The 70,366-nt window shown below is 43.9% G+C and overlaps 16 protein-coding genes across 16 annotated transcripts; 11 read left to right on the top strand and 5 right to left on the bottom strand.

Moving 5' to 3' along the window:
* Window positions 1-8,525: 8,525 nt before the first annotated feature.
* Window positions 8,526-10,107, top strand: F5891DRAFT_984013 (uncharacterized protein; the record flags this gene model as incomplete). Its single annotated transcript, XM_041377390.1, has 6 exons — window positions 8,526-8,595; window positions 8,806-8,883; window positions 9,243-9,444; window positions 9,475-9,587; window positions 9,621-9,670; window positions 9,889-10,107. The coding sequence occupies 6 exons, from the start codon at window positions 8,526-8,528 to the stop codon at window positions 10,105-10,107; spliced, it is 732 nt and encodes a 243-aa protein (XP_041221285.1).
* A 1,626-nt stretch (window positions 10,108-11,733) lies between these two features.
* F5891DRAFT_984012 (uncharacterized protein) lies at window positions 11,734-14,831 on the top strand (the record flags this gene model as incomplete). The annotated part of the gene is made up of 16 exons (XM_041377389.1): window positions 11,734-11,840; window positions 11,879-11,942; window positions 12,187-12,483; window positions 12,582-12,683; window positions 12,731-12,805; window positions 12,850-13,061; window positions 13,240-13,375; window positions 13,493-13,627; window positions 13,679-13,904; window positions 14,083-14,087; window positions 14,227-14,257; window positions 14,338-14,358; window positions 14,405-14,480; window positions 14,633-14,682; window positions 14,703-14,771; window positions 14,809-14,831. 16 exons carry the CDS (start codon window positions 11,734-11,736, stop codon window positions 14,829-14,831), a joined length of 1,629 nt encoding a protein of 542 aa, XP_041221284.1.
* Window positions 14,832-17,639: 2,808 nt separating this feature from the next.
* Window positions 17,640-18,502, bottom strand: F5891DRAFT_1193876 (uncharacterized protein; the record flags this gene model as incomplete). Its single annotated transcript, XM_041367840.1, has 4 exons — window positions 17,640-17,795; window positions 17,843-18,025; window positions 18,074-18,406; window positions 18,479-18,502. The coding sequence occupies 4 exons, from the start codon at window positions 18,500-18,502 to the stop codon at window positions 17,640-17,642; spliced, it is 696 nt and encodes a 231-aa protein (XP_041221283.1).
* Window positions 18,503-19,318: 816 nt separating this feature from the next.
* Window positions 19,319-20,924, top strand: F5891DRAFT_928633 (uncharacterized protein; the record flags this gene model as incomplete). Its single annotated transcript, XM_041373918.1, has 3 exons — window positions 19,319-19,542; window positions 19,810-19,936; window positions 19,986-20,924. Coding segments are annotated over 3 exons (1,290 nt in total), but the record flags the coding sequence as incomplete, so codon positions are not given.
* A 258-nt stretch (window positions 20,925-21,182) lies between these two features.
* Window positions 21,183-21,491, top strand: F5891DRAFT_959702 (uncharacterized protein; the record flags this gene model as incomplete). Its single annotated transcript, XM_041375671.1, has 1 exon — window positions 21,183-21,491. The coding sequence occupies one exon, from the start codon at window positions 21,183-21,185 to the stop codon at window positions 21,489-21,491; it is 309 nt and encodes a 102-aa protein (XP_041221281.1).
* A 52-nt stretch (window positions 21,492-21,543) lies between these two features.
* On the top strand, window positions 21,544-21,831 carry F5891DRAFT_959730 (uncharacterized protein; the record flags this gene model as incomplete). Its single annotated transcript, XM_041375675.1, has 1 exon — window positions 21,544-21,831. One exon carries the CDS (start codon window positions 21,544-21,546, stop codon window positions 21,829-21,831), a length of 288 nt encoding a protein of 95 aa, XP_041221280.1.
* Window positions 21,832-22,678: 847 nt separating this feature from the next.
* Window positions 22,679-23,488, bottom strand: F5891DRAFT_1193874 (uncharacterized protein; the record flags this gene model as incomplete). The annotated part of the gene is made up of 1 exon (XM_041367839.1): window positions 22,679-23,488. One exon carries the CDS (start codon window positions 23,486-23,488, stop codon window positions 22,679-22,681), a length of 810 nt encoding a protein of 269 aa, XP_041221279.1.
* A 2,298-nt stretch (window positions 23,489-25,786) lies between these two features.
* On the top strand, window positions 25,787-26,080 carry F5891DRAFT_959691 (uncharacterized protein; the record flags this gene model as incomplete). The annotated part of the gene is made up of 1 exon (XM_041375669.1): window positions 25,787-26,080. One exon carries the CDS (start codon window positions 25,787-25,789, stop codon window positions 26,078-26,080), a length of 294 nt encoding a protein of 97 aa, XP_041221278.1.
* A 2,422-nt stretch (window positions 26,081-28,502) lies between these two features.
* Window positions 28,503-28,932, bottom strand: F5891DRAFT_1193873 (uncharacterized protein; the record flags this gene model as incomplete). The annotated part of the gene is made up of 3 exons (XM_041367838.1): window positions 28,503-28,623; window positions 28,678-28,832; window positions 28,897-28,932. 3 exons carry the CDS (start codon window positions 28,930-28,932, stop codon window positions 28,503-28,505), a joined length of 312 nt encoding a protein of 103 aa, XP_041221277.1.
* Window positions 28,933-31,808: 2,876 nt separating this feature from the next.
* F5891DRAFT_984008 (uncharacterized protein) lies at window positions 31,809-32,988 on the bottom strand (the record flags this gene model as incomplete). Its single annotated transcript, XM_041377388.1, has 5 exons — window positions 31,809-31,973; window positions 32,088-32,461; window positions 32,573-32,655; window positions 32,728-32,810; window positions 32,866-32,988. 5 exons carry the CDS (start codon window positions 32,986-32,988, stop codon window positions 31,809-31,811), a joined length of 828 nt encoding a protein of 275 aa, XP_041221276.1.
* Window positions 32,989-36,903: 3,915 nt separating this feature from the next.
* F5891DRAFT_1193870 (uncharacterized protein) lies at window positions 36,904-37,144 on the top strand (the record flags this gene model as incomplete). The annotated part of the gene is made up of 2 exons (XM_041367837.1): window positions 36,904-37,024; window positions 37,086-37,144. The coding sequence occupies 2 exons, from the start codon at window positions 36,904-36,906 to the stop codon at window positions 37,142-37,144; spliced, it is 180 nt and encodes a 59-aa protein (XP_041221275.1).
* Window positions 37,145-37,578: 434 nt separating this feature from the next.
* F5891DRAFT_1193869 (uncharacterized protein) lies at window positions 37,579-38,122 on the top strand (the record flags this gene model as incomplete). The annotated part of the gene is made up of 3 exons (XM_041367836.1): window positions 37,579-37,650; window positions 37,704-37,937; window positions 37,994-38,122. 3 exons carry the CDS (start codon window positions 37,579-37,581, stop codon window positions 38,120-38,122), a joined length of 435 nt encoding a protein of 144 aa, XP_041221274.1.
* Window positions 38,123-45,859: 7,737 nt separating this feature from the next.
* F5891DRAFT_930114 (uncharacterized protein) lies at window positions 45,860-46,125 on the bottom strand (the record flags this gene model as incomplete). Its single annotated transcript, XM_041373940.1, has 2 exons — window positions 45,860-45,994; window positions 46,045-46,125. Coding segments are annotated over 2 exons (216 nt in total), but the record flags the coding sequence as incomplete, so codon positions are not given.
* Window positions 46,126-53,980: 7,855 nt separating this feature from the next.
* F5891DRAFT_1193860 (uncharacterized protein) lies at window positions 53,981-55,666 on the top strand (the record flags this gene model as incomplete). The annotated part of the gene is made up of 6 exons (XM_041367835.1): window positions 53,981-54,149; window positions 54,221-54,843; window positions 54,896-54,975; window positions 55,026-55,299; window positions 55,381-55,589; window positions 55,639-55,666. 6 exons carry the CDS (start codon window positions 53,981-53,983, stop codon window positions 55,664-55,666), a joined length of 1,383 nt encoding a protein of 460 aa, XP_041221272.1.
* A 798-nt stretch (window positions 55,667-56,464) lies between these two features.
* Window positions 56,465-57,864, top strand: F5891DRAFT_1193859 (uncharacterized protein; the record flags this gene model as incomplete). Its single annotated transcript, XM_041367834.1, has 6 exons — window positions 56,465-56,612; window positions 56,662-56,724; window positions 56,776-56,838; window positions 56,927-57,291; window positions 57,350-57,568; window positions 57,628-57,864. 6 exons carry the CDS (start codon window positions 56,465-56,467, stop codon window positions 57,862-57,864), a joined length of 1,095 nt encoding a protein of 364 aa, XP_041221271.1.
* A 778-nt stretch (window positions 57,865-58,642) lies between these two features.
* F5891DRAFT_1193858 (uncharacterized protein) lies at window positions 58,643-58,933 on the top strand (the record flags this gene model as incomplete). The annotated part of the gene is made up of 2 exons (XM_041367833.1): window positions 58,643-58,690; window positions 58,745-58,933. 2 exons carry the CDS (start codon window positions 58,643-58,645, stop codon window positions 58,931-58,933), a joined length of 237 nt encoding a protein of 78 aa, XP_041221270.1.
* Window positions 58,934-70,366: the final 11,433 nt, after the last annotated feature.

Raw genomic sequence — 70,366 nt, 5'->3', positions numbered from 1 at the left:
TTATTCTGATAAAATACACTAGAATATCACCCATGCCTATCACAAAGCCAGATAAAAAATGCATACACCGATTATCTCGACATTCCGAAGGTACCAGAAATCAATCAATGCGCTGGTATGCGAAGGCCCACACGGGTACACATGGGGATGGCTAGGACAATAGGTCCACAGGTGTAGTGGTGTTTACGTCCACATTTTCAATTTTGATTCTACGTACTTGCCTCAATGATGGGATACTTTTCATGTATTTTGTAACATTTTGTAACACATGTGTTTGTTGACTGTGATCACGTCCAGCCTTGCATGGTTTGACACTTTAAATACCATGCTGGCCCGTTATTCCTGTGACATAAAACAGTTCTACCATTAATCTTTGCGATGAGGTTGATATTACCTTCATTAAAGTCATACAGCCATGTCCGCAGTCTAAGGCCGGTTCCACACATGTGTCCCATATGCGAAACGAGGACCTCTCTGCTACCAAAATTCTCTATACCATCGTGGACAATATTGCCTTCAATATGTGGGTATCAATTACTGGTGTCCTACATCAATCGCCTGGAAGGATTATTACGGATGGGTACTTGGACTTGTAATTTGGAATATAACCATGGCATCCATTATGAATTCATGGTACGTGTTAAAAAGATTGTAATACTCGCAACAGTTATTAATGAATATGATAGATGGAGAGAAGATATGCCATGACCATGTCAATCCGATAATTCATGGAATTATACACTCAATTATGAAGTCAATGTTTGATCTAACAAAAATTCAATGTATTCTCGATGTACTCCTTGCTCAAATCAGCACACCGGAAGCACCAAGGGATTCACATAATTATTGTATTGATATTACAAATCTCATGGCTCAATCTCACAGAAATCCGGATCATGGACGTGTGCAAGCGTGGAATCAGAAAAAAAACTATGTGGCAATCCGCTCACACATCCATCAAGACACCTTCACCACCAATGGATGGGCTTTGCTTCATCACGCTGTATTTTTTACTCACCCTCATAACGACACTGAGGGAACCCTGACTTGGGTAAGAATGGAGGCCGGCATTAAGTTCTGGGTGATTGTTTCATTGAGGGATGGAGCTAAAATCCCATTGGTTTACAGGATCTCTTGGTCATACTTGCAAACTATGCTAGGTATAAATCATAGATTAATAAGAATTGCGATGTGAAAGTGCTAACACCTCGTCCGTGGAATATGTTGTGAGTATTGTATAATTCTGTATATTTCACTTCTGATGTTTAAAAAGGTATTACTGCCTCCTGGCATTGTAAATGAGGTGTATATGCCGGTACCATCATTCTCAACTGGCGGGCACTTTACCATTATTCGTGCATGCACCATGCCTCAATATAGTTCATGTTGTATATTAATTCATTGGAATTACGAAGCGCAAATGTGCTGGAGATATCCTTTATATAGGTAATCAGCTGCACTTAGGTATCGAAGTTGATCATATGGAGCTACTTCGATCCTTCAAACATAATCTGGACTTGTAGGGTTTTTATTCTTTGTGCACGGTACAATTCCCATTGCTTATATATCATGTATCTCCTCCTCATATTGCACTTTCAAATTTTAATATATTTTATACTGGGGACACTGATAATACAGTACTTTAATTGTTGCCAGAATGACCTTGGAATACATTTTAAGGGCTAACTAATTGAATTTTCATGCCGCTGCGCTGATTGTAGCACCAACCTGAAGTAGAACCACAATTGTTCATCAGTCACTGCATACAGCGTGTCCACACTGACAACACAATACTTATATTGTGTCTACCATTCCCTGCAAATATAGTGTAAGGGCTGGAGAATGGGAGGTGTTGCCACAACTGGAGAAGCAGCATGTAATTTTCGTTCTTGAGCCCTCGCGCTGTACACAGAGGGAATAGTGACAAACATGGAAGTAATATATTGACTGTGCACACTTGTAATCGAGCCCCTTACTAGAGATTTCGGTTCCACTTTACAGTTGTGCCACAACTAGCACATAAGAATGTTTTGACGCTTGGTATAAAATACTAACAAGCTATTGTATTTGATCTTACCATGGCCTCACAACCAGTGTAGCAGCATATAATTTCAATTATTCAGTAAATACACGGTTTATGCAAGTAATTTGTGCAAAATAATGTTTTATTTGCCTCTTAATACAGTGGAAGAGCTGACGAATGGGACATTCATGCTGCTGGGTGTGGCACAACTGTAAAGTGGAACCAAAATCTCTGGTAAGGGGCTCTGTTAAAAGCATGCACAGTCAATATATTACTTCCACGTTTGTCACTATTCCCTCTGTATACAGCGCAAGGGCTCAAGAACAAAAATTACATGCTGCTTCTCCAGTTGTGGCAACAGCTTCCATTCTTCATCCCTTACACTATATTTGCAGGGAATGGTAGACAAAATATAATTATTGTGTTGTGAATGTGGACACACTGTATGCAGTCACTGACAAACGATTGTGGTTCTACTTCAAAATTGTGCTATGATTAGCGCAGTGGCATGAACATTTAATTAGTCAGCCCTTAAAATGTATTCCAAGGTAATTCTGGCAACAATTGAAGTACTGTATTATTGCTGCATTTCTATGCGCCAAGTTAATCTTAGACAATTCTCTGTATGTGATATACAACAATGATAATTAGAAAATGTCCACACTCAATCAGTAACTACCATATGGACGATTGTGCAATGCGCATTGGCACGTCGAGTACACGATGAACATGGACATGTCTAGGTAAGTAATTGCCATGTTAGGAGTCTGGTTATAATTTCCGGTGGCATGAGAACGTTATGTGATGAGAAGTTTATATATTTGCCCTTCGCAAATTTTTCTCTTTCTTTCTTACCATCACCTTCACTCGTGGTTTTTCGCCTCTATCGGCGTTCACCGTCCATAATGGTGGCCACCTTCTCCTTCGTCATTGTGTCTTCTCCCTTTCCCATGGATTTGATGGTTGGTGGTTCCTCATCTCTATGGGCGTTCATCATTGATGATGGTGGCTACCGTTATACATCGTCCTTTTTTTGATCTGCTCTTACTTACTTTTTCTTTTGGCCTTTGGTTGGTGGTTCCTTGTCTCTATGGGCGTTCATCATCAATGATGGTGGCTACCTTTTTCTGTTGTCCTTTTTTTGATCATCTCATACTTACTTTTTCTTCTTTTGGACTTTGGTTGGTGGTTCCTCGTCTCTATGGGCATTCATCATCGATGATGGTGGCTACCGTTATCTGTCGTATTTTTTTCTTCTCCTACTTACTTTTTTCTTTCTTTTGGACTTTGGTTGGTAGTTTCTCGCTTCTATGGGTGTACATCCTCAATGATGATGATGACTACCTTTGTTCGTTGTTGTGGGCTATTTGTGCCCAGTTTCCATTCGACTTTCGTTCACTAGCACTGCCGTGTCACTGCTCCTCTCCCTTTTGGCTTTAATGAATGGTGAGTAATTGCCTCTATGGTTATTGAACGTGGAAGACAGCAACCCCACTGGATTGATCACGTGTCGTTGCTCATGTTCTATGTCCTGTTCCTATCTATGTTGATTCCATTTATCATGTTATATGTAGACTATAGAAACACAACTTTGAACTTTGGTTCAGTAGTGTTCAATCCCTATGTTGCTGATATGTCAACTAATTGATAAGATAAACTAGCCATAGACTCATCTTAAATAGCACTACAATTTTCATCAAGATACATAATGATAATAACAACTTGTGTTTGGCCAAACTCATCAGTATGTATTTTTATTTTGCTCAAATTACTACTGATTAACAAAATACGACTCACAACAGACTTGTCTCAACTAGTATTACAAGGATAATGCCAACTTTTATTTTTTTTTGCATTTTTCAGAGACTTACTGGTGTTGGGGTTTTATTTAGCTTTATCTCTCTCAAATGACCGCCAATTAACAAGGTGAGACTAGCAGTATATTTGTCTTTAGTACTACTACAACATTCATTAAGATATCTAAGTGTGTAGTACCAATCGTTCATGTCATACCCATGGGTATACCCTCTATGAGTGTGGGCATGAGTAGCCATCTCTGGTATTCATGAATAAACCCACACCCACCAGTGTGGGTGTGGGTTTTTGGTGGGTGTGGGTGGGGGTATCACTACAGATACCTATGGGTATACCCATATCATTCCCTAGTTATGATGCTAGGTCATGTGCAGACTGGGATGATCTAATCAGCGACAACCACGATAGTGGTACCAATTGCTGAGGTTCTTTGGCTCCTACAGACAAGCAGGAATTACATATGCTTGCATAGCTCGGTAGATGCCAAGGGTTTATGGGCGATTATAGTAAGTTACAGACAGAAGGGTTCTTCTGAAGGTACAGATCAAATGTTGAGCAGGTAGCTTTAGCAGGACAAGAAGTTCAAGGTAAAACCCAGGAAGATTAAAGTAAGGAACATCTACTTTAATCTTCAACCTTATATAAGGCTACTCTATCATGTCTAAGCTCAGCTTGAAACTGGGTTCTAATCTGCTTATCTATCGAGTCAGAGATACCATGCATGAGGCAGGCTTCTATCTAAGATAGGACCATGAGGTGTCCTTCTATCAGTGCATGAGGCAACATGAGGCTTGCCTTCTATCTTGATAACATAAATAGGTCTTCTAGACCTATGTCATATGTGGTTCAGACCGCTCATCTAAGCCGGCATCTTCCGGGCTTTATCTTCTTCTATCTTCTATCATTGAGGCCTAAAGGCCTGTGTATTGTATTATTGCTGTGCAAGGTGGCAGAGAGCAGGGTGGTAGCTGGGGGCTCATGTAGCATACTGTAACACCTGAAAGCTTCAGACAGTGATTCACTCATGCTTTCAATCAAGGAAATTACAGATATTAAGTCCCAGTTCAAAGCTATTGAATCAACAGAATGGAAGTGCAACGAGTACACCCTTGTACAAGTGTTGCTCCATGCATTACCAGACTTCTATGCTCCGCTCTCACAACTTATCCTCCATAGTGCTGATGCAAACACTGGAAAGTTGACACTTGAAGGTGTTGTTAATCAGGTCCAAAACTCTGAACAGTACTATGCAAGCTTTGGATCAGACAACCCACATGCGCATCACACTGTCATGGCGGCCAGAGCTATCAAACCAGGGAAGCCAGCTGAGCATCTGAAGCCGAAGGAGCTCGATGTTACCAAGGGTGACAAATGGGAACTTTCATGGTGTTCTACATGTGGCCCTGCAAATGCATAGGACATATTTGGCATAATTGCCGCATGCATCTAGCAAAGACAGATTCCCCAAACACATCAGCAAAAATTTCATTGTCAACCTCACAGATCACTGATCTGCCAACTCCTGCTCTAGCGCAACATAATATTGTCCCATCATTCCTTCGCCTACCCATACACAAAGCCAGCCTTTCTAATGCGAGTCATAGTTCCCTCACCTTCCATGTAGATTCTGCTGCAACCGCACATATGGAGTCTGACTACTCTCTTTTCATGCACTACTCTCCCTATAATCCACTTTTAACCGGCTCATCCATATGGATATCTGGGGATCCATTGACACTGCAACTGCATCTGGAGAAACATATTTTGTTGCCTTCACTGACAACTTCTCCCAATACTCGACATTCTACCTCATTAAACACAAGAGCAATGTGCTCTCACATCTATGACAATATATTGCTTGGATCGAAAATCAATGGCAGGGAGTATATCTCTGGCGCTGTCATTTACTTCCTGCATGATAATGGTATTGAGCACGAACTCATAATGTCATACACTGCAGAACAGAATGGGGTTGTGGAATGAGGCCATCAAACTATTGTCACCCATGCCCTGAGTGCGCATCATTAGAGTGGATATCCTCGATTTTTTTGGGGATATGCTACCTTGAATTCAGCATATATCAATAATCTCCTTCCTTTATCAGCTATCGAAGAGAAGACACCTTTTGAGCTTTTACATGGATATCCACCGGATGTATCACACTTGTGTCCATTTGGTTGCCTGGCTTTTGCACACATCCCCGATGCCACGTGACACAAATATGATTATGTGTCACGACAGTGCTTTCTGTTGGGACACATGAAGGACACTGGCTATTTGTTGTGGGATCCAGCAGTGTGTAGGACGATGTGGTCTCGTAATGTTCATTTTGACGAAAGTATTTTTTATGGAATGCCTAACTCAATGATTTCTCCACTTGTAGGGCTCTATAATCAGCACATTCAAGCACGGAAACCTATCAGTACACCGATTGTGGTGATGGAACCAAAACAAGACCCAAGGAATAATTCGGAGATTTTGGTCCCTGAGATTACCATTGAAACAACAATGCTAAGACCAACTGTTTCAGTGGGAGTTCCAATGCTTGCAGCTTCTGTATCATCCAGAGAACCACTCCTTCCTTTCCCACAACCTGATGACAATGCAACAGATGCCAATATAACATCAACTGTCGAAGACCTACTACAGAACGCCTTGATCTCAGAACCACTACCACACCAATCAACTTGTCAGTGCATTGAGGCCACACTCCCTCTCCCATGTTCGGTTGCAATCCAAGCCAAACCTACTGTTCCTGTCAATCGACAATGGACCTATGTACCAATAGACACACACACAGGTACTGAAAATCAGGATGACGAGTTGTTAGAAACCAATATTGAACATTCTGCTATGCTGGTATCCCCTCCGAAACTTGTTGATGGACAGAAACAACCCCCACAGACATCATCCCAAGCATGCATATCTACTAAAGAGTCAGCCTATTGGGAAAGTGCCATGGTTGAAGAGCTAGCATTGTTACAGGAAAAGGGCACTGGCATTCTTGCCCCCCTTCCTACCGGTCGAAAGGCAGTTGGTTTACGCTAGGTATATGCCTACAAATATGATGAAAGTGGTCAGATTGTGCGTTATAAGGCACATCTTGTAGCACAGGGATTTTCACAGATTGAGGACCTTGATTATACTGAAACCTTTGTACCAGTTGCAAAATACGATATCACATGTGTGTTTCTCTCAATGGTAGCAAAATTTGATCTCAAACTCAATCAAATGGATGTCAATATAGGGTTTATCAATGGCGAACTCGACGAGGACATATACATGCGCCAGTCACCAGGTTTTGAGGATCCCGTGTACTCAGATTGGGTTTGGAAACTTTTGAAAGCTATCTATGGCTTGAAGCAAGCTGTGTGCCAGTGGAAGAAAACACTTTATGATTATCTATGGAAAGAGGGTTTTGATTTTGTGCATAGCAACACAGATTACAGCTTATATGTTCTACATAAAGGCAACAAAACCATCTGGTTGCTCATCTATGTTAATAACATGTTACTTACCTCTAACTGCAGGCAGTTCTTCAACGATTTCAAGGGCACACTGAGTAAGTGTTTTAAAATGACGGACCTGGGAGAAGCACACCATTTTCTAGGAATGCATATCACATGAGACCGTCCAAAACAACTCCTCCAAATCAACCAAATGGCCTTCCTAGAACAAATCCTCACTAAGACAGGAATGTCAGATTGTTGCCCTGCATCAACACCTCTAGTACCAGGTATTTCATTGTCCAAAAGTACAGCTCCCCTTACCGATGCAGAGAAACACCAATTCGCATTCCTCCCATATGCTTGCACCATTGGCGAACTCAACTTTGCTATGCGAGTTAATTGTCCTGATATCGCATATGTGGTATCCACGTTGTCGAAGCTTTTAAGCAATCCTGGCACTGAACATTACCACCAGCTTCATCATCTACTCCAGTACATTCATGGAATGGCTCAGTACTCTCTGTCTTTTGGTCTATCTGACCAAGAACTTACAGGCTATTCAGATTCAGATTTTGCATCTGACAAAGACGACAGTCAGTCAATTGGTGGATATGTCTATTATCTCTTTGGTTCCTCCATCAGTTGGCGATCTCAGAAGTGGCTTGACACAACAGTGGCAAAATTTTATTTGTCTCATGTCTGGTACAATAATCTGGGAAAATAAAGCATGAGATATGCAGACCTATATATAGCAAGGGTCAACAAAATTACAACAGAAGAGGTGGATTTCTTTAGAAGGAACCATTTTGTTCCTTCTGAGGGCAAATGCCAAATCGTCCCTGTTGGATTCATAGTTATCATTCCAATCATTTCTTTGCTGTCATTTTCGACTATCAGCAATGGATAGCATATATCCTTGGTTGCTATATTTCCAACTCTGCAATGGACGTCAATGGGGTTGATCTGCTTCAGAACTGATGGAATCAGCGCAATATGATACTTCTTTTCATAAGGAATATATGTTCAAACACAATTCCTTTGTCTGTGTCCACACCAGCCATCAATATAGTGATAGTCCTGCATTATAAGTTGACCTTGAAAGAGATGCAATTAAGTTTTCAGAAGATGAGATAGAAACCTCACTGGACATTGACAGTATCATTTGGATGACAAAAGTGTTCCGATGCAGAGGGTCTGTGAGGATTTATGTCACTTTGTCTTTTTAAACCAAGCCTGGTATGTTCAAGCACAACCATGCATACATCAACATCACAATTCTGCAGTCTGAAGAAGATGCTGATGCTCCTGGTGGGCAAAAGGAATAGCTATCCAAAAGATTCCCCATGTCTGTGATCTCTCACACCTCCATTGGGCACATATCTTCTGCTTTCTCAATGCTCAATCTTTATATTGCCTTCCTGAGAATAATACACTAATACCCAGTGAACAGTCATAGAATTATGCTGATGCCAAATGTCTTGAATATCTTTTAAAATATAATACTACTACCATCCATAGGGGACTCCACTGATGTTAACTGGGCTCCTTACCTTAAGCACACTTTGGATGAGGCAAGAGGTAGAGATGGACACAAAGGTGGATAGAGACCTCCAAAAATGATATCACTCTCTAATGATGACTTTAGAGATGTGCAGGACCATATGGAAGCTTGCATACATGATGGAGAGGGGGAGCTCAGCATGTATAAGTCATCATTCTTCATTCTAGAGGGAAAGGAAATCAAGCTTCTCACAAAAAACGACAGAGGAGGCACTTCTCAGAACCAGAAGAGGCTCTGCTTCACAATCTTTCTGATCTTAGCTGGGAATATATGATAAACAGGAGACATGGAGAGTTGCTGGTAGACATCAGCATCTCATTTACTCCTCACTCACCAGAGGTTCCAGTCAGTGGTTTATGGAGATTAGATTCATTGGAGGTATTATTTGGTGCAGGTGGCTATAAGTGTGGCGAGATGCATCATCACAACATGCTCTTCAGATATGGCGCACTTCAGACAGAGATACAACAGGAGAGATCCCAGAAGATGCATATTGCATTCAGGAGCATTTATTGTGGACCTTGCACATCCTTCTTGGTGACTAGCAGGCTAATTGATGGTCTTCCCGGCAACAAGACACTGTTCTCTGTGCTCATGTGAGAGACAGATATCATCATAATACTCAGGACTAATGCCATCGAGATCAGGGAGTTGATTAATCGGCCAGAGTTAGAGTATATCATGAAAACTCTAGCTCCATTGAATGCACCAGAGGACATAGTCATCCAGATTGTAGCATGTGAGTAATAGAGATGAATCTCTGATGACAGAGGTCTGGTATTCATGACTTACTTGGAAGATGGTGAAGGTCTTGCAAACAAGGTGAGCAACTTGGCAAATCAGTATGTGCATATATTGATTACAGTATCACAGGCTAGGTGGCCATTCTATACTTCCAGAGCCCAGTAAATCATAGACTGGTATTCAGGCACATATCTGGTCATGATTTGCACAAGTGTGTTCAGCATGGGTAACATTTATCTACACATCTGAGTTGTCATTCACCAGAAGACTCCTTAGAAATGACGAAGATAATTCAGGCTCAAGGAAGAGGTGATAGAGATGGCCGGCCAGTGAGGTGCTATATCTTGCCATTGTTCACCCCTTCTAAAATCACTATTGGACGATGGAAGGTGGACCACAAAGGCCTGTGGTACACGAAGGACTATATATACCATTATGGTTTGAGGTGTTGTTTTCGCTATGGGTTGACCCTCTACATTGACGGCAAGGGAATTAAGTGCAGACAGCATACATAAGTTAGAGCAGTGTACAAATGAGTAAGCTAGTTATGTGCATGAAATCTAAGATAGTCCAACTGCTAAGCCACAAGAGTTAATATATAGCTAACTAGGACGATCAGCTTCATTTAAGCCGGTAAGATAGATCTAAAAGGCAAAGAGTGAGGCATGAACTAAGGCAGCCATGGGAAGTGACTTATGCCAGAGGTATGAATCATATGATCTCTGAATGTCAGTTTGAGAGGAAAGAAGCTACAGAGGCTAAATCATTAAGGAATAGGCAGAAATAAAATAAGAAATTGACACACCATTGACCGTCTGTACCGAGGCATCGCTGCAAGGAACTCAAGTAACAAATTGTATTGTTGGCTGACCACTCGTGCTCATGTCACTGGCAACAGGCACTGGATGTACCAGATGTCATGTAGACCTATATAGTGCACTGTAACTCACATAGCTTCACACCAAAAGGTTCTGGCCATATACATGAGTAATGTGAGTGGTGAATGCAGACAATCTGCATGATGAAATGCAAGAGCAAAGGCTACCCATTGCTGTATCATTGATTCTGGAAAATCAGTATAAGTCAGTTAGCAACAATAAAGCATAAGAAATGAGTGTTAAAGAGATGTTTGCTTTGAGTAGAGTAATGACAAAGCTTGTGATGCAACTCTAGTTGCCAGTGTGCGCAGTAGAGCATTTGTTCTTTAGCAGTTTTCCCAGGGTGCCTTGGCACTCAGGGACCTAGAGGGTGCAAGTTAATAGCAGATGTTCATGGATCAGTGCCTAGGCAACTGAAAGTGTCTGATGTGATGTGGAGCCATGCAAAATGCATGTATTGGCCTCTGGAATGAGCAGGCATCCCGATGATACTATCTGCATAATGAACAGTGATGGACAGAACATGATATTTGACATGTGTTGTCCTAAGTGATGATAGTGGTTGAAGATGAGGAGAGACAGATTACCTAAGCTGTGAGGCAGTTTATCGTTCTAGGGTTGACCTATATTATTATTATTATTATATTGCCCAAAAGTGTTAAGATTAGGGTCAGGTAAATATATGGAAAGAAAAGAATGTGTCTCAATACAGATCATCAAATGCAGGCAGGTCCACTTAATGGTCCTGCCTGGGGTCTCATGATCTGCCAAGAATATGCTGAATGGTATGCAGGATTCATTAGGAAACTAGGGTTTTCCCTGATTTGACTGATATGACTGTATGACATGACTAGTCTGATGTCAGATCTATCAGAGCATTACGATGTAAAACTAAAAGTCAATCAGTAATATCATATACAAAATGATCACAGTCCAACAGAATACCATAATGGTCAAACATATCAGACAAAGTAGTCAATCCTATTCACAGACTATCGTGGTTGTCAAACACAGTAGGCTAGGCAGGATATCAGTCTCTCAGGACCACTGGACAATCAAATATATCAGACCAAGTCAGAACACAGTTCTAACAGACTTTCAATATTGTCAGACCTATCAGATACATCATAAGCACATATATACAACATAACTGAAGTTAGACACATCAGTGTGATCAAGCACTCAGATATTCAGCCTATCTGATGGTGCAGACACCTCAATAATAGCAGAGTCCCAGTCTGGCATATATTTTCAGTTATCACAATGTCAATATTGATAGATTCAAATAATATCAGACAGCTCAGGTATTTCAATGCAATTCTGCAGTTCCAGTCTCTCCATGTATCAGAATATCTAGTAGATACTTGCTTGTGAGTGATCATGATGGTAGGTGGGTATATTCACACAGATTCCAAATCACAATTGACAACCCAGTGCTGCACCGAAATCTGCACTGGCTGCCAGTGGAACAGGTATGTACTAGTTAACTTCTTCCTGTTTTTTAATTGATTAAGTCAAAATTAAGGCTCACTTGCATCTGGAAATACTATCCATCCAGGCGGTTTTGAGGTTGAGCTCAATGATGATGAGCAGCCTGGACCTGATCAAGGAGAATAAGACCCTCTGTTGACATGTGTTGAAGTAATCAAGGTATTTTTCTTTTCTTCTTTTTGCGTGTCTTTCAGCACACTAACTACTCATTTATCTTTACTTTAGAATCCTCTCTCCAACAAGGCAGCCCAAGCAACCTCTACAGCAACATCAACTCGCCCTACCCCCAATGAGCCTCTTTTGTGTTCTTCTTCCAATGCACTTCCTTCGTGTCCTTCCTCCAAAGCACCTCCTTCTCATCCTCCTTCGAAAGTGTTGATTTCGAACCATACTTTCGGAGAACCTCAGTTCTCACATGTGCTTGATGAACAGGCTGGGATAGGAGACCAGGAGCAAGTGGGCAGTAGATCTGGTGAGACTGACATGAGAAAGGGCGAGGACATGCACTACTTGGGAAACAAGGTTCCTCCCCAGAACCTGAGAGGGCGAGACCATACATGTGGAAGGTGCATATTTTTTTAATCTGTAACCCATTAATCTCACTAATCACAACCTTTCAGCTTAAAGTAGTTGGTCACACAATCACTCATCCTTCTCCTGAACATCAGAGCTCAGCAACCAATTCCATGCAAACAGATCGATTGAAGACTAGCTACAGCAAGGTAATTCAACTCCCTTTTGTCTCTCACTTTTACTAATATCTATGTAGTCTAATGAGTGTCATAACAACAGGGCCACAGGACATCAGAAGCAACAAGGGAAAAACAATGCTACCTCTCACAAAGTAAGGTTTATTTTTACTCTTTGACTTCACTGATGTTTTCTTAGTCTGTGACAAATGCACCATGGTCCACACACAACAACAGCAAAGACAATGACGACAATGACGACAATGACAGCAGTGGCAACAGCAAATCATTGCAAGTGCCACATACTTGTGTCAAATTCATAAAGAACAACCTTCCCCCAGGCTTGCCCCATGATTTTGATGCCCTCATTGTGCCGATGTGGATTGATTTTATTTCCACCCTCGACAACATGTGAGATATATCCGATTTTGCTGACAAGATGCAAAGGATATGGGACCAGCCATCAAGCACACTGTTTCCAAGTTAAAGGACCCAGTATACAAAATTGTAAGTGCTTACTTTAACTTGTGCAGGCTGTTGTAACTACTTTGACTATGCAGTTGATGCAATGAGCATATGACTATCGCAGCGACTTTGGAGAGCGCACAAAGATCGTAATCGCAAAGTATATTGAGGAACAAGGCTGGACATCTGACGAGATTCAACAAGTAGTTGCATACATAGTTCCCGAGGAAATTACATTGGTCAACAAGAAGGGACAGAAGGTCTTCATCAATCCTCCAATTTATCCTTACATGTGGAAAGAGTGTCGTGGAGACGAGAAAGATCCCGACACAAGTACCACAACTTTATACCGAGCCAATTACTGATGTCGTTGACAGAATTATTATGGTGCTTTCGAGGACCAATGCATCCTTGATACATTTGTGCTATATCTTGAGCATGTTCACTGCCTCCCAACTACATACTGTTCTGGAAACATGCCGAAGGGCACACTGTCTATCGCCACAGTCACAGTACGTCTTATTCCTTGCTCAAGATACCATCATGCTGATATTTGTCTATAGGTCGAACAAACATGGAATATGTGGAAGACGAGGCATTTTGTTCAACCAACCAAGGCTTCTCAGCGCCAATTTGCAGAAGGACTCTGGAGCTACAGCACAGAGCTCATCATGGAGTCCATTGACGGAGCCACTCATTGTGAATGGAAGAAGATCTTCAAGGGTGCGGCTCCATTCATCAATGCTCATCGGAAACAACTGACTCAGCGCATGCAGTTACAGGCTAAGGGTAAGGGTGTGAATGGTTGAACTGTCTGTGTAGATGTAGATTCTCATTCGGATTCTGCTTCTGATATCTCGCTCATGGCCTAATACTCGAATTACTCTTCTTTGTCATCGTTTATAGTTTCCCAATGAAGCTGGTGATTTGATGATTTGAGGATTTGCTTAACTGTGTAGTGTTATAGCCTGGGTAGGCTGAATGAATGATTATTATGACATTTTGCCAGGCCTGTTATTCAGATAGTATCGAGGATTCAGTTTGACACCGGCTAGCAATCAGGCTTCATTCTACCTTACATCTGACTACTGCCCTCACTATGCATGCCCAGCATAAATATGTTCCGTCCACAACACTATCAAGTAAGTATTAAATATATCTGATGTCTGTACTGATTAGTATTATGTAGTAGGACCAAGAGCAGTGTCTATGTGACAGATAGACTTATTTGTTTTCAAGAAAGGTGTGTTCTCCTGCTGGCGCATTAGTGACACTGACCAACTCTATAGGGTGTGACAAACATCTGATGCTGCTTGACATCATGGTGAGAGATATTCCACATGCTAAGTTTGTGTTCTTATCATTGTACGTCAGGAATGTTGTCCAGCTGCAACAAGTTCTGAGTGAAGGCATGTGTAGCTGCTGCATAGCTTGAGCTGGAGACTTTGTTGATGATGTCACTCCTGCACAGTTGTGTATTTCTTGTCTAGATTCACGACACAGACCATATTTCACAGTGCCCAGCCACTCTTTGGCGACCTCTTCATTGAAGTTCGCACATCTTCATGTGCACATGCACATATGCAGGTGGTCATGGCCGCTTCACCTTGTCCACTGTCATCCATGTCTCAGTGGCAAGCTCATTTTATCTGGTTAGTGAGTTCTCTTTTTTGCTTTTTTGTCATTCATTCAGACCGTTTCAAGGCCATGCACTGACTGTCTTCCTTGCCATATCTCAGTCGAGGGCATGTGCTAGGTTTTCATATTCACGCTTCATCATTATTCAATGTCCAGATATTGACTACATATATATACATATGTAGTAGACTGTTGTCAAGCATACTATACATGCTGTGGAGATACAAGTGTCGCTTCAGTGAAGAAATGTTTTTATTCAGATTTTGTGTAGTTCTAGGATGTATTAGTGTCATCTAGAACATATTGACAATTTATTGATATATAATCCTTTTTCATCCTGTGTAACATGAGCCTAGTAGTGTGCCTTGCCAACTGTGGAAAGCAGGTATGTTTTTGTCCGACCTGGAAATTTCACAGTGGTCTTACTTTTCACAGAGACACAAGAAAAGAAGCAAATGATATGCAATCATATGTGATGCACTACCCACTACACAAAATCTCGATATTTCTGATCCTTTTCATTACATAATACTATACCAAGTGTGCAATCACCATAAAAGTAGTTGTATCATTACTAGTGTCTGACACTGATTACCATATCCCCTAATATGTATCTGAATTTCATGTATAAAATGACCTTTACCTTTAAGGAGTGTTTTATTGCTATTAGTTATGGTCCATTTGTGATGGATCTTGTCAACATGAATTTTTTCAACATGCTCCAATACCATCACTGGAATACCAAACATAGCAGCTGTCAATAGCAAAGATAAAAAATGAATATTTCAGTTTCATTTGCGTCCCTCAATTGAATGGGTCCACATCAGACAAGCTTCTGGAAAACCGTAGTAGTTGAGAAACTGATGATAACCTTTCCAGCAAATTAAAACTAAATTTTCGCAGTGCTGATCCTGTCACTTACGTAAAATATTCCATATCCTTCCTGTTATTTTATGTGAGTCGGTCACTTCGCAACCCTTTCTGGCCTTGCTAACTATGATTTTATTCTGGCAATTCGATTTGTGATATCAGATGTATCAATATGTATATCCATATGGTTTGATTCCTCTTGTTTATGTACCAATGTGTCCATAGCTCGCAGGCATCTCTGAGTCACACCTTGCAATTGGTGGAAAGATGACCACACTGATTGCTGCATGGCTTGTTAACACTTACAACACTTCTTTAATACATTGCGCGATACCAATCATCAATGCATCACTAGCACTGTCTGTCGAGAGTGAGCTGAACTAATCCTGCTGCATATATCACACTTCCTTTGCCCATATTTAATACATACAGTGGCTTCAAAAAGTGTCCGAATGTTTATGCATTTTCAAGTAATTGGGTAATGGAAAGCCAGGACTCAATGATAACAAAGAGGTATAGGGACGTGTCTGGAAGCCCTATATCCTATCTCAAATTTGAGATATTCATTGTGAGAATCCAACCATATATGTGCAAGATATGGTAATTTCAAATACATGACTCATTCGGACACTTTTTGACTTTATATTTAACCAAGACTATTTTACAATTCTAGTACTTGGTGTTACCACCTTTGGCTTTAATAACTACTGCAATCCTCCTAGGCATACTTTCTATCAATTTCTGACACTCCTCTTTAGCAATCTTTTCCCACTCTGCTGCAACTCTCTCCCATAGTTCAAATAGCCCCTTTGGAGGATCTTGATAGGTAGCAAGTAGTCTTTTGAGTAATTCCCAGAGATGTTCAATTGGATTCAGATCTAGAGACTGTGCTGGCCATGATAGAACATTGATATCATGGTCTTCAAACCATTTTGTGGCCAGTTTTGAGGTGTGCTTGGGGTCATTATCTTGTTGAAAGATGATGTCTTCTTCATCAATCCCTGACTCCTGCATGCTTTTGAGTAGACACTCCTCTAGAATGGAGATGTACTGCTCTGCATTCATCCTTCCTTCTACCTCACAAAGAACTCCCACACCATTCCATCCCATACAACTCCATACCATCATGTTTCCTCCTCCAAACTTCAGTGTACCCTTGACTTCCCTTTCTCCTAATGGTTCTCCTGCCTTTTTCCACACATATTCCTGGCCATCTGACCTCATTCTATTGATTTTGTTTTATCTGACCAAATAACCTTCTTCCAGTCTTCCACAGTCCAATGTTGGTGCTGTAAAGCAAAGGCTAGCCTTCTTTTTCTATGAGCTACAGAGAGAAGAGGTTTTTTCTGCTTGGTTACAGCCTTGAGATTGGCTGCCTTGAGGGTGTTTCTAACAGTTTGGATTGAGACAGGAGTGGAGATGATGGAATTAATGAACTTGGTAGCTTGAGTAGCATTTGAAGTCTTTCTTTTGAGCAGAGGAGATGGTTTCATAATGATTATGCTGAATGTCATAATCTTATGTGGGTTTATATATTCAAATGATATTAAAATCAGACCATATCAGTATTATGACACCACTTTAATTAAGAATATAATGTATAAATGGTCTGATTTTGTAATTTTAATGAAAAGTCAAAAAAGTGTCAGAATGAGTCATGTATTTGAAATTACCATATCTTGCCCATATATGGTTGGATTCTCGCAATGAATATCTCAAATTCGAGACAGGATATAGGGCTTCCAGACACGTCCCTATACCTCTTTGTTATCATTGAGTCCTGGCTTTCCATTACCCAATTACTTGAAAATGCATAAACATTCAGACACTTTTTTGAGCCACTGTATACTCCACATGTGCTGGATGGCAGGGAAGATATGAGGACCAATGTTAGGTGGGGGTTGAGATACTTATACAGTGTTATATGGTTTCTGAGGACCTTTCCAATCATTGCAACAGGACCGCGTGTGTTTGGAATAATAGTGTGATTTTTCTCTTTGGTAGCAGTGAAAGTGTCTATGTTGGATAGGCAACATAAAACTGATACAGCTCGAGATTGAGGTCCAGTTGATGGTCAAAGATCTGGCGCTGGTTGAGGAGAGCAAGATGTATAGACAGGACAAATGACTCAAACTCAGCCTGAGCCGATGGAGTGTCTGGATAAAGGCACGCCTATTGACTTTTAGACTTGCAGAATTGAGCAAAGGAATATGACAGACCTGGAGGTATTCATTAAGCATAACTATGATCTGGTTCTCATTTGGAAGCATGAAAATATCAACCAGTGGACCTATGACAGCATTAAGACCTTGCAAGGCAGCTCTAGGAATAAATGGGTTCTCCTCTCTGACATTGTCTCCCATAAGTGCATTCACATGGAACAGCACAGTGTCAACAAGAGACTGAATCATGTCAACATAAATCTTAGCTGGTACAAGAATGTAGCTCACATTATCAGCCCAATATTGTGTGACAAGCACTATGTGAGGTCCTTCTGGATCACTCACTGTCCACGTGATGAACATTTTGATAAGAATTATTGTCCCACCAACCTTCACTGCCCAACCAAGACTGAGCATACAACTCCACAACACTTGACCATTGCTGAAGTCGATGCCAAAGATCTTCATGTATGGTGTAGCTGCCACGATGATCTTTTGGAATCCAAAAGTGTCGCACATGAGTGTATCCTCATCCAAGGAAGATGCAGCCAATGCAGTCACAGTAGCATATGAGCTGGTTGTAATGTGTCTAGCCAAGTTTGCCAAGTATTGAGGAAGGTTCTTGGAACAAACATTTTAGCACAAGTAACTCAGGTATACGTGAACCTTGTACCTTGGTATCAGATAACTGACATTGAAGCCACTGTTGGGATTCATTTCTGGCTGGGCTGGTAGAGACTGTTTTTACCTTATCTTATGTTGGTACATTTGTAGCTTACATAATCAAGTTATCTTTTCACCAGTTACCAGTATGAGTCTGAGAGATCAGCAAGATTTCATGATATTTCCTCTACTCTGAGTCTTGAGCCTGGTCCAGAAACCCTTTAGGGTCGAATAGCAGCTAGGTTCTGCAAGACCCAACACATTGTTCAGACTCACCATCTGAATTGTTATACCTTGTAACTGGTGAAAAGATAACTTAATTATGTAAGCTATAAAAGTGCCAACATAAGGTAAGGTAAAAACAGTCTCTACCAGCCCAGCCAGAAATGAATCCCTATACCGCTCAAAGTAACCTTCTTTATCTACACTCAGGAAGTTCTACAAATGCTGTGAATTGGATGGATGCCAGTGCTTCTTCCCAAATCCCCTGCATTTGTCACATTGCCAAAGCTGCATTGAGCCTGTCATGGTGGTCAGCAATGTCACACAAACCAAATATGACCAACAATAATTCAAACAGCGCAATTTTGGACTCTAACACACTTGGCCGACTGGCACAAGTTATAGTGGCGCAAAGGTTGTATCTATTTGTCCCTCCAAAAAATATCTTTGAAATAGTCACCAGTGCACCCGGACATGACACAGGCATATTTGAATAAACCTTTGATATAATTATTATTGAAATATAATATTGATTAAATAAATAAACTGTAAGGGAATTAGCAGCACAGTGCGAAGAGAACATGAGGCATAGTAGTCAGTGAGTTTGTGATAAAATGAGTGCTGTCATGCATGAACTACTGTTGTACAATGAGTCTTGCAAGTAAACTATCAAAGGTGATGCAGTGCCTGCAAGATAATGGCCTGTCCACCTCAACCTTCATGAGTGGCATTCTCGAAAGCAGCCATGTTGAACACCAGGACGCAAAAATTTCACTGACGTCTAACACGAGTCAGTTGTGCACGTTGCTGAATGCTAACAAAGACTCACATCCATCCATATTCTCCTGGGCAATTGCCCTCATGTGTACAGAGTTGTGTCGAGAAGTTGTTGAACTCGGTTTCCAAGAGCATGGCCTTCATTTCTGAGCATCATCAGCGACCGTGGAACAACTCGAGACACTGCTCATTGATTAACTTTCAACAAAAATGAACACTGTTGCCCCGCACCTTTGGAATCTAATGATGGCCCTTCTTGACAGCAGGGTCAACCGCCAGCGCAAAATGCCAGGTCCCTCGGCTGTGGGGTCACAGATGGCAGACATTGTTGAACAACAAGAGATGGATTTGGGCAAATTCAGTGGAGATAGCATTGGATCAATGAGGCTGGGCGATGAGAGTGATGACAAAAGTGAAGAAGCCTTTGAGGGGCGCCCAAAAAAATGCCAGTGTTGTGCTGCTGAAAGGAACGAGGCACTATTCGTTATTGTAAGTCCCAAGGTGCAGCAGCAGGTATGGTACTGATGGTACTTATTAGAAGGCTGTAGTGGCAATCAGCATATGTTTGCAAAGCTCGAACAAAAAGTGCAACTACTTACAGGGTTGGATGGGATTCTTCATGAAGTCAACTTCTGTGCCAGAGAAAGTGGTTGAGGTTTTGGCTCATGCAGGTCTTTCAATCAGCTTGTCGTCAATCCACAATGCAGTAATGTCTGTCTCGAAAGAGATTAGCAGCAAAATCAGGAGTGAAGTATGCACACTTCGAGCAGCCTTCACATACGATAACTTCGACATTGCTTTCAAGACATCTCAACCTACCCTAGAGAACTGGTCCTCATTTGTCAGTGCCACAGCTGCCACTGTTGTCCTGCTTTTCGGTATCGATGAGAGCAACACCATCACATTGAAATGTTCTGCTCAATTATGGGCATCAGACCACAGGAATACATTGCTGTCAGTCACACCGCTGATGAATGAGATGAGAACCATGATGGATCCATACAAGAAGGATACATATAGTCGCCAAATCAATCCGACAAAGCCCAGCCCACAAACTGCAGCATTTGCCTGGCATGTTCAAGCAATTCTCATTAATCAATATCAGAAGTTCAAACATTTCTTGAAGGACCTTGGTGAACCGGAGACCATAAAGAGGATACCCGTGCACATGACCCATCAGATCCCTTGTTGCGTGATGGATATCAAACAATCAATGACAGACGGTAATATTGAGGTCTTAGAGGACCTATTTCGACAGGGTGGGATTGGTGACAAGCGTGACAGCAGTTTCAATGCTGATCATGATGTTGATATGACTGAACGCATCATTTTTGTCCACAGTGACCTTTTGACAAAGGAAAGATTAGACACTGTCCGCAACAGCCGACAAATTAAGTACACACCAAAAAACTGCTTTCAATATGTCATCTTCTTGCTGGGGTTATTCCACTACAAAATGGCATGTGCTGATGCCCTTTGGCATACACATATCCAGCCAAAAGAAGGACATGATGATGAGAATAGCCTGTACCAGCACATAGGCATTCTGCGACCTGATGAAATGGGGAAGATGGTTAGCAAGCCAGGATTCAGACGCATACACAATGTCCTTCATCATGATGTCTGGGCCTCGATACTTAATTGCTGGCAGATCGAGGCACACCACCGAAACACGGTGTGTGCAACACTGGAAAAATTTGCTGAATCAGAGCCAACCTGGGATGTTATCATCACAATGTCACATACCATTGTGCGGAAATATGTGGCAACAACAGACGGCCTGGATGCTGCACAGTCAAAACCAGTGGGACAGCGAGATAAATGGTTTGAAAACCAGACTTTGCATAACCGATATGAGCTGCTGTATTTTGACCTGTGTCAGGCCATGAACACCGGAGACATCGGGAGGGTAGAGGTGTCCTTCCTCCCATGGATATATATTCTCAAAGCTACCAGCAAGCATAAGTACTCGTCACAGATATCCAGATTTCTGAACAACTTACAGTTTAACTGGCCAGAATCATTGAGGTACAAGTTAGTTTGATTAGATGTTAGTGCGCCTGCTAAGCTCAAGTATTGACAGTGACATCATATGAATGAACTTGTTGTGCAATCCAACTGGGAAGAGCGTGACATTCCATGCTATTGATTGGCTTGTTGAGCAAAATAACCTGTACATCAAGGTGATTTTCCCAGGTGGTGGTCCAAACGGCACTCTCGAGCACATCATAAAGGAATCTCCGCTCATTGAAATATACCGGAGTTGCCATGTTACCATGGAAAACACATTTCACTTACAGCACCAAACCATCTGGCACTCAGCGCCGAACAGAGTATGCAGATGGTCCTGTTCTGTCATACTGAATTGTCTTGATGTCGCTTAATTGGAGAGTAGTTTTCATCACAAGATGATGAAAAATGGAGTTCTCCAACAGTATTCCAGCACCCCTTCCAATACCTTCATGAATCAGGCGGTTTTTCAGCTCTTGCCTGAGGAGAGCTTGTGTAGTATCTAAGGTGCGTGGGCCAGAAGGGACACCAATAGAGCTTATCGTTGCATAGAGCAAGAATTTGTCGATGTCGGATTGCCGGGATGATATGGATGACTGCATTGTCCAAGTCAGGTGGTCAACGACCAACTTGTCATTCAGGCATGCTACAACCAATTAGGCACTGGGCAGTGTCCGGGCATGTTCCTTATCTGTCATTATGGATCAAAGGCATCGAAAAACATCTGAGCACTATATAATATAACAATCTATGTATCTATCTGTTGTGAAGCATGGTAAAGTGCATAATAAAGCTGCTTGTTGAAGTACTTGTTCAAGAAAAATGATGCGGAATAATGTGCAGAAGTCTCCTTTGTCAACCGCGCGTCTACTGCAGCTCCCAGCTCAGGTATTATACTGATAAAAGCACACATTTGCTTGAGGAGAACTATGTTACCTACTGGAGTGCCATCTGCATGCTTAGCACGCTTCAATACATGCATCCCAATGGCAGGATGGACTGCGCCAACCTTCAGGTTATGCACATAGCATAGATACTGATCTCGCCAGGTGATATGAGAGCCTCATTGGGCCATTGGATGGATGATAAGCTGCACTTCACAGACAGCGTGCCCTTCCAAGGAGTCACTTCAGCCAGATTGATAAGAATAGAAAAGGACTCACCCCTTAACTCTGACTGGGGCCACTCATACTCTCTATCGACATTGATAAGGACGGCGTCTCATTGGCTTTTCAGCCATCCAGGACATGGTGGAGAGGCATGTAAGGTTTGCACTGGTAAGATGACATGTGGATCATGGAAGGAAACTTCCCGCAAGCGAACTGTGTGCCAAACTTGAACATGATCAAAAGGCAGAGTAGAAGGACGGTCGATTAACAATCTTCTTGAGACTCCAGCCCCATGAATCACATCTCTGTTCCTCACGTCAAGTCGCAAGAAGTTTGAAATAGCATCATGAAGATCCTGTATGTTGAACTCATCTGCGACATCATCAATCTTCATTCCAGTGCAAGTTGGACTATAATTTAGATGGATAGTGGTATTATCAGCGGTAAATGTTCGAGGAGGATGAGGGCTAGGTCCATGAGGTACAGTAGCCGCCTCCTTAGCTTTGATGAAGTAGTTAGTAGTGACATGTGTGCAATTAAGTCCCTCCAGGAGTGCAGTTTGTTGATCAGTAGATGGTTCATCAAACTCAGCAATGTCTTCATTGTCTCCTTCATCCACAGGTAATTCTTTGGGGTCTGGATCAAGGACACCACTCTTCAACGTCATAGCAATCGCAAATCGCCACAGCTTGTCCTGTTGATCTAAATGACGGCAAATCTGAGGATCATAATCATTATTATTGGTTTGTCGTGCAGGGTCCTTGATTTCGGACACATGTGCATGTTCAGTGGCATCCACAGACCACTGGATGAGGGCTCCGACTTTATGTGTGCTGGCAGTGATGCTCTGCATTAGCTCTAGCTTAGGTATATACCAATTATCAATTGTCTTCTTCATACCGGTCTGTGCACCCAACGTCATGATAACATCTTTGTTTCGATGAAAGGTCAAAAGAGATTGGTTGATAGATGCCAATAAATTGTCATCCAGAGAAGGGGATTGTGACATATACCGGTGTAGAAACAACAATACAGAGAGGAACAATGGTGCTCCTAACTGTATCTAAAAATGTTGCAGGTCAAGTGTTGCCTAGTCTGCTATTCTTGAGACGACAAGTGCATTCGACCCTAGGGGAAGCAAGTGCAGCAAAGATCTACAGGTACACGCTGAAGCGAAGCGCGAGAAAGCGCACGCGCGTATGCAGAAATTGATAAAGACTAAGCTTAAGTGATAATATGATGCAAGGTAGGAGAAGGGAGATGCAAAGTGTAGACAAATAGATTTCTACTATACTCTGCTAAGTAGTAAGTGAGTAGTAAGTAGTCAGTTGCAGGAAAAGTCCATTAAAAAGTGTCAAGTCCCTAGTACTATGTACTGCTGGCGCTTATATAGCGCGCCTAAGCGCAGTCATGCGGAGCTGAAGCGCTACCGAGTAGGTATGTAAGATATATATAAGTAAGGGTCCATGATAAAAATAAAGGTGGAATGATATGTAAATGAGAGAAATAGAAATATACGCACTAGGGAGCTTGGTGGACAGTGGATGGATGCTTCTGGATGGCTGGCACTATAGGGCGCTCAAGCACGGGAAAGCTGCGCCTCATATAGAGATAGCTGCGGGTAGCACACTGAGTGACACTACAAGTTTGTGCTATGTACTCCCTAGTGAAAACTGTCATATCAGACCATGAGACACACGAGTCTCTACACCGGACGTCCATAAGGGCACGGATCGCGATCATAAATCGACGAGGGGAACCGGATCCCTCCAAAAAAGTCAGATTGGAGTTTTGGTGTGATGGAGGGATGAGATAATTTGACACTGAATTGTGAGAAGGAGAAGATGCAAAGTTATGAGTCCATAAGATCTCAAAGCGCCAGCATTTGTGAAGAGCACTCACCATTGGGAGCACTAGAAATTCATTGATTGCAGCCATACTAAGGGGAGAACGAAGGAGAAAATCGGTGATTTCCCATTCCTCTTTTGATGCAAAAGGATAGAATAGATTATCCTTTCTGCATTCTGCATACTAATCCGCGTCAAAAAGATCCAAGAATGTCAGGCTGTCTGGAGAGTAACAAGTCCCTGCGCCTTTGTACTGATACCATGGTGAGGAATTGGATTGGGGGACCACCATAATTGTAGAGCTGACTCTGCAAACTGAGAAATGTCCACCATGTTGCGAATAGAACTATGACACAACAATTGAGGCTGACTGAGGTGATGAGTGATGCTGGACTCCTTGCTGAATATTTTCCCGCATTTCAGACATGATATTGACATGGTTATTTGGAAGGAAGGATTTGTTCACACGCTTCAAGCACACTTCTTATCTTTGCCTGTACACCCATTATATGAGTATATATTTACATATGATGGATGATTCTGTAACTTCGTCTCCAAGCTCTTCTGTATTCTCATCTTTGTCTCGCAATTCTTCTCCAAGAACTCAGTCCTTGCGCTCCTATAGTACTCGCTTCAAGTATTGCCTTCAAAGACCTTACAATGTGACATCAGTTGGACACCGCACATCCTGCTCTCCAAACAAAACTTTATCTTCTCAAATGGGATCATGCATTACCAAAGACGAGCACAGCTTATCTCCAGGCCTGCGGTTTGTGAGTTCGTGCATCTGATGTTCCATCTTTGATTGTTCTTATTCATTGCACATAAGGATCTCGACTACCCATTATTTAACCAATCAGACAAGGAAGACCACTCCGACCTTGCACTTGAGGCAGCCCAAGCAAAACGTAGGATTTGTCAAGCCCAAAAAGATCTCGGAGACCACATCTTGGAGCATCACATAGTACTCACTAACCTCCATTGTGGTCGTGTAGAAGCTGTGAACATGCGATTATTGACAGCTGACCTTGACGTGGGATGCATGCATATAGAGCGGAGGAGAAATGGCATTCCAATGTTTATTGGGTACAGGGCTGGTAGTACAAGTTAGGTATGCTAGTTGTATCCTACATTGATACGTACTTGCATAATGTGTATAATGTGTATTGCTTGTACAAACCTGTTGTCCTTGTGGTGTTTGTCCACTTGTTTGCTTGTACTTAGCAACTTGAAATTTTGAATTGCTTGCATGTCTGTAATACCTTGTATAGTTTGTGTAGATTTGTTGTTTGTGTGAAACCTGTCACCAAATTAGTAGTTTGCTGATGCAGATTCGTATCATATTCTCGATCCCGCAGAATTCTATCCCAATGATGTTCCCTACCACAATCCAGCCTCCCAAACATCTCGCCTATGTAGAGTGGTTCACTCGGTTTCCTCCTACACCTGATTCAAACCATGGAATGTTCAAAGTCAGCCGCATTGTGCAATCGGGTGAGAGAGTTGCAAGCATTATACCTGTCGCAAATATCCACCGAAGTGTTCATCTTATTCCAAAGTTCGGACCTGCCACACCTCGTCAATGGACAAGTAGCGAAGTCCTCAAACAATGTAACACTTTTTTGTTAATTCTTATATTGATAGGCATAAATTTGTGTGACAATTAGATAGCACATTATAACTTCATTATAGAATGTTGAAGTTTAGCAAGAAATTATTGATCTTATTCATAGTTTGTAATATTCTTGTCTTTTTATTGAAGTTCACATAATTTGGACTATCTTTGTCTATCTTTGTGCAGGAGGGTTTTCCTGAATCCTGATGAGGGAGACTCATCTATCCACTATCACCCAGTCAAGAACTCAGTACTCAGTGGCTGCACTTCTGGTCGCCTGACTCTAAGAATCCTGCGATTGAAATTGTCAATCCCACATGTATGTCTCCTCAACTGTGCAGGATAGTGTAGGAATAGCGATTCCTTCGGGAGAGAATACTGACGCCTTGAAATCATTTCTCTATCAGAACAATGCAGTCCCGTGGATCGCCGTGCAGAACGTGTCACTAGGAAGAAAATAGTTTCCATGACTCTGACATTTGCTGATCGTTGCAGCCTGCAATACGCGTGCAATGCATCTCAGTACGTCTCAGTTCGATCAATGATGCAAGGGTACATGCTACAAATGGGTGTATTCAATATATGCATCAGTTTGTTGTTTGTTCTTAGGCAACTCCATCAGTGAACCAGTGGACATATGAGAATGTCATATTTAGCTATATATTCCTGACAATCACAACAATCTATGTAAATATGGCGGGGGGTTTTACTTTGGAATATTTGACTTTCCGAAGGAAATACAAGTTTGTAAATCAACTAGCCAAGTTGTCCTACTCTAGATATACCATTTGATGTGTGAGCTAGTCTATGAATGAAAGATGTGACACGAGCCAATGAAGTGGATCACATGTCCATACTGGCCAATGAAAGAAAGATGTAATGCATGCCAATGAAGTGAACCATAGATCCATAATTATCAAGACAAGCACCAAGGTTGCTACTTCGTTGAACTGATACTAATACTTATTTTGTACAGACTCGTATTTTGGTACCAGAATCGAAACACTATGGATGAAATCCCCTGCTGACAAAACCTTCAGAGACAGACGGCAGGGCACGTGGTTCTGGGATTGCCACTGCAGAGCAAATCAGTGCTTTCTGATCAGCATTGGCAAATGCAAATAATATACTCACCTAACATTACAAATTCAAGTAATTGGCGAGGACATAGTAATTCCTGTTTTTCAGAGACTCAACATTCACTCGGTTGTCATTCAGACACGTGACTTTTTCAATGTGTTTGACTTGGATTTGATGATCCGTGAATTACACATTGAAGAACACGATCATAGAGTTTCGAGGAAACGATGAGGTGAGTTTTATGTTCCCTCTAACAGATTATCTGAGTGCTCGCTCAGACACGCGACTTTTTCAATGTGTTTGATTTAGATATGATGATCTGTGAATTGCGCATCAAAGAACACGATCATAGAGTTTCGAGGAAACAACGAGGTGAGTCTTATGTTCCCTCTAACAGATTATCTAAGTGCTCGCTCAGACACGCAACTTTTTCGATGTATTTGACTTAGATATGATGATCCGTGAATTGCGCAACAAAGAACACAATCATTAGAGTTTTGAGAAAACGATGAGGTGCGCCTTATGTTCGCTCTGACAGGTTATCTGAGTGCTCGCTCCAACGAATGCCTTTTTGATGCATGTTTGACAGGGACTCGATGACCCGTGGATTGTACAGTGATGTACAGGTCTGGAGTTTTAAGACAATGACCAAGTATTGCTACTGATTCTACTATCTACACACATATATATTCATACCTCAATGTCAACCACCGTTTTTTGGCCTGTCCAGTGCACCTCTCACATTTGGGTTTGTCAATCAAATACATTCAGTTCAGGGCTGTGGTTAACCTCATCGCCTGAGTATATTATATATTGTAAACTTTTGGCGGCTAATCACCAAGCCATGCAGCCTCTTCTTGTTCATGTAGTCGTCGCTATTGTTGTATAAAAAGTGAATCTACTTGCCACTTGACGGCATTGGACATCACGATGAATTGAGTAACAGTTAGTGTGCTGAATAGTATGGAAATACACTGTTAACCAATCCTTTTTAGTTGGAGATCGTAGGTGACCTCCTCAATCAAGGCACTTACATGTAGGAAACTTTTGATGGTTGAACACCAAACCACACAATGTCTTTTTGTTTGCGAAGTCATCACAACAATTTGGTAGAGAGCGAAATTTTCTCCCACTTTGGATCATTGGACGTCACAATAAATGTGATAGTATTCAGCACATTGAACAACATGGAATGCCATTGGAAATTGCCCTTCAAATGACCTCCGATCTCAAACAAGATATAATGGTGTGCATCATAAAATTTGCAACTAGTAATTAATTATAGCAGACATGAATGATATTAGGCCAATACAGGCAGTAATACTATGGTGAGTTGGGGGGCTAAGGGGGACAATGGACAGAGCACAGTGAGAAGAGAAGACACAAAAGATGATTTACTCCGAGTCAAAAACAGCATCCTCCAGCATCCTCCTCTGTTTGGCTAGTGCGTTGATGGACATTTGAGACACGACCTCAGGCGTCAGGTCCTGACGATGGTTGGTACCAAAAACTTTCCTAAATAGCCACAACTGTCAATTATGACTCTCTGAGCAGCAACAAAAGCATTACCTCGTCCACCACTCCAGGAGCGCATTCATCTTATGTCTAGTGACAGGGCCAGGGACAAGTTCAAAACAGGTCACAATATTAGTCCAAAAAATTTCATAATCAAAGTCACTGTCCACAGTGCGCCAAGATGAAACTCTGGATAAAGCGAAACGAACCTGCCAATCAAAGGCTAAATTCCACATATCAAAATAGTAGGTGTTTGCGACTCACTTGACATACAATGTAAGCGATGGCATGAGGTGTCACTTTCTTCATGTTGATGATAGAGGCGACACAGGTTTTGACCTTAGGCTGATCTTATTTCTGCCAAGCATGCCTATTATTCTCAAGGATGTCAGTGCCATCGCCATCACCGTCAGCTTCCTTCGCAGAGGAAGGAGACGTGAAGACAGCTTTGAAAGCCTGCAGTACCACAATGAGCGGATGATATCTCCAAAACCGTTGCGACTCACCAGAGCAAGAAGCTTCAATTTGAGGAAGCCTTCCTCGAGGTTGTCCCCGTTTGCTCTGTAATTCTCATACATAAACAACAGCCAGGAGTTTTCCGAAACAATGTACTCTGATGTTCTGTCACGATGTAGAGACTCATGCATCTCATGGTCTGATATGACAGTTCTCACTAGGGAGTACATAGCACGAACTTGTAGTGTCACTCTGTGCGCTACCCACAGCCATCCCTATATGAGGCGCAGCTTTCCCGCACACCCCCCCCATGCTTTGCGATGTATATGCGCGTGCACGTTCCCATGCTTGAGCGCCCTATAGCACCAGCCATCCAGATGCATCCATCCACTGTCCTCCAAGTTCTCTAGTGCGTATATTTCTGTTTCTCTCATTTGTATATTGTTCCACTTTATTTTTATCATGAACCCTTACTTATATATATCTCTACATACCTACTTGGTAGCGCTTCGGCTCTGCATTACAGTGCTTAGGCGCGCTATATAAGCACCAGCAGTACATACTACATGACTACTTTTTTTACTTTCCAACTGACTTTTCCTACCTTTTTTTACCTTACTGCAACTGACTACTGACTACTCACTTACTACTTAGCAGGATATAGATATATTAGAAATCTATTCCTTCACATCTCACATTCTCACATCTCTATCTTGCATTATATCATCACTTGAGTCTAGTCTCTCTATTGTTTCCGCATATGCGCGTGCACTTTCCCGTGCTTCGCGCTAATATGTGCGCGTGTTCCCGCGCCTTGCGCGCACCTGCACTTTCTCACGCTTCGCTTCAGCGCATACCTCTAGATCTTCACTGCACTCGCTTCCCCTTTAGGGTCGAACGCACTTGTCTCCTCAGGTAATGCAGACTAGGCAATGCGTGACCTTACAACATTTTTTAGATACAGTCAGGAGCATCATTAGTTCCTCTCAGTATAGTTGTTTCTACAGCGAATTCCAGCCTTGACCCTGGCCCGGCATCAACGTCCTGTACTACTCTTCGAGAAAGATTGAAACTCACCGTGGTTGATCCCAGTCCCACTCTGCAGGGCAAAGCAACTTCCCACAGATGTCACTCACAAACCCGCGCGAATGTTTATCATCAGTCCTGATCAAGGGAGATGGGCGAAACTCTTGATTGACCCAACCAGTGACAAGGTCTTTGAGACTGGATGTATCATCACCCCGAGCTGCATCTGCGCCTTTCTTAAGCTGTAAAATAATCAACACTCAAAGTGAACACGTTGCAAAATAATAATACAGACCTTTCATAACATATCCTCACACTCTTCATGATCAAGTTCCCCAAGCTTTGGGTGCAGCCACAGTAGTGTTCGTGCAAGTTCAATGTACCTGGACTGTAGGTTATCTTGCCTGTGTGGTAGAATAAGAAAAATTGTGACCTTGTAAAAATTGATGACTTACTCCAGCATACTAGGATCATCCATGAGACGCAAGCTCTCATACCTGCGATTGTTCTCGTTGATTAAGTCTTCCAAGCTAGTGTACGAGATGACCATGCATCAAATTGCCCTGCCTTGCGCAATGTAGTAGGTGGTCTTTCTTTATGGATAGATTTACATTAGCCAATGTTTGCAAGATTGTCATGGCCACAATACACTTACCTCTGCTTAGTCCCTCTATCCTGCTGCAGTGTCTCAAGCTCTTCCTCTAAAGCAGCTATACGGCACTTTGCCCTTGCCTTGGTAGAGGTGGGGATTGGCTGGGATGGATCGGTGTGTACTTGTAGTTGAGTCCCGGAATCTTCAGGCTTGGACTCAGGCGCGTTGGAAGGGTTAGCAGTAGAGTTACAGGATGTCATGGTGGTGACTCAGACTTGGAGTGGAGTGGAGGGAATCAAGAATGAAATGAAGTCAAAAAAGAGCGAAGTAGAGGATAGAGAGACAGCAGTGAAACAAAGCCTATTTATACGTCCAGGTACCATCATATGATCATGTTCACAGGACTTGACCCATTCGGTAAATTCCATATAAGGTGATTATTCCCACCTTCCCTGGTGGGAGAGAGGGCAGTTTTCACAATGGCGAAGTCTCCGCCACACGTCAGTTCCACAAAGCGGGGCCAAGAGGAATGATATGTATGAGAGTTTAGTAGGTGCCGCTAAGACACTTTGTTAAAGCAAATCAGTCGATGTTGTTGAAAAAAAGATGACAGTGATGGTGGTGGCGGTAGGGACCTAGTAGTAGTAGCACATCAGAATTGATAATATTATGACATATTGGCTAAACCCGAGCCTGGGCCTCAGGCTTAGTACTCAAGGCCAATTAGACTGATGCATGAAAATCCGCTAAATATTACGTACAATGCGACTACAATGATGGGTAGTACTACTGGTCACAATGATCAAATCGCAGACTCTAACTCAAATGTGAGGAACATCAGAAAAAGCCGGTTCAATCACGTCTAAATCGTGACGGACTCCCCATCCAAGTTGGAGGTCCTCTGTTTCTTCCTTGTGTGGGTGTTGCAATAAGGTCTGTCATCATGGGAGTCATCACTTTGGGATGTGCCGCTGTCCATGTAGCTAGAGTCTGAATCCTGACCAGCCTGAGAGAGTTTGCGCGGTTTCTTCAACTCATCATGGTACCACTCTATGTACCGGGCATGCACAGTTTCCTCAGCTGCGATTAGGAAGTTGTCACGGCAGTGATCTCAGTTGAGTTTGATAGGAAATGTAGGATCGTGCTGCGTGATGAGACTGACGTCAAACTGAGGATCTGATGCTTGAAGAAGAGTAGCAAGGCGGTCACGCATCCTGGCTAGGCCTCTCTTCATCATGTCATTTGTGTTGTCCATGTCAATGGACGGAAATAGTGTCTGTCATATTGTAGTGAGTTCGATGTTAAGCACAAAAACATGAAAGTTACTTACTCCATGCGCAACATCGGGACCATCATCAACGTTCACGTCAATTGGGATGTTCCCTCAAACCCAGATCTGAAAATGCACAGTGCTGATGTTGCACCACGTATGGCCAGTGACAATGACGGATGTGGAGGGTGCCGACACATCCATGAGATAGGTGAAATCATTGAGCGGAAGGTGACATTCGGCCGAAGGTACGAGGGTCATAGAGTCATGGTTAAATTTTGTGGCGACTAGGAGTTTATAGGCGTCCGAGTTAGGTCCTGGTCTTTCATAGTCACCCCCTTCGTCGACTTTGAGCTTGATGACCAAGTCTGCTTCAGTGTTGGACACAACCTCTAGCTTGAACTTCTCACTGAGGATGTCTTCATCTTGTGAAAGAGCACACTCGCCTAGGGCGACATGTTGGACTTGGCGACGACCATTCAACTTCTTCATTACTTTGAATGACATGGAAAGATCAGGTGTATATATCTAGCAGGAGTTGAGGGTGTTATGCCTGCAGTTCGTGTCTACGATGACAGTGATGAGACGTTTGTCGAAGGGAATACCTCCAAGAAGAGATAATTCCGATGCCAGGAATGTGACACTGACTTCATGGAGGGGAAGGGCCATTTTGACGATGAGGATAGATCTGTCTGATAGGAATGTCAATCTAGCGTAGATTCATCAATGATACTCGTGCGGAGCTCACGATCATTCCTACCTTGGTTTGGGGTATATGTGCTCAGTCTCGAAAACCACTTTTGAAATTGCCTCATATTTGTTGGCAGAGATATTGGAAAACACCTAAAATATGATTGAATGAGCACATGACTTGCCTTTCAGTTCTCAAAAGACTCACCTTACTGGTCCTATTATGCTGACTGGGACAGTTGAAATTAGAATCTAAGATGGCCTTCAAAACATTTTTGCATCGACCTTGGAGGCATTGAAAGCTTAAGGACTTGCGAGTATGTGACAGCATCAGAACATACCTGAAGAAATACAGTGGCTCAAAAAAGTGTCTCAATGTTTGTAACTTTTCATGTAATTGCTTTATTATGAGCCAGGGTGTGGGAATATGACTAAACTGTAGGGAGGTGTCATAAAGCTATACTTCTTAGCCTCATTGAAGTTCCCTATAGCGTGGGAAGATGATGTCATCATGTGCAGATATGGCTATTTTAATTTGGTGACTCATTGAGACAATTTTTTGACTTTCAGTTTGATCAACACAATCTCTATAATTATGATACTTCATGTGACCTCCTGTTACTCTAATCACTTCTGCCACTCTTCTAGACATGCTATCTATCAATTTTGAGTATTTCTTCTTAGCACTCCTTTCTCACTCTGCTGCAAATCTGTCCTACAGCTGAAATAGCCCCTATGATGAATTTTGATAGGCTGCAAGCAATTTCTTGAATATTTTTCAGAGATATTCAATAGGGCTGATGTATAGGGACTATGCTAGACATGATAGAACATTTATATCATGGTATTTGAGCTGCTAGTGACTAACTTAGACATACAGTGGCTCAAAAAAGTGTCTCAATGTTTGTAACATTTCATGTAATTGCTTTATTATGAGCCAGGGTGTGTGAATATGACTAAACTATAGGGAGGTGTCATATAATAAAGCAATTACATGAAAAGTTACAAACATTGAGACACTTTTTTGAGCCACTGTAATGTCGCAGTCACTAGATATGAGCCGCTTGGTGGCAGTCCAAGTCAACTGAGTCTCGGTTGAGGTCGTGGGAAGGGTGAGTTTGTTTCTGTTTGTGAGTAAGGAGGTTTTGGATGATTTAGCTGCGTTCTTGATTAAAATCGCCTCCCAACTCAATGGCGAGGCAGAGACTGGTAATGATAGCGATTTTTTCAGGTTGCGATTCACAAATTTCTCCTGCAAGGAGTTGGTCTGCCCGCTGTTTCTGCGAAAGAAGTCAGGAAGGGAAGTGGAGCAAGACTTGGGGCTGATTATGACAGTCGACATGATGCTATTGTTTAACTGAATGTTGCATGGCTCATGGCCCAGTGCTTGATGCATGCTTAGCTAATACTGCTACTCATGACTCAGTTGTTGCTATTATGAGTGAAACTCCTGTGTACTGAAATATGAAATACTTTACCAGCTAATCACAGTATAGGCCTGTTGATTCTTGACTTCTAAATGCTGGGTCTTAACCACCAGGAATCATACAGTCATCATATACCAGTATTAGTCACAGCATGTCCGAGTCTACACTGTGACAAGTCTGTCACCATACTAGAATTTTTAGTCACTGTCATGCAAAACTGGCTAACTAAATAAAGTATTTACCATGAAAGGGTAAGTGGGCAGATGCCGGGTCACAGTATGAGAAAAAATGTCGAACAAGAGACCCAACTACTACTAATAGTACTAAATCTGATCCTCTGGCTGTTACAAGTAACATCGGCTACATGGCCCCCCTATCATTTTTCCCCTTCGTCCTCACCCTCGCATGCCTCCGGCTCGTACTTCTCTACCGGCTATCCGTTGACCGGATCCTCGGGACCGTTCCTCGTCCCCCTCCTATCGCACCAACGTGCGCACGTGCCTTCGGGCTATGACTCGTTCTGACTCGTGCCACCAATGTGGCTTTCCTTATCTTGTCTTATCTTTCCTTTGACTCGTGCATGCTGCACATTGTATCATTTACCGTTGGCTCGTTCCAACGTTTCTCGGTCTCATTCCACATTCGACCTTACATCACTAATCAGGCTCTGCTACCAGCGTACCTATACCCTTTCCGTTTCCCCTTTGCCCTTACCTACAGTACGGTAGCCTTGCCCTTAACCCTTTCCACTTAGTATAAGTAGTCGGTCACTCTGTACTAGATTCCCTAACTTGAATCTACTCAATCTTCCCTCGAACATACTTCCCTCTAAAGCCCCCTCAGCTTTAGTCTCTAGTATCTTTTCTTAGGTGCTCATCGCGCCTAAGTCTACCTCGATCGACTACTCATCGTTCGGACAAGACTGTCCTCACTTTGAGAACGTCAGTGACTTTGAAGACATCCGTCTTAGAAGTCACGTGACACGCGCGTCTCTGATATCTGCCGACTCGACGTCGCCAGTCTCAGTCGCTACACCGGACCCTTCCGGTTACGTCACGAACATTAGTGGACAACGCCTCTCTTAGGGCTCCGCATAACAGATCTATTTGAGTGCGTAACACTGGCCAATTTATGAATTCCATCAAATCCAAGTCCTGTTCCGACTCAGATTCTACCCTGACTGTAGGAGCAGTAGCAGCCTGAGTGATGGCGGCGGGATGATCCGCTAACTGGGACTCAGGCTCGGAATCATCATGCCCAGGCCAAACTTGAACACCATCATGATGATCCACGACAAGACTGCTTGGTTGTTCTGACTTAACCTCCACAGTTTCCACATTGCTTTGAGAGCCAACTTGAAAGGAATGATCTTCCTTAGCCCTAGGCTTGTCTTTGGCATTCAATGTTGAAGCGGACTCCACTATGATCGCCATATCACCATGATTGACAGAGACAGCAGCAGGACCTGCAAAGAAGTTTGTATGTCTGTCATCCTGAAACTTGCAATCAAGAATGCTCACTTTCAACTTCAACGGGCTCGAAACTATAGTGGATGAAGCCATCAAGCTTACGAGTGGTCTGGTTTCATTTATGACGACCTCTTGATGGATCACAGAAATTGAACTTGACGTTTTGACCATTGGCTGCCACTAGAATGTCAACAATGGTCACTACCAACGAAAGGATATGTATTTACCCATCGTTGTACAAACGCAAGGATCTGAGTCAGATGAGAGGAGTACAACACGGATACACGAGGCTTCAACTCAACTTAATTGACTCAGACTCGGTGCGGCGGCTAGGCTTCATGACTAAATACATGTAAGTGCAACCGAATGCATCGTGATAGCGTCGGTTAAGTGAGTCACGGTCTGAACAAGCAGGTTGTAAGGGCGCTGGATTACAAGTTACAAAGCCTACTGGCCACGGCAATGTTCCACGTCCATCCTCGAGGAATGACTCACTCGGACAAGAGCGACAGAGATGTCAACTCTTCCCTATCCTGCTGCTAAGTCGACCTCAGGTGTTCCAAATGCTGTTTGCGAGTGGGCCAGACTTTACCGAAGCCGAGATGTCTGCCGGTACTACTTAGGTAGATGATGGTGAGCGCCGAATAGTGACACCAGATGAATATGGATTGACTGACTCAGATTCTCGAAGCTCAACGCTGTTATACTGGTCGATGCAGCATGTATCACCCCACGCCCAGCAATATCCCACATCACAAGCGACTTCGCAGAACTTCTGCAACTTCACAATTGTTCCAACCAGATCCAAGTCCCAAATCTGCAGGGTTCTTAATGTTTGAAGCAGTGATGATCCAGAGAGCATCTTTGAAGAACACGACTGATGATAACAGTATCCGTACATACTTGTGGTGTGTTCATATGGAAATCTGCTGGGAATCGAGCTGATCGGATGACCAGAAGAGGTGGGTATGTCGAGGGTGCGAGTCTGCACGACCTTCAATGCCATCATGAAGCTCGCTCCAAAGCTCAACTTCACTCCCTGGCCTTTGTTCTATTTTTACTATGTTAGTATTCCCTGTATCAGAGTCACGGTGACACATTACTAGGATTAGCGTAATCAAGGATAGTACAGTGCCCAATGCCTGGCCTGAGGAAGAACAAAGTTCTTCAAGATTGAAGTTGGAGTGGCAGATCCGGATATTAAGAATCTAATAATTGCCTGGATCAGTACAATCACGAAGTTCTTAAGTCCAGACGGCTCCAATGCTTACGTGGTCATACTAATCAGATGTTTCCGAGATGTTTTGCATGCTGCTGTGTTATGTTTCTGTCTCCTTTTTATCGTTCACCATGGATCCTCAAAACAGTTGGCCTAGAAGATCTCCATACCTGATGCTGAGTGCCAAGTTGACTCCCACTCGCTATCTCATTCCCAATGGCTATCAGGCACAAAAATCTGAACACAAAAAGGGTATGTTATCATCTTGTGAATTTTCAAGAATGAAACACACTAATATCTCACATGCTATCAGGTGTACACTGTGTCTTTCCTGACCTTCATATTGATCCTGATATCGGCATTCCAGGCTAATGCTACATGACATCCACCCATCCATCCAGCTCCACGTCAAGTCCCACCAGGCTTCTTCGATCATGTGCAAGATGGTGGTTCTGTGCATTACCACCATTCACCTGCACTACATGCTCTGATATTCATATTTTCAGTCTTCCACCCACCGTCTCCATCCTGATCCCTCTGTACATCACCTCCGCAATACTTTTGTGCTGTCCGGGGGATCACGTTCACATGTGCTTCTCGCTGACTTACCCTGGCTCTTCTACCGTTCCCCACCCAACCTCAGCAACATTCACGCCTGAACTCAAAAACAAGATGTGTATTGTCTTGTGACTTTTAAGAATGAAACACGCTAATGTCCCACACACACAAGCTATCAGGTGTATGTTGTGTCTTTTTCTGACCTTGATACTGATTATTATATCAGCATTCCAGGCTAATACTACGCGATGTCCACCCATCCATCCAGCCTCACGTCAAGTGCCACCAGGCTTTTCGATAATGTGCAAGATGGTGGTCCTGTGCGTCACCACTATTCACCTGCACTACTCACTTCTGATATTCATATTTCCAGTCCTCCAATACCCACTGTCTCCATCCTGATCCCTCCCTGCATTGCCGCTGCAGTGCTTTTGCACCACCCTGGGGATCACGTCCACATGCACTTCTTGTTCGCCTTACCCAATGCTTCCATCATTTCCAATCAAACGCCCATGAAGATATTAAACTCCAGCAACACACAGGACCTGGTACTTTCTCTTGCTCCAGTCCTCCTATTGTCGATGTTCCTGCACTAGATGACAAGAAGGTATGTCGTTTGGAGGATGTGTTCTCAATGACTGGTGTCTCAAGTTTCATCTGCAGGCACTGTATATTGCTTGGCAGCCGGAACGAGCTAGCGACAAAGCAAAACGCGTTGACAACTCAAAATGGTGGGCTCATGTCATGCTGTTCCTCTGCTGTGTGTCTCCGTCCAATGACGACGGTCACTGATGGTGTTAGAACATGGACAATTGTATTCACATTGATGTCCTCTTTTTGTTGTATTTCAGCATTTTTCTGTTATCATCATTGACACCTCGCATTCTAATTTGTCTGTAAAGTGACAGGGGAAATCCATATTGTGTATTTTATGAACATCGTTGATAGCCGGCAATGTGCGCTCAGAAACTGAGGATTTGACACGCAAGTTCTCAAACACGAAAGCGGTGCATTTGGACGTACATGATGTTGCGGAGATGGCAAGGTTGATTCAAGGTGCTGATGTTGTTATTAGGTGTGTGACGCCCTATATAAAATATACACGATCTGAGTGATGATCAATTTGAAATTAGCTTGCTCCTAGTTCCTTTCCATCCTGCCATTGCAGAGCTGTGTATTCAACACCGTAAGTGTTACAATCATGCTTTTCTTTCGCTTCTCTGTTCTCTTTGTCCGATAGTACACTTTTCATTTATGATCACTTACCTTTCTTGAACTATGTACTTATATCTCACGACTACCTTGGTCCGTGCGCACATATTGACTTATTTAAGCACGTGTATTAGCCTTGTAGAACTTCACTTGAATCTTACTAGGTTTTACCAGAACTTCCTTCGCTTAAGACCTCCAATCTTAAGTCGTCTGAACTAGCATTCTTAGTTGAAGCACTCCTTCGACTAAGTCTTTACAGAACCCCTTCTTTTCTGAAGGACTTCACGAAACTCAACAGCTCGAAACTCTGTCAAGTCGCTGTTGTTAGAACTACCCTAGTTCGTAACAAAAGATTCAAGTCTTTCAAAAGGACACCTGTATCTACACGTGTTCTGAAGAAAAGAAACAGAAGAACAGATAAGCCCTGACTGAGCAAGACAGCTAGTGCAGGCAAAGAAGAAACGACAAACTGACTTCACTCACTCCCACCTTCCAAGCCCTTAATCTCAGTACCCCCATACCGCCACTGAATATGTCATCTTCATCGAAACTATTCGAGTACAAGATTAATCATCCGCCCATCTTCGATGGAGATCGAGAGAAGTCTAAATCTTTTATCCTATCCTGCAATGCATACATGGACATTAACAAGGAGTTATACAAAACCGACAAGCAACACGTCATATTCATCACCTCGTTTATGAATAAAGGAAATGCCTTGCTATGGAAAGAAGAATTCCTGACAGACGCCCAACATGTCAACTCCTCTGGACAAAAGAAAGGATATGGAACGATGAAAGAATTCATGGAAGTATTCGACAAAGCTTTTGGAGCTATTGACCCTTCCGGAACTGCCTTAGCAAGAATCATTCACCTCAAACAAGGCAACGGAGAACTGCAAAGCTACATCGCAGACTTCCAAAGACTCCTCGTGCAAGCAAAGATCAAAGAAGAACACATGAAAATATTCCATTTCCAAAATGGGCTGAACACCGGACTCCTTACAAAGATATTCAATGCTGGAGGAGTTCCGAAGAACCTAGACGACTATATCGCTGCAGTCGTGGATATGGATAACTGCTATATGCGGCTCCAATCCATTAGGGCAAGTTCTTTTCCCCAAGAAAAGAAAAGAAGATTTGGGGATCAGCGATTTGTCCCCGCTAGGGACAGAGACGCCATGGTGATTGACAGAATCGGTAGGCTTACCGAAGCTGAAAAACAGGAGCACATGCGGATCGGAAAATGTTTCAACTGCCATCAAATTGGGCATCGCGCCAGAGAATGTCCTCAGAAAAAGAACGGATCTTCCCCACCTATTCGACAAGTGGAAGAAAAAGAAGAAGAAGCAAGACGAGTCAACGAGGATTTTTGAAGAGGAGGTCTACGTCGACGGTAGTATCTCCAGAAGAACCAATTCGTGTAATACAAGCAATAGGTGAAAGAAAAGAACTTCGTGTCCCAATCACCCTCGTCTCGCGAACATGTCCAGAAAATGTCGAAACCAACACAGTAATCGATTCCGGAGCAGCTGGAACCTATATCTCCAAAGACTTCGTAAAGAAGCACAAGATCCAAACCAAGAAACTGGAAAAACCGTTCTTTATCAGAACCGCTGATGGAAGCTACTTTAGTAGTGGACCAGTGGAGCGATATTGTATGCTCATCATCAAAGTCGATGAATGAATGATGATCGGAAAGTTCAATATCACAAAGCTAGGAACTAAAGATCAAATTCTCTTAGGAATCCCCTGGCTTAGAGCGATGAACCCATCCATTGACTGGGCCAGTCAGACTCTTTCCCTCCCTGCAATGGAGAAATATACGGAGGTAGAAAAGTACATAAAAGAAACATCAAGACCAAAGAAAATGTTCTTCAAAGAGTTCAATACCAAAGAAGATGTATGGACAACTTCACCGGTATTCCCCGGAGCTCTTACAGATGACGGAGAATATCTCAAGAGAATAGAAGAAATTCCAAACGAAATGCCAAAGTACAGTAATAAAGCTCAAGAATTCACATCCGAAGAAAAAGTCAAACAGAAGAAAACCTTTGAAGAACTAGTCCCCTCTTACCTCCACGATTTCTCAGATATATTTGCAAAAGACGGTCTAAATCAACTTCCCCCGGAAAGACCCGGTATTGATCATCGGATAGAAACGAAGCCTGGTTTCATTCCAAAAACGTCCAAAATCTACCCTCTTTCCCACAAAGAACGACTCGCGGTTAAAAAATTCATCGCTGATAACCTAGCTAAAGGATTTATTGTCAAATCAAAATCTCCACAAGCAAGCGGGTTTTTCTTCATAGGAAAGAAGAGCGGAGAACTTCGTCCATGCCAGGACTATCGCTTCCTTAACAACCAAACAATAAAGAATGTGTATCCCCTTCCACTTCCTTCATCTTTGGTCGAACAATTACATGGTGCTAAATTCTTCACTAAAATGGATATCAGATCCGGATATAACAATATTCGTATCCATGCCGAAGACAGGTGGAAAGCGGCATTCATCACGGAAGAAGGATTATTTGAACCAACGGTTATGTTCTTCGGATTATGCAATTCTCCTGCCACATTCCAAGCCTATATGGATAGCACGTTCCGAGCGGAACTTAACGAAGGATGGCTGGTCATCTATATGGACGACATCCTAATCTTTTCCACCACGATCGAAGAACATCAAAAATGAACTCGTGTTATCTTAGGAAAGATTCGTCAAGAACAACTGTTCTTGAAGCCAGAGAAATGTACCTTCGACTCTCAAGAAGTGGAATACTTGGGCATGATCATCAAACCGGGGCACGTAGAAATGGACAAAGACAAAACAAACGGAATACAAGACTGGCCGGTCCCTCAATCAGTAAAAGAAGTTCGCTCCTTTCTAGGATTTTGTAACTTCTATCGAACCTTCGTCTCTCATTACTTGGATATAGCCCGACCTCTCATTGATTTAACTATGAAGGACGCAATGTTCACCTGGACCCCATTATGTCAGCAAACATTTGAAAAACTCAAGGCATGCTTCACCAGTCACCCGGTACTCCGTAATCCTGATCCTTCTCGGCATTTTGCTATTGCAACGGATGCCTCTCTTGTTGCCTCTGGAGGAGTGCTGCTTCAAACAGACGAGAATGGTAACTATCATCCATGTGCCTACCTTTCTCAGTCGTTTGGACCAGCCGAACGAAACTACCCAATCCATGATAGGGAATTACTGGCCATCATTCGAGCCCTTTCTCATTGGAGACATTATCTAGAAGGACATCCTTTCCCTGTCCTCGTATTCACCGATCACATGAATCTCTTATATTTCCGAAAATCGGAATGACTCTCTAGAAGGCAAGCCCGTTGGCAGCTATTCTTGACTACCTTCGATCTGGAATTACATCATGTTCCTAGATCGAAGTTAGTCGTTCCAGACGCATTATCCCGACGACCGGACCATGATGACGGATCTGCTGATAACCAGGAAACAGTATTACTACCGGATTCCATGTTTATCCGACTCATCGATGATGATCTTCGAGCTGCTTTATCTTCGGAAACTCGTGATCCCATTTTTGCTACTGCACAAGATGCCTTGAACAGACTTTGCCTACCCCCAATGAAATCCTCTCTCTCGGATTGGTCGATTTCTGATGATATCCTTTTTTATAAAAATCGCGCGTATATTGCGCCTGACCATCGGCATCGAATCCTGGAGAAGCACCATGATCATCCCACTGCGGGGCATCCTGGCCGTTTTAAAACGGAGGAATTAGTCAAACACGAAGCATGGTGGCCCAGTATGGGAACATTTATTAGGAAATATGTTGATGGATGTGCGACTTGCCAGCAAATGAAGGTCGATACCCACCCTACCACCCCTCCCCTAACTCCTATCACAACCACAGCCACCCGTCCATTTGCGCAGGTCTCCATAGATCTTATCACCGACCTCCCTGTATCCTCGGGCTTCGACAGTATCATGGTCGTGGTAGATCATGGGCTTAGTAAGGGGGTGATCATTACCCCTTGTCACAAAACCATATCTTCCAAAGGAGTGGCAAAACTTTTCCTAAAACACGTCTTCAAACACTTTGGTCTCCATGACAAAGTAATTTCGGACAGAGGACCCCAATTCCTCTCCAAATTGTCGCTAGAATTGGCATGACTCCTTGATTACACCATTGCCCCTTCCACCGCGTATCACCCACAGACCGACAGACAAACAGAACGGCTAAATCAGGAACTAGAAACCTATCTACGAATATATTGCCAGAACAACCCGTCCGAATGGGTAGAACATCTCCCTATCGCTGAATTCGTCCACAATCATCGGAGACATGCTACAAAAGACGCCTCCCCCTTTTTCATCATGATGGGATATGAACCAAAGGCTCTTCCACACATTCTCCCTGAATCAAAGGTACCCGCAGCAGAAGAACGAGTAAAACTTCTCCAAAAGATAAGGGAAGAAGCAGTGGCCTGTCATAACATCACTATGCAACGAATGATGGAAAGATCCTTCGGGCAGAAGTACCAACTGTGGAAAGTAGGAGATAAGGTATGGCTCTCTTCTACCAACCTCAGGTTAAAACTTCCATCTCGGAAACTCGCTCCAAAACGATACGGACCATTCGTTATCTCCGCAGTACTATCACTGATCACTTTCACACTCCAATTACCACCGCAATGGAAGATCCACCCCACGTTCCACGCTTCTCAGTTTTCGTCCTATAGCGAAAACAACGAACACGGTCCGAACTTCTTAGAACCACCACCTGATATTCTAGAAGAAGAAGAGGAATATGAAATCGAAGCCATCCTTGCGCATAAAGGAAATGGGAAAAGACGCCGTTATCTCGTATCTTGGAAAGGATATTCTTCCGCCAGTAACGAGTGGATTCCTGAAGAGAACCTGGGAAATGCCGCGGAAACCCTTGACACCTATAAAGCCAGAAACTCGCTTTGAAATCAAAAACTACATCGACAATATACTCTTTACCCAAACCCAAGAACTCCAGCAAGAATGTCTTTCCCAACCTCTTTCACACTCCCCTACGAATCCACCTTCTCAACCACTACATTCGCAAATGATGAAGACCGATATGAAGCCTTTATCACCAATGCCGAAGATCTCACCCTCATTGAAGCAGCTATGCTCTGTCCCCAACACGCTATCGAACTCAACAGAATCCTCTTCGAAAGAAACGCATACTCCATTAATCTCCTCGTCAACATCATCAGAGCCATAGACCTTATCGAAAGACTTACACGTCTCGTCGAGGACAAATCAGTCTGACATGGCATTATGCACCTTCAAAAGCGTATACGCAACTTTACTCTGCGTCTTATTCCTGATGAGGTTAAAGATGATATTAGAACCATCATCCAAATTGTCGCAGAACGATCAGCAGGCGTTGCTCGTCCGCCTTCTCCATCCCCTGTCAATAGAACAACTGACAACCCACCCCCGTCTTACCACGATGCAGTACCTGTACCTCCTCCTCATATTCCTAACGAGCTGTTGGCTGCTGTCAATAGTCTCACGCAAACCACGGAAGCCATGATCGCCGCTCTCCATATAGAAGAACATTCCCCTCCAATAGAACGACAAATCACACCACCTATAGTTGCCCCCATCGAAGAAACTTGCCCGCCTAACGCCTCCATCGAAACACAGAATCACCCAGAAAATCATTATAAAGCATTCTCCGCTACTCATGAAGAAATAGAAGAGAACCCTAATGAACAATATCTTTCCTACTACGAGATCAAAGATCTTTCAAACGCGCTCGAGGCACTTCATATTCATCCTCCTATGACCATTCCTAAATCATTATCCACGCATATGTTCAAAGACGGGATTATCCCTGTCGAGACGCTAGGAGCAACTGCTCCCTCTACTCTAGCTGAGCTAATCACGGAGGCAGAACGACAAGACATTGCCTGTAACCACCCTATCGAACGAAAATCATCCACCACTTTTTGAAAAAGGACACATGGACAGTCCTATAAAGGAAAAGGAAAGAAGCAGGCTACTAGTGCAGATGAAGCATTAAGCCCGCGACCTGGTCCCTCCCCGTTACGCTCTACTTCATCCAATCCAGATGAAAATCGGGTTTGCCGATACTGCAAAACTCTTGGGCATCATCAAGTACATTGCCCAGACTACTACTGCAGAGTATGCAGAGAGTTAAGTCCTGGACATCTTTCGTTCTATTGTCCTAGGTATATGGGCAGTACGCCTACCACTCTGACTTGGAAGGATGAGGGATTTTACACCGCACTAGCTCTTTGGGAAAACACTAGAGACGAGCAATATGTTGCGCAATGTCAGGAAGAAGAAGCCTTCTATCGCTCTGAGCAACTAAAGGGAGGTTCTGACGACTTGGACTATTGCGATGACCCCATCTACTATGCTAACCTAGATGATTAAAGTCGGTGACTTTATGCCTAGTAGGGGGGTAATGTTACAATCATGCTTTTCTTTCGCTTCTCTGTTCTCTTTGTCTGATAGTACACTTTTCATTTATGATCACTTACCTTTCTTGAACTATGTACTTATATCTCACGACTACCTTGGTCCGTGTGCACATATTGACTTATTTAAGCACGTGTATTAGCCTTGTAGAACTTCACTTGAATCTCACTAGGTTTTACCAGAACTTCCTTCGCTTAAGACCTCCAATCTTAAGTCGTCTGAACTAGCATTCTTAGTTGAAGCACTCCTTCGACTAAGTCTTTACAGAACCCCTTCTTTTCTGAAGGACTTCACGAAACTCAACAGCTCGAAACTCTGTTGAGTCACTGTTGTTAGAACTACCCTAGTTCGTAACAGTAAGCACCTCGTGACAGCGTCATACATCTTGCCTGCCATGTGTGCCTTACATGAACAGTCAGTACACACAAATATTCATTATCACCTGTGCTGATGGTGTTTGCTTCGTGTCATTTGTCATAATCGCCCGGTCGCCTCTGGAACATTCTGATGTTGGTGCTATGGAATGATCATTGGATCTGGAACACATCACAGAACACAGGGCTTGATCAGCAGATGTGCTTTTGCTAAATGAGATTGGTCTTGACCCAGTGATTGATCACTGCTCTGCTTTATCACTGCTTGCGCAACTTCAGTCAGATACCCTGGGTTTGCTGATTTGATGCACACCTTCAAGATCATAGGGCTGCATATGAATTTGCGAATGACTCCATTGCCGTATGATGGTACATGGCGAAATCTAAGATTAAGATCATCAGTTTTATAGGTGGAAAGACGATTGATATAAAACGGACCTGTAATCGAATTGTGCAATGAGGTCGTCACCACCAGGAATGCATAAAGCAGACAGATGAGATGCGTAAACAAGGCCTTCCATGTGCCCAGCTCGCATTCGTGCATGAAATCGACGACGAGCATGCGAAAAGTATCTAATCCTAACGGACCAAGCTTTTCAACAAACACGTTCTGATTAAGAATCAGTTACTAATTAATATGTTTCGTTCTGGAGCACTCACAATGGTCGGTACCCACGATCCTGCTCCAAGAAGTGTCTGTACTTTTGAGCTGTTAATAGTATGTCCCCATCCATAGATGAATTTGCGGGCCTCGACAACTCTGGTGAGTGAATAAGCTCTAAGGTTAGCTATGTGATCTTGCATGTCGCTGAAGAGACCCAATAGATTGAATGACACTTTTGGCATGAGACAGCGCGGACATGGGCATGAGCCCATGTCTTTGATTGATGCTATTAAGACCCTGAAACGGTGGTTAATTGAGCCAAACCGGATATGTATCATGGAACTGTATGGGTATAGACCCAGATGTGTATACCGGATGGACCAGATGGGCATTGCTGGTAAGAATACATTGCACCGGATAAGGTATCATGGTCTCCGGTTAGTGCACTCTGTATGTACCAGATGTGTTTACCTGCCTCATATCTCACCCCATCCCTCGGCCCACTCGTCTCCAGTTAGCATAGTCTGTATGCTCCACACGTCCTTACCCACCTCATATCCCACCCCATCCCTCGGCCAATTCATCTCCAGTTGACATACCATACATGTACCGGCTATATTTACCTGCCTCGTATTTCACCTCATCCCTCGGCCCACTCGTCTACAGTTAGTAAACTATGCATGTACCGGATACCCTTACCCACCTCATATCCCACCCCATCCCTCGGCCAATTCATCTCCGGTTGACATACCATACATGTACCAGCTATATTTACCTGCCTCATATTTCACCTCATCCCTCGGCCCACTCGTCTACAGTTAGTAAACTATGCATGTACCGGATACCCTTACTCACCTCATATCCCACCCCATCCCTCGGCCCACTCGTCTCCGGCTAGTACACTCTGCATGTACCGGATGTATTTACCTGCCTCGTATCTCACCCCATCTCTCGGCCCACTCGTCTCCAGTTAGCATAGTCTGTACTATGTGCACACCCTTACCCACCTCATATCCCACCCCATCCCTCAGCCCATTCATCTCCAGTTAGTACACTATGCATGTACCGGATACCCTTACCCATCTCGTATCCCACCCCATCCCTCGGCCCACTTGTCTCCATCGCACACTGAATTCATGTATATGCATAGATATCCTATATAGTACATTCCTATACTACCATCTACATAATATACCACCAGCCCATCTGTTTGGAACAGGTACACACCACCCACCGGCCCACCTGTCTAGCATGTATATACATAGATATCCTATATAGTACATTCCTATACTACTGTCTACACTATATACCACTGGCCCATCTGCTTGGAACAGGTACACACCACCCACCGGCCCACTCGTCTATGATGGTACACTTATTGCCATGGGCCCACGTGGGCTGGCCCGCCTCTATAGGTATATTGTCACCCTGAGCTGTCCGTCTAATACGGGTATAAGTTACTGTACTATGTGAACATTGTCGAAATTGGGCCATGTCCACTTTAATAACAAACTTCAAGTGTTATTATCTGCACAGCGAACTTGAAGCAGCCCGGACTCGCGTGTATCTGCAGGAATTGAGTCATGGGTAGCAAGATAGAACCTTAGCACCCTCCCAAACCAAGCACGGTAGTCGAATGGACCTGAATGTTACCATACAAAACCTCAAGCGCAGCAAAAGCGACAGGCAGCCCGACGCACTGCGCCATCACAGATGCCTCAGAGTTGCCATATGCCACCAAACTTGACGTGTGAACTTCTGTGGCCGAATCTATAGATGGGAGCGATGGCTGTGCGACGATTTCGTGCAACAGCACATATCGCATTCCCCGGGGTTGTATCTGAGCTTGTGGGCAAGGACCGAGGTGAAAAGTTCGATCGGCGCTTGTGGTTTGAGTTGTGTTGATAAGGGGGTTTTAGATAGGATCTCAGGCGTAAGGTCCTGCCAGTCCAGAGCACCAAGTGAACTTTCCGCATGTTCGGTAGTCATGACGGTGGAAAGGGCTGACAAAAACGAGCGGCAATCGCTTCCAATCTGCTTAATGAAAAAGCTTGCTGCGCAAGACTTCGAGGATATCTTACAGGGTTGTCTCTCCACTTCCTGCGCTGACGTGCATCGCTGATATCTACTATAGTGTGCTATTCCTGTCTTCGAGGGATTGTTCCCAAGGGACCATGATGCCATTGTACAGACCCTCCTGTATAGATTTGCGCATTGGCATGCCCTTGCCAAACTCTGGATGCACTCCAAGACTACCCTATTAGCTCTGGATGATATGTTCAAAAGGCTCTCCCGCCAGTTGCGCAAGTTCAGTGACTTCACGTGCGCTGCTTTCGCCACCATGGAACTACTGAAAGAAAAGGCTGCTCGTGAGCGCAAGATAGCACGTGAGCACGCAGGTACTAATAATCCAGACGCTGGAAGTAGCGGTCGCAAGGCTAAAAAGTTTAATTTGAACACATATAAATTTCATGCCATGGGAGATTACGTGCGATCAATCCGGCTTTTTGGAACCACCGACTCCTTTACCACGCAAATCGTACGTGAATCTCTTTCATGTTTTCTCAACTCGTCTTAATTTCGGGCAAGGGAGAGTTAGCATATAGGGCACTGAAAGTGTTCTATCCTTTGACAAGCAAACTAGACACCCCGGCCCAACTTGCTAGGCACGAGTGTCGCCGATGTTTGCTCCAGCGTGTGGCAGACACGACACACAGCTCATATGCTAACCAGCAAGCACCAACTGACTTAGTACCTGCAGATCTCAACGGTCATCACTATATCACAAAGCTTAGCCACAACAATCCAATATTCATATTCAAATTTCTTCAACACCATGATACTGATCCAGCTGTAGCGGTAGGCATTACTCTCTGCATTGTCCATTCTTACTTATGATGAACCGCAGGGGTTCATACCAAAACTGAAGGATCATATCCTATATCGACTTTGAGGGTTAGATATCGGTCATTGCGACCATACTTTTACAGATGATGAGCATAGTACAGTCATCATCCCAGACAGTAAGATTTACTCTGTTCAAACAATGCAGGTATGTCACGATTATGTGCATCACATGTTTTGCTAGGATATGACAATCCCTCGACTTGGCAGGTACATTATACTACTTACGACCTTCGACGGGAGTATGATATCATTAATCCTCGGATGCATCCCGATGTCATGGTCCTATCTGGGGAAATGAATCCACATCATCCGTATTGGTATGCCCATGTCTTAGGCATTTATCACATGGATGCATGGCTCCGCAATGAAGATTCAATGGACTTGAAGATGCATCAAATTGAGGTCCTCTACGTCAGATGGCTAGCACCCTTAATCGACCACCGGTCAGGGATTAGATGTGCGCGTCTTCCACAGGTCGCTTTCATTGAAGAGTCTGACCGCGACGCATTCAGCTTTCTGAATCCGGGCCAGGTTATCCAAAGTGCCCATTTGATTCCTGCCTTTGCTTCTGGCTGCGGAACAAGTTCCCTTCACCACGGAAAGTCACTCACACGTCAAGATGATGAATTAGATGATTGGGAGGCATATTATGTTGGCATGTAAGTGCCATCCCTCATCACATTTTTTACTCGAACTGTTGACCGCTCAGATTCATCAATCGAGACATGTTTATGCATTATATGTACTATGGAGTTGGCCATCCTACTGCTGTGCGGGAATTGACAAGAGATTGCATCAATGCGGAGCTTGCGGACAATTCCTCAGACTCGGAGGACAGCGAGAATGATGAAAGAGAGGCTATTCAATGCTACAACAGTGATGGCGAGGGGGACGAAGGCGATCAAGATGAGGACGAAGAAGAGTGGGATGGTGAAGAGTTCAATGACCATAATCCTGAGTGCGGAGAGATGGGGATAGATGATGAGGACGATGAGGACAAGGACGAGCATTTGTCCTTTTGAATAGCTTGAGTTCTGCCCATCCACAAACATTGATTTTTCTATTCCTTTCTGGATTCTTCACACCACAAAGACTCTTTCGCGGTGGCTTCATACTTGATTCCGAAGTGCCAACTTTGAAACTGCCCGCTGGATGTGTCTGGCTTGCGTAATGCCAAATGCTAGCTTACCCATGTCCGCCATAATGTGATTTGAACAACACAACTTTGGGATCCCGCTGGAGTAAGCTCTGAGGCATGATGGGTTGGGTGAGAGATTCCCCGATGTTTAAATCACAGGCGATCAGTGTCCGTGTTCATCGCCAGTTGCTATCAATTGTCGCGGGAAGATTGTGGGCTTCACTTAGTGATGTTCTGGCTTGGCTTCAAGCCCCAGGCCAGGCCAAGCTAGGCCTAAATAAGCCCAGCCCTAGGACACGGCCTGACCAGGGCTTTGGTCTAGGCTTCAATTTCACAAAGCCTAAGCCATGGCTTAGCAGTGTATGTGTTGCGCCAGACAATGATGAATCGTTTCCCACAGTTTAGCTCAACTCTATCTATTTTAGTATTTTGTATTGCTTCCCAAAGTTCCCGCTCACGCTTCTGTTGGCATATGGTGGGTCGGTATCAGCTTCTTAGTCCATCATACCATGAGATATGTCAGAATGAGATCACAGTGAGTTGCAATTGTTATGTTATTTGAGTTTGAAAGCTTGCTAATATTTACCCCGTCCATGTGAAGATCATGGAGAAGGCATACACCCTGTCGCAGTTTTGAAGATAGGTGTCTTGTTGAAGAAGATTGAAGGGCCCTCATATACCAGTGACAATCAGCGAGGATGGCATAGAGAACCTGGCACCGTTCAGGTAAGACACCTCCGGTATCCAACCCACTTCGCACACTTACCTGGGTTGCATCTGCCAGTTGGTTTAACACAGTGAGTAATACAACAAACGACACATGTCTTCAATTGTTCAATAACCACTTCCAATAGGTCACGAACTACCTTCCTGTCATCTCATTTGCAGTCAACGACAGCGCTCCAAACCACCTGAAAGACACGGCCACAAACTTGAAGAATGGCCAAGGATTTGCCATGAACATCATCAGCGAGGTGTTTATTGAAAATGCACATGTGGCTGCTGTAGATGCTGACCTGCACCAAACTGGTTCGGTGCATGGATGACTAATGCTCTCCCATGAGCCTAATACCCTAGAAATCACTACGAAACCATTTCCCTCTATTCTAAAGCCAGAATGCAGCTCAGACAAATATCTCATTTCATCTTTTCAATGGAACTCGGACAGGCTGAATATTTTTGTATATTTAATTCTGCGATGAATTTTGCTTAGTCATCCTCAACAATGACTCAGGCTGAATCCCACACATGTCAGGTGACTGTGAAAAATAGTTCTCGCATGGGTTACCCTGGGAAAACTTCCTCAAAACCCTAAATACTTGCCTCGCATCATTTTCTCATTCAACAAAGTGACATCAGAATGGAACACCAATGATCATGAATATTTCTCTTGCAGTGCACAATCAGCCTGTCACATGACCCTTCAGTCACATGATGCTAAATCACATGATCTTAAGTCAGGTGACTTTTGATCCAAATCAAGTGATGACAGAACACTCAGCCCAAGCATGCTGACTAATGCTGACTAATTATGGTCTCATTTGGTGCAACATAAGCAACCCCTGCAAAATGATTTTTGGTACCGCTGACTAAGCTCACCCCTCATAGATGGCGGGAAAATGTAGCACAGCCACCCTTTTTTTTGTATATAAGACCCAAATTTTTGCCCAAAGAAGAGAGCTTTTTAAGCCCCACTTTCAGAATAAAATTGTGTGTGAAGTGTGATCATTGTCAACAACAGTGACCAGGGCTGTCAAGTACCTTCAGCAAAGTCATTGTAACCAGTAGTCAGCCAGCAACTTTCAGTAACCAGCAAGCCCCTAAGCTCATCAGCATCAGCATCCAGCAACACCCTTAGCTCATCACCACCAACAACGACCAAGACCTTGAGCTCACTGTGCTCAACGACCGACAGAACTTTTTTTATTTTTTTTCTTCTTTGATTTTCTAGTTTTCTTCTTTCTCTTTTTCTCTTCTCTCTCTCTTTCTTTCTTTGTCTTTCTTTTCTGTCACTCTTTTGTTTCAGTTTTTGTTTTTTTTTTTTTTTTTTTGTTCTTTCGCTCTTTCTCTCTTTTCTCTCTCTCTGTGATCCTCTCTCTTTCTTCTCTTTCAAGTTTCAGTGCTAAGCTTTCATTCATATTTTCAGAAGCTTTTGTGTTGTCTCTTTCATCCATCTAGACTCCGAATAGTTTAGTGGGGAGACTTTAGGGATTGACAGTAACGCTTGACCTCACTCATCTGAGTAGTGATACTGAGCCAGGATCTTCCTTGTCTGCTAGACTTTAGTTGTTGAATAGAGGACTTGGTACTGAAACCAAGGATGTCCGTTCCTGATTCTGTTTAATACTCATCGTGAGTTCCTTGGCAGCAGGCTCAACAGTGAGCTAAGAGTTCTACAGAGCATTGATTAGTCTTGACCTTTGATTCTACCTGTTTGTGCTGAGGGGGTTGATTGCTATAATTCCACACAACTCTTTCGAGATACGATTGTTACAAGGCATTGTTGTTGAAGGAAGGTTTGAAGAGGTGTCTTTTTTTCTTTGTTTCTTTTTGTCATCACCATACCGTTGGGTTGACTAGTTTTCTTTCGTCTTTCAATCACTGCCATACTGTTGGAGTGATTTCATTTCAGTTTCATTTTTGTTGGATTGACTGCATTGTTGCTGACCTTACAGAAGTACTGTGGTCTGACATAGCTTGGGAAGTGTAAACAGCCACCCACGAACGACCACATTATCAGCCATTGGTATTTGTCTGAATCGCTGACCATGGAGATATTTGTTTTTATAGGTGTTTATCTATAGATCATCTATCTAAGAAGACAACGCCCCTCCCGATGTCAATGAGTGGACTCTCAGTGATCTAACAAAGGAGAAATGTGTATGCGTGCACCTTCATAACATGATATATGCGCTAACAACGACACGTTCAGGTGGAAATAAAAGCCTCACATGTCAAGGAAAGCACATCGACATGACCTTCTTTTTCAGGCACCTGAACCATCCTCTCTCGTGGAGTCAGAGGAATGTAACGACTCGGAGTTGGACTCGAAAGCTGACAGAGATGATGTTGCCAATGAGGAGGACAGTTGGGATGCCTTGATTTCAGGTGATGATGATGCTGATAATGAGTTGTCTGACTTTGAGATAGTATACTAGACATTTTGTTGTACTACTAATATATTCCATCTTTGCATGGACTCGAGCTGTGGCCTTGTCTGGCTCAAGCCCCAGCTTTTGGCTGGCTTGGGCTCACGGCCTAGGCTTGAATTCTGGTGAGCCTAAGCCCCCATAGGCCAAGCCAAAGCCGGGCCGGAACATCACTAGCTTCGCTGCTGTCTTACGCTGCTCCACAACATCAGGCGCCTTGCTGCTACCTGTTGATTTCAAACTTCAATTGCAAAGGTCGACGACCAGATACATGTTCCACATAGTGAGACGTGGAGGTTGCTCCCTAAAATAATGTTCTTAGCAGGGATCCCCCGTGGTCCGTGGATTTGCTTCAGAGATGTTTTGCGAAAAGTCTTGCATGACATTAGAATTGAGCCAATATTTGATCGGAACTGAGAACAATCAGCGACATCAGCGCTAGTGAGCTTCCATCCCTTACTGGTTATGAAGATAGCATGTTACGATTTTGTCACTACAGGCCAATCTACATCTGCTGTCAAGGGCTAAAGCCGTTGTCCTGCAGAAAGTCTCGAATAACATTAACATCAAGCTAATATTTGATCAGAACTGAGAACAATCAGCGACATCAACGCTAGTGAGCTTCCGTCCCTTACTGGTTATGAAGATAGCATGTTACGACTTTGTCACTAATTGTCAGGTCAATCTCTGTTAGTGCTGCCACGATCCGGTCCAGAACCATGGTTCGAACCGGACTTTTGGTCCGGTTCTCCATGGTCCGGTCCATGGTTCTTACAGAAGCCTGAACTGGACTGGAAAATGGTTCTGAGTTCTAGGTCTTCCCGGACCATCCCAATTTGGTTCGGTCTTCCCGAACCATTCCAAACCCTCATCGACTTCGACTTCGACAACGTCGGTCTCAACGTCAAATTATTGTCTTCAGGATTTGCACTTTTAGTTAATCAGGCTACCTTCAGCCCTGTTGAAGGTAAGTACCCACTCTCAGACTCTCACCATGACTGACGTATACTTAACCATGTTATCTATATTCCTAGATAGCTATGATCTTCCAGCGGCTTTTCACTTTCGGATATGTTTGTTCTGGGATTTGCACATGTTGTCTCCTTGCTCCGTGCACAGATTTAAAACAAGGTCCTGACAACGAAATTGTGAGTTGTCTCCTTGAAATGTCTGAGGATTCGTGTGCTCTCAATACTGATGGCTCCCTCAAGGATGCCTCCGATATTATATTCTACAACGATCCAAACGATAGTGTACCACTGCCACAGGTTCCATCCTCAACTCAACCTACTGCAAAAGACGCCTTCTCTGTGTTGCTCCAGGCTGGACACACACCAGCGCTAGTAACGGCTGGTTCACGGCATTCCACCCGCACCTCAAAGCCCTCTGCTCATGTTCGGGATGCTGACAATGCATGTGCCCAGCCTTCATCTTCAAGCACTGCATCAAGAAAGTGTGCATTATCCAGTGCAACCAATCCTCCGGCGCCCAAAAAAGCTGTCATGCGGTTTCTGTCTCCTCTGGACTCTGATGAAGATGTACCTTCTTCTCCCCCTAATCCAGCCCCAGAAGAATCATCCTGTGACGAGCTCATCCCTCAACTGGACGACGAGGATCACGACGATGAAATAAAATCTGGGAATGAAGATGCCACTCAGATGGTATGTACTTCTCACATTATGTATATTGTTCTCAGCTGACAATCATGTTTAGCTTTCCAAACATGAACGTACAGCGGATGTTTGTACCATATTTACTTGCACTTCTGATGGGTGGGTTTGCAACTTATGCAAGTAAGTCATTCATCCTTCGATTGTTTCTCTAAGTTCTAACTTTGTATAAGGGCTACTGGTGAACCGATCTCAAAGCATACCTTTCGTGGTGGAACTTCGACATTGCGGACTCACATTGTCCGCAATAAACGGACACATTTTCAGGTGTACCATCAGCGCTGTGAGGCTGCAGGCATTACGATGCACCCTCGCGCGATTCCACCTGGAGAAGACCTTGCCATGACCCAAACAACTCTTGATTCCAGTCTTATTTCGAAACCACCGGTGTTCACCAAGGAAGGGCTACTTGAATATGTCATGGAGCTTATCGTGACAGAAGACAAGGTACATTTTTTATATATATCCATCTAAAGTTTATTCACATATTCACATCATGCCAGGCAATACAATTAATCAATAAGCCAGTGTTTCGACATTTATTACAGTACAGGACTGCATGTCACAACAGCCATGTCAACAACAAAACCTTCGAATCAGTACGGTGAGTCCTGGATGCGTGATGCGATCATGGCGCGTCAAGCCGCTGACCATCACGCATACAACCCTCATCAAGAGCTCTCCGCATACCTCACTTCACCATTGGAGGAAACAGACAACGTTGTAGCGTGGTGGGGGTAAGTCCATCATTACTTTCTTTGGTTCCTGGCTAACATTTTTGATTAGTTACACTCACTGCAATACCCAACCTTAGCTCGTGTTGCGCGTGATTACCTTCCCATTCAAGGCAGTGCTGTCCCATCTGAATGCGCGTTCTCCAGCGGGGGGATCACATCGACTTTGCACCGCAATGCACTCGTGTCATCCACCTTCTCCACACTGCAAGTGTTGAAGGCAGCCTATCATAATGGACACTTGTCAGCAGCAGTTGAGGCAGAGGGGCATGCAGCTGGTATTATGTAGTTAAGCTAGGTAGTTTATGTCTTGTAGATGTAATACCAATGTTTTTTTTCATGCACCCAAAACTTATGGTTCGGTTCAAGTTTGAACCGGAAAAAACTGAACCGGACCGCAAAGAACGGTTCTTGAAGGTCCAGTTCTGGGTTCGATGATTTTGCAGAACCGGACCGAACCGGACCATGGCAGCACTAATCTCTGTGTGCTGTCAAGGGCTAAAGCTGCCATTGTCCTGCGGAAAGTCTTTTAATATGAAATATAAATGCTTTCAAGTGAAAATATTCAATAACACGGACGCCATTACACTTACGTCCGTTGCTGGCTGTGAAGGCAGTTTCTTATGACTTTTGTCGGAAATTTGCGAAAACGGTTGCAATGAGTCCCTATTTAGATGTCATTGAAACATTGCCTGAAATGACAAGGCAATGCTGATCACGCGTTGAAATGGTAAGATAATACTTATGACTGAGTTTCAAATTACATCACAGATGTGCCCTTCCCATTATCATTCCATCAGCGCCAGCAGTGATCTTTTTCCAGTTTCTCCGTCCTTCAGGTCTCTGTATATAATCCTGTGTTAGTTCTATCATCAAGAATGGCCCCCAACCGCACAAGGTTCTGCAACTTATGTGGTCAGGACATCAAGCCACGAGGTTGGACTACTCATCAGAAAGCTTGTGAGACAAATGCAGACAAGCGGCACCGTGATCATGCCATTGTAGATGCAATTCGGCAGGAAAAAGGTGCGCTTGATTGTATGCCCAATTTCAAAGCTAATGATTAGTATTCCAGCACAGAACGAATCTGTGCTTGATGGACAACGGACGGCTCAACCTAGTCGCGCTCACACACCAAGTATGTTTTCTATCATTTCAATGTTTGTCTTTTTGACTCATCTGTCCCTAGTCGAGGTGAGAGATTACCAGCATGATATTGCACATGACTTTGATGTGGACTTCAGCTTGACTGGTGAGTCTATTAGTACATATTTCATTGATAATCAATTTCTGGATCGCTATTACTGTAACTATGATCAATAATGCTATCGATTTTTCAGACCATTTTGAGCCTGAACTTATGGACGCCTCAGCACCACCCACCTATTCGCTTGATGACATCAAGGTCGAGCATCACCAAAATAGTGGCATCAAGGCACAAATCTATCCCTTCAACAATTTTCATTGTCGTCCTGCAACATCTTCGGCTTACACCACTCCCAATAACCACCCTTGGCGCCCATTTCAATCTCGACTTGAATTTGAAGTAGCCGAGCTTGCTCTTGAGGTCGGATTGAACAACAAACAAACGGACCGTCTCATCAACATTTGCCATCAATGTTCTCTCAGAAAGGATAGTTTTACGCTGAAGAACCATAAAGACATTCACGGCAAGTGGGAAGCAGTGTCCCATTGGATCACAAAGGTGATTCCATTCATTTTTTGCTGCATGGACTCTGAATTTGACCTTTCTCGAAGTGCAGTTCACGAAAGATGTGATCTCGGTCCCCTACGACAGCAAGATGCGGGAATTCGATGTATACTACAGAGATCTTTGGGATCTCACTACTGACCTACTTCGGGACCCTAACCTCTTCCCTCACTTCCAGTTCGACGCACAACACTTATCGAAGTTTAATGGGCAAACCTTCGTCCGCTTTGTAGATGAACCTTTCACTGCGGAAGACTTTTGGAATGTGCAAGTATGTATCCTGTAGTTTCAATCCTTGTTGTATGTATGTGAAACATTGTGCATTTGTAGTCGCAACTACCACAGGATGCAAAGCCACTAGCTTTCATCCTATACGCCGATAAAACAAGATTATCATCATTTGGTACTGCGAAAGGATACCCAGTTGTCGTGCACTTAGCAAATCTACCTACTGATATTCAGAACGGACGAGGTGTAGGTAATGGTTACATTGTAGGATGGCTGCCAATTGTATGTCCCAATGTTTGTCTCATTGTCGGTGCTGATGGTGGGGTTGTATTGTATTAGGTGACAGAAGATAAAGAGCATTCTGGAAAGTCAAGCTGTGTCAACTTCAAAAATGCAGTCTGGCACGAGTCATTCACGAAAATCACCTCTTCATTGGCATCAAAATCAAGGACAGGACAATGGTACCCCTGCCTAGATGGCATTGATCGGTGGTTCTTCCTTTGTCTACTTATTTTGTCAGCTGATTATGAGGAACAGCAAGTACTATCATTCTACATCGTGTTTTTCCTAACGATAATTTACAGGTGTGTTATGTCACTTACTCGAGGGGTCATGAGCCTTTGGTCATGTCCTATCTGTCTCATTCCTCGAGACGAGCTTTGGGATATGTCAAAACAATATACCCGCCGAATCGCCAACACATTGTGGGATATTGTACTGGCTGCACAGGAAATGGACACCCATGAAGAATAAGAAGAGCTTCTCAAACAACATGGACTTCGTAATGTTACTGTGAGTTTTGTGTCTACTATTTGCGACGCTCTTAGATTAACTTATTTTTAGAATTCATTCTGGGCCATCCGATATTCAGATGTACATCGAGCGCTATCGCATGACCGGTGTCACTACAACCATGGCGGTCTTTGGTCCCGTCATTACTGGGTCGAGCTGCAAAAGCACTTGACGAGCCTCGGAAGGGCAAAAGTAGCCCAAGTTGATAAGAAATGCGTCTCTTTCCCTCGATTATGTCAATATCTAATATGTCATCCTCTTCTACTATGTCATCAGTTTTGCAGCATTTCTCCGATGGCGAAATTTGAAGCATCTGAACCAAGTAATGAGTATTACATTTGCAGACAGCTCCGTCCATGAAGATATATCAAAGGTTCGTAGTTATTATTGTGCGCAACTATCTTGCTAACACATTATTTCACTACAGATGATAATATATGCTACGCACAACATCATAACAGAGGAAGCCTCTCCACTTGGGTACCTTCTAGTTCGCTGTGTACGCCTTTACCTCGAGGTCGACATGTACGCTGCCTTCGAGGTTCACACAACGAATACCATCAGCGAGGGCAGAAGTACTGTTCAAGCCCTAACGGCATTCATGAACATCAGGTAATCAACCCTGAATTGATATGACCAGGTAGTGCTGACAAATGAAGCACATTATGATACATCTAGATCTAGGATTACATATCATTATCTTTGTGGATCGTGTGTATGACAGAATACAAAAGTTTGCTAAGAACATGCCACCTTGATATGCATGTGACAACCACACATCACATATGTGAAACAATACAAAAGTGTGCCAAGGACATGCCACTGTGATATGCATGTGACAACCATGCATCACGTATGCGAAGGAATACAAAGGTTTGCCAAGGACATGCCACTGTGATATGCATGTGACAACCATGCATCACGTATGCGAAGGAATACAAAGGTTTGCTGAAGACATGCCACTGTGATATGCATGTGACAACCATGCATCAGATATGTGAAGGAATACAAAGGTTTGCCAAAGACATGCCACTGTGATATGCATGTGACAACCATATGTCACATATGCAAAGGAATCCAAAGGTTTGCCATATATGTCACATATACAAAAGAATACAAAGTTTGCCAAGGACAAACCATCTTGACATGTATGTTAGGAGTAGAGATCAATATGACAAGTGACCATCTGTACACTAGCTAAAGATAATAACACCACACTTGTTCTATGTTGCTGAGCAGCTGCATGCCATACCTGCAAAAACTACAATTGATCTTATAATATGACATCACGCGCCAACCTGAGCGAGAATATTATTTTCATATACCATGATAATTCTCGGACAACATAAGATACGAGTTTGAAACATGGCGTCAAGGGAATCTATGATACGTTTCAAGTGGCAGCTACACACAGCGAAGGAGGCGGAAGGAAACACCAAATTTCGGAAAGGGAGATAATGCTGAATGATGTCAGAGGTGCTTAAGGTCGAAGATCTCAGCACATTGTCAAGAGTCAAGAAGGCATAATATAAGCAGATGGTAATCAAAGACAGTGATAGTAGCAAAAATAAAATAAACCAAAACTAACGTACAGCCAACATATGTAATGTTGCGGAATACCAGACAATGGTGAGAAAGTGGACGGCGAAGGAAGGGGATTGTTACAAACCGGTAGCACATGATCACAAGAGCACGGAAGTATCGGAAGAGAAGCATAATGATGACTCCAAAAACCAATTATCGAGATAGTTGTCAGGTAGACGTGAGTCAAACATTATAGGCTCAGAGCATATACCTACGGCAAAATTAGTAGGAATGAACTAGAACGATTTACATGCCTACCATCTGACGTGCCCTCGAACTCGGACAGGCGTTCCATGGCTTCGGAAAACATGTCCACTTCGGCCTGTGCGCGCTGCTTCTTTAGATCTAGAATACGGACATCAGACTTAAGTACATCCACAGATTTTTGCTCCTTTGTTTTGAAGCTCTTCCTGTCAATGGTGTGTACCGGTTTACATTCGGCAAAGGATGCGTTCATATACGCATGGTATGTAACGTTATCGACCCAGGTTTTCAACAACCGAGGTAGCGAAAGCAGATCGTCGGGCTGTACAATATCAAGAACACCTTACTTTCGTAGATCAAATAACACTTACTCTTAAGAGGCGTTCAGAAAGATGAGGAACTTCTATAGTTTTCGGAGAATCGAGAAGCGCGCGGATAGTATCGGGATCGACTTGGGTAATACCTTGAGAATGCGAGGATGCAAGAAGCCATGCATTACATTTCTCTTCAGTTGCCTTTGAAGGTTGAAAGTAATCGACATGGACCAAACTACGCGCTGGGCGCACTCCAGCATACACGGCAACGTCGACTGCAGCCGGCCTTTGTCGATCAACTAGAAAACACGTTTTTAGTGCCAGACAGACTCTGCAACTGCATGGCTCACTGGGGTGATTTCTGATTTCTAGTTCTTCGCACAAGTTAGCGATAGCGTTGCTAAACAATGAAACCTCCAATTGAGCTCGATACATTCGATCTTGCATCAGACACCGTCCTTCTCGTGAAAGGAATATCATGCAACTCCCCTCTTCTCGCTGGAGCTGCGTGCGCACTGAGACCTCCTTGAGGCACGTGTCAATCAGGGTTATAAGATCATGTGCATCGACCAAGCCAAACACCACGGAAGCTGTGATCATGAGGGATTCTGGAAGCTACACGTGAAGTTAAGAAAAAAATCAAGAATATATATGCGAGGGCACTGACAGCATCACAGCCCTTGGTCTGGAGCCAACCCAGCAGAGCTTCCTCGGTCTGTTCAATATCGAGAAAGTGAAATATTGGAGCTGTTGGGCACATATCAATAACGCCTGGACAAATCTTATTTAACATGTTGAAGTTGAAGGGAGCAGGAAGGGGACATTCTCACGGGGGTTGAATACTTACACAATCTATACAGTTGAGCGATGGCGATCAAACTGTAAATCAAAAAGAGGTTAAAGTAGTCGCAGCGATGGCGATCAAATTAAAAAAAAATTGATATGCGGCCATCGTTTGTAAGCAGTGTATGACAAACAGAATAGGGTAATTCTAACCTTTGGGTGGGCAATGATGATTTGCTGGTTCTTGCTGTGGCGACTGTCATGATGCCATAAAGGCTTGCAGAAACAGACTAATGTACATTTAACAATGCAGTGATCAGACGAAATATTGGACACATGGGAGATACAACTGTTAAGTTACACAACGAGCACACGCTATTTCTTTGACCGGGAAACCTTTGTTCGGGAAACCTTTGGCCGGGAAATACGATAGACATCAGTCTCGCTGTACATTGCACCTTAGTCGCGGGACATAATGCACATTCTGAGTGAACTCACGTTAAAAGACACAAATTCCTGAGAGTTTGTCTGAATGTCTGGATGTCAGGATCATTGTGCTGTTGCAAGAGCATCGGACCCGTCTCCTTTAATTCCATGAAAACTTGACTGGGAGACGGATGTGTGGCCAGCAAAACACGATAGTTCGGGCGATGGGAGAGTCTTTTCAGTAAGACCTCATAACACTGATGCAGCAATTGAAGTCAAAAGAAAGACCGGAAGACTAGTACACATACAGATGACGCGAAGAACGCCATTGCCTCCCACGGTAGGTGTGGAGCATTGCAAAACTTTTCAGGTTCTAGATCGGCAATGGTCAATTCAACTTGGCATGTCTCCGTAGGACGGAAGATGACGTGGTGAACGATCTCCTTAGCGATCTGGTGAATCAAGAATTGATAAAATCCATTGTCCTGCGAGGAAAATAAGAGTTTGACAACGAATGGGAAGTCGGAGAACTCACGGAAAGTGGGAGCACGTGTGCAAATGGTCTGATGAACATCCGAATGCACTCCAAGATCTTATCCGTCAAAACATCACCATATGCACCATCCCCGAGGCCAAAGCCTGCGCGAGAGTCAAGGGTGTCGTTCAGCCTGCGCCTCACATCGTAGTTGAATTGTGAGAACCACGGAGAAGCCTGCTATGTGATAAGACAAGTAAATGAAACAAAGAGGACACGTACAAGTTTCAATATTTCATCTTCAGTAATAGGCTTCTTCGTAGTTCTGGAAATAACTAGAAATGAATCAATAAGTGTAGCAGGTATTAAGGAAACGACCTCCTACCCTTTTCCAAGGTCGAAGGATCGACATTAGACCTGATCAGACAGAGGGGCCAGAGTCGGTGAATCACCTCGGTTCTCTGGTTACGTTCGTTCTTTTGGACGATTAAGTGGGGATTCTCTGTTGTCCTGCAGCAGATCGCAATCCTTATCAGGACTTGAAGATGGGCAAGCGGATGTCGCCAATTGTCGTGCGTCTTCATGACCTTCTGGATGCTGCGGTCTGTAGCACTGGCTGCTTGAGGTTCAGCCGGTGTGGTTGCATTTTGTTGGAATTCAGCGGCGTTGCTTGGGCCTGCTGCGATGTCATTTGCCGACTCGGAGCAGATCCGAGACTGCGCATATATCGACGTCCCCTGGCCCGACGCAGTAAAGATATCTGAGAACGCAATCAGGTCGTCATCAGTAATCTTATGGTACCCAGTAGGGTAGCGTGCAAGATGAACGACAGTGCAACCAAGAGGGTTTGTCTCATCAACCTAAGAGCGTGTCAAGTAAGATATAGTTTTATTGCAAGGCGAACTTACATAGTGGTATAGACTATACACACTGTTCTCGCAGCTCACCACCGTCAGACAAGGCAAATTCAACGGCGGGGCAGAGAAGTCGAGCTAAACATTTGATTAGTAAGAAAGCGGGATGCAGTCGCTGTTCAACATACGAGCAAGACATAGCAAGGAACATCAGTGCGGGGGTTCAAGAATGGTGAGGCATGCAGCATGGGCGTCCGAATGTAGCCCACAAGACACAACTGCTCTCTAAGCTTTATAGATGTCAGTTTTACAGCGTGTAGAAGGTAAAATACTTTACATTGAGTCGGGCATGTGTCGGACACTACACCCATAATCAGATTACACCTTCAAGACATTCATACAGTACTTACATATAGAGCATATACCGTTGGCAGCGACCCCACCGCTAGATACCCTACAAAGTCCACGCTCATCGATGGGTCACCCTGGAAGAAGTGATAGTTAGGTTCATTCGGTGAACAATGAGAAGAAAACAGCTTACGGAGGAATGGATTACCGTGTCAATCGACACGTCGTAGATATAGTAGTCGTGGCTTGAACCATGTGCGCCGTGAAGTGGAACAAATAGGGACATGGACATGTTGTTCGAGAAGAGAGAATGGCGCCCTTGATACTTATAGTGTGCCAAATTAGGTCGTCGCTGGCCCATTAGTGTGATTGAGGAAAATAAACCTGTGCCATCAGTATCGTTGATAGAATTCACAATCGATGGCACTGCTCAAGTGCCATTGATCGTCTTTTACGTGTAAAATAATAAATATTGAAATGCGCCATCGTATGGGTATGCGCGCTAGTTTTCATAATCTAATTCTAAGTCGCTACCGTACATCCCATCAAAAGCAGATTCTAGTGATTCCTGACTTGTGCTAAAGTCTTGATCAAAACATCGCGAATCATCTTCATCGTCTTCAAATTCCCCGTCTGTGGCATCTTCAGTATCACTCTCGACCTCTTCTGCGATAGGGCTGCCTTGTGATTCGGGAAGCGAGGAACGATGGTGAGAGTACACGTGTCCAACCCCAAGGCCGTAATGGAAACGCATGAGCATGTCACGATCTACAAACCTTAAGAATGATGAGCCTTTTCCATCACATGTAAAGAGTCGTGTGACCACACGTACCGATTAATATAATACGCGCACCAATCATGCTTGTCCCCCGCTAATGCTGACATTCCGGATCCATCAGGGTGCCTCTTGCAGCTGTTGAAAGCAGGGATGATGTGGCTGCCCCTCAGGACATCCGTAGGATCGAGAAAGTCAAATGAGTGCTCGTCCGTCAACGAGGGAAAGCTAACTCGGTCAAGTGTTGCGGTATCCCAAGATGACACCTGATCCATGAGCTCGTACCATCGGATCCATAGAAACTCCATTCGAATTGGAGTGTAATCCACGAAGCCGGCTCCAATGTAGATTACATTGACGTGATATATTCCAATAACCTTACCATATATGAATTGGTGACCGTGATATTCCACAGGCACCTCGTACTCAGTCCGGAGAACCATCACATTGCAGTGTGAGGTCCGTGGATTTATAACATCTTGAGCTCTTCGGACGTCGTACGAAGTGTAGTTAAACCTCGCAATGTTGTGATGATACATGCGGTCGTCCTTCAATATGACCGTATTAATATCTGTTTCTTCTCCCAGCCCGTGACGAAGAGTCGTGTTGATCCGATGTAACAAGTGTGTCTTGAGTTTTGGGACGAAGTTCTATAGAGGTGGTGTGTAAGATATCAAATATACCGACACGACACATACCGTGATAGCTGGGTCTCCTTGATGGAGACATAGATATGAGCCAATATGTACAGGGGCCTTCTGTGATAATCCAATATGGTGATGGATACACGGACTTGTGGCTAATTCTGTAATTTCAATGTGAGGGCGTTCAGTCACTCTGTCACCAATTCGGCGAATTCGGGCTTGACGGCGCTCAATCCGAGTGAGCTGTTTGACAAATAGTTTGCGATCCGTACGACAGTATCGAGCCTTCGGCAAACGATGTTCAAGTTCACCCTAGGAAGCTAGTCAGTGCCACCTGGAAGTCATATGTCACAGGACTGACCGGTTCAGTACTATAGGAGTCACATGTCCCATAGCGGCGGATTGTGTTGACATAGTCCCCCAAGGCGTGGAACTTGTATGTCCGAAAATTAAACACCTTCAGGTGGTGCGAAGGCTTAGCAGGGTGGTTATGAGCGGCCTGCTTACCCTTTTGCGTCGCAGCTGCACGTCGAGTACGGGCTTCGACTTCCTGACGCAGTTCGCGGGTATCGTATCCAGGACAAACACGTGCATCGAATTCGCGGAATTGATGGCCGACTGCCATAGTGACTTGGTCCATGATTTCTAAAGTTAGATCTGAATGCATACGGAGCTTGGCTAGTCCGTGCCAATGCGCCATGTTAAATAACAGCGTGAGAATGGTCGTGTTGTGGGGTTCGGGGAGGAGCCCATCGAAGACAGGGATAGAACACTTCATTACTTCAGTTAGTAATTGTCTGATGTCATCAAGGAGGTTATACCTGGAGGAGATCTTCGAAATTGCGAGCCGCCATTCTCTTCATCTCCGAAGAGTTGGCTGCAAACTTGCGGATGGTCGCTTGGCCGAACGTCGGAGTGTCCCTGTATCTAGGGACAGACGTTAGGTTCGAAGTGATAGTCAGCGATGACACAACGTACTGTTTGTCTAAGACATGAACAAGACTTTTGTCGTGCGCCACAATTATGCGCAACAGGTGAATGAACAACGACTTCCATACACCAATCTCAAACTCGTGCAACAAATCCACGACCAACGCAGAGAAGATATTGAAGCCCAACGGACCAAGGCGGTCTGAGAAGGAGTTCTGAGGCAAAGTTATTGGGGTTTTGATGGGAAACGGACATTGTAGACTTACTAATGTTGGTACCCAAGACTGTTCTTTCAGTATACGTTCGACTGCCACACTGCCAACTGCACGATCCTGCTTATAAATTAACTGGCGCGCGGTTTTCACCATTGTAGCCCTGCTCGCATCATTGCGAGCTAAGGTCTCGCGTTGTCGTCTATCCATGGCCCGTCCCATGTTCTGGATTCGGTCTTTAGGTATGAGGCAGCGAGGGCATGGGCAACAACCCAGGTTTCTGACCGTTGCTATCAATACCCTATTCAAATAGGAGATTAGTAAGAGTTGAGTGCGAAATGTGCAGAGACGGACTTTTCAGGATAATCAGCCGAATAGGTGAATATTCTAGGGTAGAACCGACGTGTAATGCCGTCGTAGCAACGAATGACTATACCATGTTCATAGGCCTGCACGAATTCGTCGTCCAACAGGACCTTCCACTGCTCGTGGAAAAACTCCCTATGACAGTGTGTCGCGCAGTCAACGTTGATACCTTTTTTGCCTACAAAATCTTTGAAAGAATCGGGAAGCTAGCGAAATCGACGTTAGATATGTCACGCAATTGATTCACTAAGAAAACATACCATCTCAAAGTATGCTACATGGTTGCTCAAGTGACACGATGGCTTGCAACAGCGGTACTTCGACTCGTTGCCGAAGTACATGTAGGTCGGCCACAGCTTGGCATTGCCAAACGACGTGAGCTGAGTTGCATCAGACCAGAACATTAGACCTGCTACCACCCGCGGTAAGTCACACCCAGGTTCCCTCGGTATATTCTGCACGTCTTGATGGGCTTCATGGAAAACGGAGGAGGTATAAAGGTCACCGTGAATGGACACCTCGGTGTCGAGGTGTGGAGGAGCCCAACGCAATTGATAGGGCTCATAATGGAACAGCTTAGCGTCTCGGGTATTCGAGATCTTCTCCCGTATAACAGACACTAGGGGTCGATGGTACAAATCCGACGCATGGTATACACGAGGGCCTGGAGTAGTGCTACTGCGAGAAAATGGCACCTGGATTGAAATTGGAGTTCGTCTCCATCCAGCATCTTCATCCTCCCATTCTTCTAAGTCTCCATCATCGTAGTCGTTCGCACCCAACTGAGTGTTGATGTTCTTCCAATGGGTGGAAGAGACGTCAGCAGCTTGGAATGAAGTTCCACCAACGATGTCTACCAACTTCAGGTAGTCCCCTTGGGACTTCTGCACCCCCTGATTCCAGTACCAATCTCCAAGCTGGAAGGAGGCACGATTAGGATAGGGGTGATATTGAGCGCTATCGGATCCAGAAGGTTCGGGAAGTGATTTTACTTGAGGAGTTCCTGATATATATGATAAGTCTGCTATGGTCACGAACTCCTCTGGATCGTGGGATGGCGGTGTAGAGGTGAAATATTGCCGCACCAGGCCAAAGGTATTTTTGAGGGTGCGAAACACTGTGCGCTCTACTGAAGAGGGGCGTGCGTCTGCGCTGACGACAGATGCAGGAGGTTCCGGGATTTGATCCCGTACTTCTACAGGTACAGTCGGTGGGGGCTGAGGGAGTATATCCCTATATCTCTTTGGCATTTTCCGATTCTCACGCCTGGATCTGCGCTGTGCCAGACATATGTCTGGCCCGTCATTAACGATTTGTTCTTCCGCAGGAGGAACTTCGTCAGAAGCTGAAAGGCATGCTGATGCCGCTACTTCGGGAGAGTGAAACACAGGTGCAGGGTTTGGTCTAGTGGTAGGAGATGTAGGTATAACATGGCGCGGCGGAACCATAGATGTAGCGTCGTGCAAGTCATTTGAGACGCGCGGCTTTTTCCTGCGAGTTACGAAGTCCTTGAAGGTGGATATTGCCCCCGATAAACGTTTTTTGGTTTGAGCACACGAGTGCTGGTGTATGCTGAGATAGTTCTGCGCAGTGAATGTGCGCTTGCAAACACATATGTATTCGGGCATGGCCAGGGGATATTGTCGAAGTGTGTTTTCAAGAATTTGGTATCTTATGAAGCGATGGCACGATGTCGCAGCTGGAAAATTTCACGCTTAGTAAATTGATGGCGCTGCCACTGCAAGGAAGTGACATTCACCTGAGATAACACATATCTGACGTCACTCATGTGATGGCGCAGAGCCAGTCTCTCATTTTAATTTCATTTCCGCATATATGGCAGGAGACGCGATGGCGATCAAAAAAACTGACAAGGAAACTAATTATATAGTCCTAGAGTATATCTGGTGGTAGGTACCTTCTGTACGTGTCCTACAATGTCAGGAGATCTTCTCCTCTGCATGCTCGAGTTTTGAGCATGAAGAATTCGTGCCTAACCCCCTGAGTGTACAAATGCTAGTGAGAATCTTGATCGCACGCCATGGTATTCTGCATTATCACGGCCAAACAGCAGAACTGGCAACGTTTCAGTGGTCAGTTTTTTGAAATGTCAACACTGACAATTCACTAACATACACGTACATGTAGGCCCCACCACCCGGACCCGGACAACAAAATCCACCCTTCGAGATTCGAAGCTTATTGAGAAGCGCATCGATTTCGATACCCGTGTTGCCTTTGCGGAAGGGGAAGGCAGATATGTCGAGGTATCTCTTGTTCGAAGAAGTCGAGGGCCATGGCGAGGGTTATATGTGGCCGAATGTGCGAACAGCACTTGCGGGTACATGGGTCAGTACCAAGGGCTCAAACGAAATTGAGCCGCGACTGACCTGTCATTTAGTTAATGTCAATAAATATTTTGGCCGAGCTTGCGTACCAGGGATGTATTACCCTCGCCGAGGTATGTGTTCACAGCGGCGCGCGCATATCCGGGCTGATATCTTCAAAGATAAAGCCCTGGCCTGCATGCTTCCCTCATATGATTGAGGGTAGCGTGACCAGCACCGACACTGCTACAGACACAGCTTCAGTATAAAGCTTTTAATGAGTTAGACGTTTGAAATACATACCCCGACAAGATGAACGCGTGATGCGACTTGAATTCGGTCGAAGGCCAGATACGCTGCTCGCGACTTTTGTTGTGCTCAGGCGGCCAGCATCATACTCCCATACGCCGACGCACATCGTGAGAACGTTCTTTAAGACTTAAGACGAGTCAGTTTTGTCAATGTAACGGGAAGCAGAGAAGAACTTTACCATACGCCGATGCACGTCGGTCATCAGAGCATGCTTTTTTTTACGTGCTCGGGCGGCCAGCATCATACTCCAATACGCCGACGCACGTCGGTCAGAACGTTCTTTAAGACTTAAGACGAGTCAGTTTTGTCAATGTAACGGGAAGCAGAGAAGAACTTTACCATACGCCGATGCACGTCGGTCATCAGAGCATGCTTTTTACGTTGTCACACATGACGAACGACGAATGGATGAATTGCGGCTATGTGCTCGCAAGCAATCCCTACTTCTACTACATTATGACTATGACTACTACAATCAACCTATTAATCTAATAGTACGGTGCAAGTAAAGATACATGGATGCGAATGTCAAAAGTGGAAAAGAAGAAAGGTTTGAATCGGGAAGGGTTTATATACTGAATGGCTTTTGAAATCAAACTCCGCCGGTATTACCCATCACAGGTATAATCACCGCCAACTGCCGAAAAGATATTATATAGAATATAAGTTTCACGTGATCATGTGACCACGTAGCACGTGTGCATTGTGCACAAGTCTTAGGCCATTGGGACACAAAATAACACTTGGCAGGTTTCGAACTGCAAGAATTACTACAAAGACTTACATACATCAATACCATTCAGCTATAAGTGCATACAGAGCCAAAGTTTTTAAGGGTATATATATGATGATGACACAGACCAACATGTGTGACCAGCTGGGAGCAAAGTTAGCAGCAATAACAAGAACATATATGTGTGACCTACTGGGAGCAAAGCCGGAACTTCCCTGTGAAGCACAATATCCTCGCAACTCAACTCTCCTCCCGCTTTGACCATCAAGGCAATGATGAAGACTTAGATCAGACTATCGCACTTTACAAAGATGCGCCAAAGGTGCGTTTCTTGCTGCTCTCACTCTCTCGCTTGCTAATCTTTTGCTCATTGTTCTCAGTTGTTCGCTGCTTGTTCCAGGTGCACATTTTTTTTTTCTCATTTACTAATATCTTTAACTGTACAGTGTGCTACTACCACCACTCGCGCCATACACTGCATCCTACCCTCCATCTCGTTCTTCCTGTCTCATCCCTCCTTCCACTCTTCTGGCACTCTCCAGTGTCCTCCGCATACGTCCAAGTCACATCAGCATTCACTGACGTGCGCCGTGTGTGTGCGCTAAGCACTGGTGGCTGCTGGGATCAGGTGGGGGCAGGTACATCTGCCACGGGTATCCACCTGCACCCATACCCATACCCGTGTCTACAGGTACATACCCGTGGGTATGGGTATGGGTTGGCCTCAAGACACCCGCGGGTTTACCCGTGTGGATCCCTAGG

Source organism: Suillus fuscotomentosus, assembly GCF_016647785.1.
Source record: "Suillus fuscotomentosus strain FC203 chromosome Unknown F5891scaffold_63, whole genome shotgun sequence".
Taxonomy (NCBI): domain Eukaryota; kingdom Fungi; phylum Basidiomycota; class Agaricomycetes; order Boletales; family Suillaceae; genus Suillus; species Suillus fuscotomentosus.
This window is presented reverse-complemented; position numbering and strand designations above follow the sequence as displayed.